Genomic DNA, 72,089 nt, shown 5'->3' with positions numbered 1-72,089 from the left:
CAATGCGCTCTACAGGATCAAAACTGCTTCCGTTGAGGGTTTGAATCCAGCTCAGGACCTCCTAAGCACTTTTAGAGTTACATTTTTCATCAGGATGAAAATCCAGCTGCTGGTGTTTTGAGTCATTTGAGTGCTATAAATAATGACCAACATTAGCTACCAAAAATGTACGCAACAGTGTCATTTAAGAAGAGGTGTGATAAGAACAGGTAGGGCTGCCACCTCTTAGTCAATTAGTCGACTAATCGGTCGTTTTGGTCTTAGTCGACTAAGATTTCTTTAGTCGATTAGTCATTTTTTATGCTTATTCATACTTAATTACTTATTTCCAAGAAACTTCTGAGCAGATTTATGGTAAACACAAGATTTAAAGTGGTGCTTTTGCAGGATTAATTGTGGAGAAACTCAGTTTTACAGATGGTTAATTAACTACATTTATATTGTGCTTTTCTAGTCTTAACCACCTCTCAAAGCTCACAGCTCTGTCAATTAAATCAACTAATCGATGAGTCGACAAAATCGTATAAGGGTTAGTCGACTAAGAATATCTTTAGTCGAGGACAGCCCTAGGAACAGGTTTACTGGAGAGATGCATATCGTCTTCTCTTGCATGTGGGTAACATTTCCTTTTTAATACATCTCTCGCCTCTGACCTTGCATCCATCTTCATCTTCCTAACTGGATGTTGATTCCACAAGCAAGCAGCACTTAACCTTTCAACAGCCATGTGAATCACTCGGACAGAAATGGTGATGGAAAACTAGGGGAGGCGGAAGGATGTGCGTATGCCACAACAGTGCCATTAAACCACAGCGCTCGTCGAGAAACTGATGAGATTTTCGTGGCGCCACTGTTCAGTGATGGGATTCGTCAGCAGCTAACGGCACAACACTCCTAAATATTTCTAGTGGAGATTCCTGGGTTTTAGCTTTGCTTATTTGTTTTACCAGCAGCAGTAAGGTTAGATGGAGCACAGGGGCTGAAGGATGAAGAGGATAAACAGGATATGCCACACACATCAACACTGGGAGAGGTCAAGGATAGATTAAAAAGGCACACACACACATATGGGTCAGAGATGTACTTGACAGGCCGTCTCCTCTATCACACATACAGCCCACACACAAACACTTGAGGGCTGTATTAACGCCAGCCTCTCTTCTAGGCACAGCACTTGGTCCAGAAGGCCTTCGCTGCAGGAGGAGGATGGGGGGGGATGGGGGAGGCGAGTGCGGAGGAGGAGGGGAGAGACAGGTGAGAGGGGAGGGAAGGATGAGAGAGAGACAGAGCGCGAGAGAAAGAGAGAGACAGCAATGACACTCAGTTTTGAATGTCACCACGGTGCTAAAGACCCCCGCTAACCTTTTGGCTGGAAATGAGAGGACCGGAGGGAGGGAGGGGAGGGGAGGAAACAGGCAAGCAGGCAAAGATGAAGAGAGATAGAAAGGAGGGATGGAAAGGGTGAGAATGAAGAGTAGAAAGAACAGGAGGGATCTCATGCATGGGTAGAGAGGGAGGGGGTGGGTGGGTTGGTGGGTGAGGGGGTGGAGGTGGAGCGATAGACGGCAAGATGAAAGAGATGAAGACAAACAGCACCACTTCTCATGTCTGCTAACAGGGCTGCCATCCACGACACATGATAGGAGACAAAATGGCCACTAACAAACACCAGTACCCCGGCTCAGATAGCCAACATTAAACTGTCTCCAACAGGAGCGCAGCAGCATCAGGTGCCATCTACCCTACACAGGGAACATGTCTGCTCAGTATTGGCCTCTAAAGCTAGGTTTACGGTAGCCGCGGTGTTCCCGCGAGCCATAAAATGACGTCAGTGCGACCATCGTTTCCAGCGCGAAGGCTCCGCAAGTTATCGCGCCCAACTAGAAATTTGAGCTAACTAGAGCTTCAATTTTTTAAGCTGCTCTTTCAGTTCATCGTGGTCGGCTGGGAAGACTGGCCGAGCAGCTTGGCCTCTACAAACATCTATGTTTGTCATGGATGTGTTTACTACGGTTGCCAGGCAGCCTGCTTTCCTTTACGTCTGCCCTCTTCTTTTCTACTAGACTGGGTAAAGCCAGACCGATCTGCCGACAATTTGATTTCGCCCTGCAGCTCAGGCTGGAAAGCTGTACATTTGTCTATCCTGCTTCCGCTACAAATCTGCGGGGACCAATCACAATCTGGCTTATCCACCTGGCGCGCTATTGGCGGGTTTAACACGGTGGCGATGGAGTAGTGACGGCAAGCAGCCTTTTGTTTACATTCAACATGGCGGCCACCGAAGCGCAGCAACCCGTTGCCCGGATGGTTGGTCTGATTGGTTGAAGGACTAGCCAATCGCGTACAGAGTCATTTGAACTGTGCCCGTTGGTCACGTCTCTTGTGCAGTAGAAAATACAGAGCAGACTCCCCAGACTAATGTTCAATCTTAAAAGATTGAGCTTGGTCTGGTGATAGCCAGACTGCTTTTCTACTAATTGTTGCTTATTCACAGATTATCTGTATGCCCTCTGGTGTTTCGGAGAATACTAGTATAAGAAAAGTCAAGTTGGTAAAATCTGCATTGACCCAAAAACTCGTAGCAGTTACTTTGTAATTGAATTTAAAAAAATAAAAATAAAAAAGTCATGAGGGCACCTGATGACAGCCAAAAAAATAAACTGGTTATTGTGCTTTTTCTAGCCATGCTTCTATCTTGAACCTTCCAATTTTAAGAGAAGAGACCTATGGCATAAAGATCATGTTTTTGCAACTTTAATCATATAAAGACTAAAATCAATCAATACAGATTGATCAGCCTGCCGCTTTCAATTTCTGTATCAAAAGCACTATATTAAGTTGTCGTTTATCGATGTTCAGCTACAGTGTCTTTTTAGGAATGTCTGTCATCTCATCTGTAACTCAAAATGCAAAAAATATACATGACATGGTGTGTTTATGTTGCTAAGAAAGTAGAATTCCCTGCAGAGCTTGCTGCCAGGCTGTATACAGCCTCCAAAGAGCTCTACCCATTAGCTAGTAAGCATGGTCTGAGAGATATGGGTTCAATGTAAAAAAGTAAAAATGGAGCAGGGGGATAAAACTGATTTTAAAATGTTTCTGGACTGTTTCCTGCATCCACAATGGAAATTCCACCCTTGGTGATAGGATTTAAACATTTGTCAACTACCAAAAGATACCGTTTATATACTAAATTACTTTAAAGTGTTTTGGGTTTTATCTTTTTGTTGGGCTATTATCCAATTATTAGGCAGAATTGTTCACGTAAACAGTCAATTTGACAGTGACATGAGTATCTTAGGCATTACTCTCATTCTTATGCTCACAGAAGTATTTTTGTACAAGGCCATACGGCCATGTTTAATACATCTATTCAAGTCACTTTACTTCACACTCCGTGGGTGATAAAAACATACTAGAGCTGCAAAATATTGACAAGACAATTGATTTTGTCAAATGTTGCAAACACACTTTGTCACCTAAATGGACAAGTATGTGAGTGTGTGCTGTTCAATAGTAGGCAAGAGTCACGTTGAAAAGTGAAAATGTGCTTTTGATATAAATTTCCTCAGCCTCCAGAGAAAAAAAAAAAAAAAAAATCCATATTAATAAAAAAAAAAAAAAAACATTCTGCAGAAACTGTTGTGAACTTATAATTTTATATATGAAAGGGTAATTTCATCTAAATCAGAGAAATTAAAAGGTGAGCTTAAAGAGAGAGCAATCTCCAAACCTAATAGCCTGATGAGTTACACTCTTAAGTAGTAAAAGATTAGCAAGGTACGCTGGTGTAGAACACACAGCAAAGAGAGTCAAATGAGATGGGATGGACAAAGACGTGAACAATGGCAATTTTGACTAGCAGAGTACAATAACGTCAGTGTTGTCAGCTACAAGTTATAGTGCTCTCTGTACGCCAATAGGGGCACTACTGACTTCTTATCTCTCATTCGTATACTCAGACCTAGTTTGCCTTTGGCCTCTCCACATTTGGCCCCTTTTCCTACACGGTTATACTTTTAGCTATCTTGCTCTGAGTAAGGTCAATAGAAAGTAGCACATTATGAGTGAAAATGTTCAGATAACCAAAGCTGATCACACTAATGATTCATAGGTCAAAATAACAGGGAACAGCTTATTCAAAAGCGTGACACATTGATGGGACACCTGTTCCAAACAAAAAGCTAAAAGTGACTGAACAAGGCCGTGGCACACAGTAGCATGGTTAAATCTTCATGGTCATTAGAAATGTTAGTTTGAATGTGTTAAAATAAGATAAATGGGGGTATACTGTACATGTGGAGAACGAGCACCAGTGCATGGATAGTAGACTGGAAATTGAATTGCATCATTCTGTGAAATCTCAATTAAATGGTAAATCAATGTGTTTCGTAGGGTATGAGTTAGCTTGCTGCATGTGGCGTAGCCTATCGCTATATCTTATCCTGAGTGTAAGGTGGCAGGGATTTCCCTAGCTGTTTGAGAGGCCATGTCGGGACATTGCCAACACGTTGGGCATGGGACTGAATATGGAAAATTAGAAACTTTATGGTATGGAGAACAATTAGATTTTAAAACACTGTGCTTCCTATAGTTTCAAATGTTAATGCATGTATTATTTTGCACCAATTTTTTCTCCACACTTCTTGGCTGACTAATGCCGGTGTCAGGGTTTGTTTCATCCAAGGCCTCATAGCCAAATTTAAGACAATCAAAGCCAACTTCTAGAAAAAGCCAACTTGAGTTTAAATTAAAAAACGGTAACTCCTAAGCAGAATAAAACTACCACTTATATGCTTGGATTAGGCCATTTAACCTATACAATCTTAAACTCAAAAAAAGGAATCTGAGATGTCACTACATGCGGATCAAAATGGGGGTAATTTAACTTTGTGTCCCATCTACAGCTTAGTCCAGACCAACTGCCTCTTTAACAAACCAAGGAAGTCTTGAGGCTGAATGGGAGAAGAGTGCCTCAACTTTTACCACAAGAAAAGAGAGAAAAGACAAATGGGAGAGAGACCAAATAGTGCTCAACATCTGTTGTGTGTACGTGTGTGTGGTCGGGGCCTCTTATCGCTCCCTCTGTGGCCCACTAAACATGACTAGCTGCCATCTTGGCTCACAGACACAAGGTGGTGGGGTTAGCAGCTCCTGACTCTATAGCAGACAATAGGAGGAAAAATAACGAACCAGCACAAGATGTACTGAATGCGAATAAAACCACCATGTGAAAATGAATACCGAAGTGTGTGTGTGTGTTTTGGCGATACAACGCTTCCCGTTTTTTCCAGAGATAGAGCCGCCAAAGTTACGTGAGAGCGACAGGGTGACCATTATGCAAGTTGACCGATTACAGAACACATAATGGAGAAAGAGGGCAAGCGACAAACGAAATAAAGTTGCATTGAAAAGAAAGAAAGAAAAAAAAACAACCGTTTGTGTATATGTTGCTGTAACTAGTGATAAGTGCATGGGCAGGTGCTTTGAGCTGTGTTTTCGCCCGTCCACACAATGTAACAAGTGTAGCCGCAGAGGTTACCAAACTTCGGTCGCTGGATACAATGTAACATTACAAACAAGCTCTCATAACAAAAGCCGAAACACGGAAAGGACGTCCTTTGCCTTTTAACCTCGACAAAAAGTGAAGCGAAAAATGCGGAAAGTTAATTTCCTTGCTCAAGAGCTATGCTTCGACCGATAACCGCCCCGAGCAGGTTACTAGCTAGCTCGGGGGCTAAAAAGTGGTCTTCGGCCGTACACAATGGGGAAGAGAGAGCTGGCTAGCAGAACTTCGGTGTCCTAGCGCTGGGCTAACCTCCAGCGGCTAGCTCGGCTAATTAGCCTATCAGCGGTATTTCGCACGTCGTTCCGGACCAGGGAACGCTTCGCTCATCTCGGTTTTTATTAAAGTAAAACACTTTTCTCGCTACTCCGAAGCTGTACACGAGGATGAGAGGCTGTTTCTGACATTTAAATGGGTTTTGGTCATGTAAAACGTAGAAAAACACGATTGTATGGAATGACCGCCTGGCCTCACTGCCCCTCCACCCCCCCTCTCCTCCACTGCTCTGTCCCTTCCGTCCAATAAACTAGCGACTACTACGGACACTTCACAGTGTCCCCTTACAAAAAACACACGTATTTAGTGGAAATACAACTATTATTTTCTACTTTGTGTAGAAACGTTTTAACCATAGGCTACTCTGGCGAAGCGTTTTTGGCGATATATGCCAAGTATTGTCCGCTGGGAATCTCACTCAGAGAGCTCCGCTCATTCAGTCGGCCAGTGACTCACCTCTACGCTCGAGCCACCTCGTGTCTCCTAGAAGCTTTAACACAATTAGCTAACAGGGCTAACACTTACACTTTAAAACTGCATTAAGTCAATATTTTATTTTACAAAATTCAACAAGTTGTCAAGGGAAAGGACTCCGAAACGGAGAGGCTCTCCGTGCAGTGCAGGAGATTTTTTCTTTCCACTTTTCAACTATCTACGGGACTGTTGTGCGTGTGTGGGAGCGATGCAGCGGGTGGCAAAGCTAAACTTGCTATTGTTAGCATGTCGGCATGGCAGCTACATAGACCTTCAATGACTTTCTGCTCGAATGAGAAAATAAATCAGGAGCTAAATAAACCAGCAGTCTTAAACATAAGCTTTCCAGTGAGTTAGCCCTGAATGAAATGCCAATCGGGCTGAAACCCCAACTCGCACGACTGATTAAAGAGTGCGATTGCGTTGGAAAAGTATGGAAAACTTACTATGAAGATAGCCTGTAATATAAACGGGTTTGATTCAGGATCAGTGGTTACTATGAAACCCTCACATTCGTATTCAATTATGCTCGACACAATTTAAAATGCACTCATTCAAAAGGAGGATTTGTTAGCTTACCCAACAAGCTCGGTCACTTCGGGCTTTTTATCAAATCAACTCCTCGTTAGTAGGATTAGTATCTCCGCTTGCTTGAAAAAAAAGCCACCGTGGTCCTTTTTCGTTTGAAATATAAATAAACAGAGGAAAAAAAGTTCAAGTTTGTTATTCATGAAATATTTCTCCGGCGTGTCTCGCATCCGCGACCTCGCCAACGAGTGTGCGTTGCTCTTCTCTCCTTTGTGTTAATTTCACTCAAATCGAGTTTAATCCGATCGATCCCTCGGCTGGTCGCGCTCCCGAGTCCTCCCCTCCAGACACTCGCTCACCTTCCTCGGCCAGGGGGGGCGCGCTCCCGAGAATCTCTCATAGAGATAAACAGGCGGCGTGCGCGGTCACTGACCCCGCCGTGCCCGTGTGACGCTTTCTGTGAGTTCTTGTCGTGGGGATTGTAAAAAAATAAAGGCTAAATGGGCGTCCGTTTGACTAGGGTTTGGTGTTTACAACTGTAAGTCAAAATTGGATGTTTTTTTTTTTTTTTATTGTTATAAATAATAGAAAAGAAAGATACGATAAGACAATAGAAGCAAGAAACCTGTTTGAAAGTCTAATACAAACCGATATCAAGAGAGCTCTGTTCTGTTTTAGTTACCCGTTTGTTATGATGACCAAGTTAGGTCGTGTTGGGTGTAGCATAATCTATATAGCCGGATAGCTCTGCTATTCTGCTATTTTAGGTGTTAAAGGTTTATGTCGTGAAAGATATGACTGCAGTAAAACCAAAATGAATGATGAAATATCACTAACAGTGGCTTTAAACTTAGTTTTTTGTTTTACTTATAATGACCACCCAGAAATCTTTTAGGGACCATGTGACAAACCATGTGCAAACATGAAAAGTGCCAAGCCAACAGGAGCAGGAAACTTCATTTGAGTGCTGATTATGACTGACACGAGTACAAGGTTACCTCTTTAATAGTGGTGTATATAGAATGCATCGTTATAAATGTTTTTTTTTTTTTTTAATCAATTAAAGGACAGGTTCATTTAATTTTTGTGTGCACATAAGTGTTGTCTTAAAGGGGAACTCCACCGATTTTAACAATCAAAAGTCTGTTTACAGGTGTTAGGACTGCATATGTGAAAAAGTCGTGTAAAGCCTTTTGCGGCTGCTAAATGTGCTAAATGTTCTCAAGTGATGTCACTCGAGTCAGCGTTGATCGGGGCTGAGGACTACAGGTATGAAAACAACAAAAAAACATCTGAGGATGTGGAGTCAGAAAGAAGTGAGCTCACCATGCCTCTGTAGCCCACTCCTCAGCTTTGCTTGAGGCTAGAGGCTACATTGGCTGTCACTAGCATGACACACTCTGAAAACATGAATCAAGTCGAGTTGCATTGTGGGTAATGTAGCAGCCAAGGAGTATAAGCCTGGTTTGAATTTTATGTAGACTTTTTGTTTAATCAAAAGTCTAGTCTTAAGTGGACTGACCTAAAATGATGACATGAAGATGCATGTGAGTGACCAGCAGTGATGCGGATGTCTCTGACACATTTAATAATTTGCTTTTCATGACAATCTGGTCCTCAGAAGAGAGGCCTATATGCTGTAGGAAAAACACTGAGTTGCATGCTTTTCTCACTAGAAAATATTTTTTCTTTTACATGAAAGTCATCCACAGTATATTCTCTTAGCTAAGGAGGACCACACCAGTGTTTTCAGCATTTTGTCGCCCATTTACTACAAATGATACACGTTCTATATTTCTTCCAGATGTTTTTTTTAAACATATTTCCCTCCCGTTCAGACAGCCCACTGGTTTCAGCTCATTTCAGTATGTTTTGAAAATCAACATGCAGAGACTTGAAAATTGCTTAAGTTAGGTAATCCATCACCATGAACATTGTGTCTGCTTTTATATAAGTCAAAGTCATGTATTGATAGTAATAATGAAGTTAAAAGTACAGATGTGAAAAGTCTAGACTGCATTACCAAAAGTTTTATTTTATTTGACTTTAAAGTTACTTACAGATACCTTATTATTTTCCTTTATACACTGGATATACATGCTACACTGTGTTTGCTGACACAGCGGAAGGACTGTTTTTCAAGATAGAAGCCATTTCTTTTTTTTTCTTTAAAGGTCCCATGACATGGTGCTCTTTGGATGCTTTTATATAGACCTTAGTGGTCCCCTAATACTGTGTCTGAAGTCTCTTTTATATAGACCTTAGTGGTCCCCTAATACTGTATCTGAAGTCTCTTTTATATAGACCTTAGTGGTCCCCTAATACTGTATCTGAAGTCTCTTTTATATAGACCTTAGTGGTCCCCTAATACTGTATCTGAAGTCTCTTTTATATAGGCCTTAGTGGTCCCCTAATACTGTATCTGAAGTCTCTTTTATATAGACCTTAGTGGTCCCCTAATACTGTATCTGAAGTCTCTTTTATATAGACCTTAGTGGTCCCCTAATACTGTATCTGAAGTCTCTTTTATATAGACCTTAGTGGTCCCCTAATACTGTATCTGAAGTCTCTTTTATATAGACCTTAGTGGTCCCCTAATACTGTATCTGAAGTCTCTTTTATATAGGCCTTAGTGGTCCCCTAATACTGTATCTGAAGTCTCTTTTATATAGGCCTTAGTGGTCCCCTAATACTGTATCTGAAGTCTCTTTTATATAGACCTTAGTGGTCCCCTAATACTGTATCTGAAGTCTCTTTTATATAGACCTTAGTGGTCCCCTAATACTGTATCTGAAGTCTCTTTTATATAGACCTTAGTGGTCCCCTAATACTGTATCTGAAGTCTCTTTTATATAGACCTTAGTGGTCCCCTAATACTGTATCTGAAGTCTCTTTTATATAGACCTTAGTGGTCCCCTAATACTGTATCTGAAGTCTCTTTTATATAGAGCTTAGTGGTCCCCTAATACTGTATCTGAAGTCTCTTTCCCTGAAATTCAGCCTTGGTGCAGAATTACAGCCACTAGAGCCAGTCCCACAATGAGCTTTCCTTAGGATGTACCATTTCTGTCTGAAGCTGTTGAGGAGGAGAGAGGGGGGGCAAGGTGGAGGGTGGGGGTGTGGCCTTGACCAACTGCCACTTTGCTTGTTTGAAAGCCATGATGTCTCTCTCTCTCTCTCACGGGTGGGCCAAATTCTCTGGTTGGGCAAAGCAGAGAAAGGGGAGGTAACCTTGCTCCTTATGACCTCATAAGGAGCAAGATTCCAGATCAGCCCATCTGAGCTTTCATTTTCTCAAAGGCAGAGCAGGATACCCAGGGCTCGGTTTACACCTATCACCATTTCTAGCCACTGGGGGACCATAGGCAGGCTGGGGGAACTCATATTAATGTTAAAATATAAAGTGAAGTGAAATTTCCATGCCATGGGACCTTTAAGCATTTTGAATGCACAGTAGATGATCACAGTTTTGCAGAATTTTGATGTTATTTTTTTCAGCTATTTAGTCACGTATTAATTCCCAACAACCATCTCCTGTTCAACTAACATGGCCCTCATGCAACTCAGCTCTGTGCAGAAATACAACTTTTCCAGGAAACTAGCTCACAACTTCCCGATGGAAAGTTACAAAGTAACATTTACTCAAGTGGTCGACTTTACGAATGTTCAAAACCTTCCTCACTAGGTCCGAGAGCTTCCTGTTTATCACGCTTGATTTATAATCCTAAAAAATTAGCAACACTATATAATTCCTCTTTGCCTGCAGAGAAACGTTTTGCTGTAGTCAATCTGATGTTCATGGGAAAGCCAGCTGCCTGTTCTGAGATCTGAAGCCGAAACAGGCCATAACTCACCACAGCCACGCTGAAGCTACTCCTTCTGTGGACATAAAACTAATGAATGGGTCACGTGTATATTTTACCTTTGGTCTAGGGAGCTATTAAATATGACATGCTCAGATGTTGTGTTTTGTTAGTCATTGCCAGTACATCACAGTTAAATACTGATTAAACATACTGACTGTAATTCTTAAGGTGTGGTCTGTATGCTTCTCTTTTTCATCAGTGCAATATGAGATCTGCAGTCAGCAGCATCCAGGCTGGACGATTTCCTTATATTTCATAGTCCTTTTAAGTGCGTTAGTAAGTTTTACGTTAGTCGGATAACTTTGCATCTGACGGCATTTTACCTGATAAATGTTCTGAAGGCTTGTGGTGGAACAACTTGCCAAGACACTTTTTGTTTTAGTTTATATTTTTGAACTTGATTGTACTAGTTAAGGGGTTTGTGACTGGCGATATTACTCCTATGATCATAGACGCTCTGTATTTATTTGTATATTTTTCCCTGAAGTTCCAAACCAGAGGATCTGGTTCTGTTATTATTCTGCACAACACTAGTATTGGTCATTTATTGTAGATGAAATTGTGTTTTCATTTCATTTCTGTTATCCAGCATGGCTTAGGAGGTACTAGAAATGTAACATTTCTACAAGACTCATGTTCATATTGTTGATAGTGTAATGGTAAAATAATAATGTACAACCATCAGGGGACTTCTGCATATAAAGGAGCAGTTCACGCAAAAACAAAAAAAGTTTCCCAGAGCTACCTTTTATAGCAGAATACGTAGTCCTTAGAAACACTGTTGACAGTGAGGTCTATAATTTATCCACTAGAGTAACTGGGGCACAGTTTCTGGAAAAAGATGCTATAGTTGATTTTTTTTTAAATGTAATTTTTGATATCGCTGCAGGCCTTTTTCACGGCAGACATTTTGACATAAGATAGCAGGACAACCATAGGTGTAATTCATATTAATAAGGGTTTACCTCGTGCCAACATGAGGCTCACATTTGTGTCTTTGAGTGAAATGTCTTGACAACAATTGGATGGATTGCCATGGGGCTTGATACACACATTTGTTTCTCCCTCAGGAGGAATTTTAATGACCTTTGGGATCCCTTAACTTTTCATCCAGCACCATTATCAGGTTGATGTTAATTTCTCAAAAATAATTCCTACTTTAATTTATGACACATATACCAACAAAACTAGTGACATTCCTATCAGCCGCATCGGTTTTTGTCTAGTTATATTTAGCAAATGTTATCATGCTAAAAAGCTAAAGTAAGATGGTAAGCTTTAGCATGTTAGCATTGTCATTGTAAGCATGTTAGCATGCAACTCAGAGCACCACTGTGCCTAAGCACAGCGTCACAAAGCTGCTGGCTGTGGACTCTTTGTCGTTTCCAGGACCTAAGTGGTTTTAAATGTGCGTTGGAGGCGTTTCCTGATGAACTAAAGAGCTAGCTAAAACGCAGATGTCAACGCTGGAGGGTGCACACCACCAGGCTAAGGGAGTTTTCACTACCCAAGAGGTATTACTGTCCGCGGCTTATTATTGATCTTTAAAGCATTGGTAGCATTGGCATTATTTATGAAGCATTAATAAAGACAGCCTGAGTTGAAACTTATAAACCCTTCATAAAGTGTGCCTAAAATCAGGGTGCAAAATTAACTTTTGCTCCACCAGCCAAATGGCTAGTGAATGTTCAAATTTTACGAGCCACCCAATAGATTAACGTTTTTTTTTTTTTTTGGCTGGTGGGTGAAGCAAATCTACCAGCATTTGGCTGGTGGATGGTGCTAATTTTCAACCCTGTGCCTAATAAGAAAAGGTACCAAATGCCCCTATAGTTCACTGGCCCCAGCGCTGCATGCTAGGGGAGCGTGCCTATGTTCCCACATTTCTAAGAATCCTTTTTTTTTCACTGAAAATTAGGCCCTATGTTCCCACATTTCTAAGATTTCTTTTCAAAATTAAGCTCCATATTCCCACAGTTCCCACATTTCTAAGATTTTCTTTTCCAAAATTAGGCCCCATGTTCCCACATTTCTAAGATTGTTTTCCAAAATTAGGCTCTATGTTCCCACATTTCATTTTTTCAGAAATTTGTATCATCTTTTATCCCCCTAACCCTAAAAAATTTTGTGGGAGGATAGGGCTTAAATTGAAGACCTCATTTTGAAAATGTCCTAGAAATGTGGGAACATAGGGCTGTGGGAACATAGGACAGACCCACATGCTAGCATGCTTATAGTAGCTTTCCAGCTAGTAGTAGAGTAGAGCATTGCTAAAAAGCTCATTCACATAACACTGAACCTTTCCTATTTTTCACAACCCAAGATGTAGTCTTATCCATGGTTTATTGATCAAAGCATTGGTAAATTATTTATGAAACATTAATAGACAGCACATTGGTTGAAACTCATAAACCGTTAATACCAAACGACCCTATAGTTCACAGGCTCCAGCACTTCATGTTAGCATGTAATATGCTTATAGTGGCCTGCCAGCTAACACGTTTACATACACAAAAACATAATTTATTCCTGGACATGTACAGTAGAGCATTGCTAAAAAGCTCATGCACGTACACCGAACCTATCCTGACTACATATGAGTTAAAAAATGTTTCATTCATTACGCAGGCTCTCAGTCTGGCTGACCTTCATCAGGGAATACAATCTCCATGACTGCTGAAGGTCGAATGGCACGGATCCAAGAGCGCACAAGTCCCTCCCTGCTCATTTTAATGGATAAATCAGATAAAACAGCATGTGGACCCATTAGGATTCATTCATTCATTCATACGTAAACCGAAAAGTCAGCACAAGCAGGTCCGGGTGGCCAAAAAAAAACAAGACAGAAAATACAAATGCGGTTTTTCTTTTTCAAACACTGTATTTTTCCATCTCCACATAACCATCAAAATGACATGTTTAGAGTTTAGAATGTTTTATTATAGTTTATTGTGATAGCATTTTCATTTTTTCTTTTTTTTAAGTTTTGTTTTTTCCAAAGAACAAACACAGCAAATAACGTTGAGGGGGGGAGGGGGGAGGGGCAGGAAGAGCGAGACAGGAGGGGCCACATAGATAAGATAGCTAGATCAATCCATAGATAGATAGATAGATGCATCAGGTTTGGCTTGATCCTCCCCCTGTAACCCCTCTGGGTCCACACACACACGCACGCACACATACATACACACACACACACACACACACACACATACATACACACTACATTTTGCTTTACAAAGAATAATCATCATCAGAATAAGATTAATAACTGTCTGAATATATCTAAGAATAAAAAAAGGAAAAAAAGAAGAGAAGAACGCACTGCCGAGGAAAACAGATTCACTCGTACTGCTGTGAAACCAAAATACTCCCGACAGTTATACAGTTAGCCTTGAGAGAAAAAAGCTAGGTTAGATAAACAGAAATATATGTATGCATCATATACGTATGCATGCATATACTGTATGCAGGCTGGGTGTGTGTGCGCATGGAGGAGATGGAAAAAAAATAAAAAAAAATAAATGCCAACATGTGGGGCTGGATTAATTTCAAATGCCCCCAACAAAATTCAAACCAGGCCTTTTTCTATGACTTTACCTATCTCTTAAGTGTGTATCTATGCATGAGTAATGCATCGTCGACTAGCTAGTTAGTGGTAAAATGCCTATCTGCACATAAAGGGTCAGTTTGATTCATTTTAGCAGCTGTCCAAATCTCTCAGGGGTGGAGTTAAGGCAGGCAGCTGATTTCAGGACAACTACATGGGCGGTGTTGATTCCGTTTCTGTTTTTGTTATTGTTGACAAAACACAGGTAAACCCAATAATTTGGCATTAGAAATAGATACAGAGCTAACGTTACCAAACAGTTTGAGAAAGAGAGAGAAGGAGTGGGGATGAGAGGGGAGGATGAGCAATACGTAACTGAAGTAATAAAATATGATCATAACAATAAAATGGTGCATATTACATTGGGGATCTCGAAGCAAAAACAAATTTGCAGCAGTCATCGATCAAGCTCTAAACAGTATACATTATATATCTGCCAGCTAATTCACGGTGTAAATCTTTGCTTGCTTAAAAGGGAGACGCCTTGACATTTTCAGTTGGAGTCGGTTCTCCACCAGGGACTTTGAATGCCTCTACACGGTCCTGTTAACAGCCTGTTATCATTCATACTTGTCATTTAAAAGAAAGGGCATGACCAACCCTAATGTAACAGGGCGACTCTATACCTTTGGGTTTAAATGAGAATTGTTAAAAATGCCAAAAAGCTGCTTGAAGGTCCAGTATGTTTTTTTTTCTTCCAGCCCTGGTAAAGAAATAACTAGACCACAACAAAACACCTAGCTTCACCTTAAACGGCCAAAAAAAAGCTACAGAAACCTAAATAGCCATATATACACAAGAATGTGCCTGATAAATATAGTCAACAAGAAAGTCTTGATTTCCAACAACTGTCCTCTTTCTGCTTCTTTACTTCATAATGGCGGCCGCTGCTCTCAATGTCCCTTAACGTTTCTTTGACTTTCCTGCTTTTCCTGTCTGTCGTTCCCAAAAGGATCCATTTTCACACTCAACAGTTTTGTCTTTTATTCTCTCTCCAGACAATTTAAAACACGTTTTAAGCCACAACCAGTTTGTAGTGTTCATTAAATACAAATCATCTGCAAGTCAACATAAAGGAAACAAAGACAGACAGAGAGAGAGAGAGCGAGAGAGAGAGAACAAAACAACATGGCGAAAAAGAGGGAAAGGTAGCACAAAAAATAACATAATTTGCACTTTGTTTTTATGGACAGAAGATACAGAATGACTTGAATGCCTCCTAAACCCTCCCAAACGGACATACTGGAATACCTATATCGTCCCTATACACACACACACAGGCACAGCATGAAAACTGACTCGACATGTAGAAACATGCCCTGCTATCTACGTGCTGCGTCATTTTTTTTTTTAAACGTTTTCATGGTTTATTCCATACAGTCAGTTGTTATGAGTGTGTTGAATCTCTAACCATGTTGTTATTGAACATATACCTTTTTTTTTTTATGATTCTGAGATAAAGTCATATCCCAACAACAACCTCATGAATTAGGAGGAGTGTGTAAATTAAACTGCTGGAACAGAATTCTTCACATTCCAGCATGTTGTTTTTTTAGTTTTTTTTAATAAAAAGATAAAAATCCATTTATCTAACAAAAAAAAAAAAAAGAAAGAATTTGGTGGCTAACCCTGCAGGTGAGACTGACTGTCCTTGTAAGACTGTAGGAAGTCAGGTTGATTTACGGGGACACAGCCCCTAGACCCTCGGGTATGATCAAGGGACTGAGGAAAGACATGGCTGATAGACCGAGAGAGAAAAAGGACACAGAGGGATGGATGGATGGATGAAAGAATGGAGCGGTAGCGAGAGAAAGGTTAACAAACTGTTAGTGAGCCTGGACAGTTCTGTAGAAACGCAAGGGAGAGTTGGAGAGGGCGAGGAGGAGGAGGAGGAGGAGGAAGGGTTGGGGTTGGGGGAGGAGGTGGTGTGTTTTGGGGCTTCAGCAGCAGCCCCCTCCAGCCTGTTGGCCTCCCTGGCTACCGGACAGTGTGGAGTTGGTGGTAGGATGCTGGGGTCCAATCTTAATACCATTAGCCTGTGTGGAGACAAAGACATCCACAATAAGATAGAAATTAGGTTAGGAAAAATAAACAAATGGCACAGTGGGAAAACAGATCATGTCAATAAAAAAAAGTGACTAAATCGGTTGGTATAATAAGAAAGTGTGTTATTTTGTGGAAAAACCGGTCCTGTCCTTACGTTTCATACTGCAATACTTTATGGGCAAGTACATTTTCTGCAATAATTTGTAAATTATTCCCGCATAAAACTGGGTTTAAAGTGCTCATATTCAGGTTCATCATTGTATTTAGAGGTCATATCCGAATAGGTTTGCATTCGTTTCATTTTCATAAAACACCAGATTTTTTGTTGGTAATGCCAGTACCCTAGTGAGACTGGGTACTTATTCCAAACATAGGAGCACCCGTGTGTCTGGTCTAAAAATGAGGCGGTCATGTATAGTCAGCTGCGTGGGCTGTACTTGACGGTAACTTGGAAGCGACAGGGTATACACAATGCAAAGTGGACGGGAGGTGACCAGGTGGGGGTTCAAGGGGGTCCCGACAGCAAATCTTTGCCCCGGGGCCGTCTAAAGCTGCTTACACACCGACCAGACGGCCGACTGTCGGCAGAAAAGCCAGTCGGGCTGATCAGGCTCCCCGAGTTGGTCAAAAAAATGCCTCGGAACACACCAAAGAAACAAGACGTAATACGTCGCCATAGCAGCAGGCGGCGCTAATCTGCATTGTCGGCCAAAAAAATGAAACCGGCAGCTGACTGGACAAACGCGTCATGTGGCTCGGTTTTCTCCGGAAATTCAAAGCCAGACTGTCATGGCGGCTCGTTCATACTTCACCGAAACGTGTTTCTGAAAACATTTTAAGCGAGAAATAGGCCGTGCAGTTGCTGAATTTGTCTTCATTTCAGATCGACAAAGGTCAGTTTAAAAGATTTGTGTCAGATTTTGAGAGACTGTAGTCATGCTCATCCCGCTCCCCGTTTCTGGGTTAGCTCTCCACCAATCAGATGGCTCATTTGAGTCCGACTGCCAGCAGTGCCCGCCCCGCCTATTATGGAACACATCAAACCGACTCGAGTCACCAAACTCACCAGACTGTCCTACGGCTCGATGTGTCCGGGCCTTAACAGATGAATACGGCCATGGGCCGATTTTTATGTGGATAGAGGTAATGAATGCTAAACCCTAACCTTGTTTTACTCTCATGTCATTTGTTTTTAATCATGACAAGAAATCTTTTTCTAACCAAATAACAACAACAAAAAAAAATATTATAAATCACTCACAATGGAGAAGAAAAAAAAACACTGAATAATAAGTGCATCCCTGCTTTCATGGTGAAATCAACATTGCGTAGCGCCTGCAGCGGCTCCTATTAGATCACATCACAGGGGAAGCAACAGGTGCTGCTGCGCTGCACAAAGGTAAAGGAACACCAGCAGCACTCAAGGAGGAAAAAAAGCACTTCAAATAAAGAGAAAGAGAGGCAGGCAGGTGGGTGGTAGAGAGACATTGCTCTTTTATCTCTCTCATCCCCTCAACTGGAGAGCTCTCTTTCTCTCTCCCTGTGTACTGTAATGCTCACTTTCCCTCTCTGGGTTTCATCATCTCTCGCTCTCTCTCGGTGTGGTTTTACCCTACTCTCAGCCTCACTCGCTCCCTCTGTATATATTTATCTCACTCCCTCTCAGTGTAACTCCCCCTCCTACACTCAGTAGCAGTGGTACCTCTGGGAAACACTGTATGCCTTTAAATCACATTTATTGAGCTAAGGCCATGTGTGTGTGTGTGTGAGAGTAAGTGTGTGTGAGTGTTTTCTCATAGTGGCTGCCAACATTTCTGGTGGGGTTTCCCTCTCTCTCTCTCTCTCTCTCTCAGCCAGTCAGCTGATGTGGTTTGGCTGGCTGGCCGGCCGGCCTTCACTCCTGTCTTACTGTTACTAATAACAAAAACACTCGCTGGCTGGCTGGCTGGCTGGCTCCAGTCTGACTAACATTTGTACTTGCTGGCTGGCTAAAGGGCCAGATATAGTCCAAGACAGAGCACACACTTTTCTGTTTATAGACTACATTGACAAATTATTCACACGTTTTGTAGGCACACATGTTCCGTGTGTAGGCTGCATGAGGACGTCTGTGTGGAGCGGGACGTCATGATTTACGACGTGGTGAAGAGTTTTCTTATGAAGATAGTAAACTCAGAGTACATCCTCCACACTGAGGTCACATTAGCCTTCTAGTTCCAGACCTCTGAATCACTGCCGACATCTCAGATTCGTTCAGCGATCTAAATAGGTGCCGTTCTCGTTGACCGTTAATTCCTCCAGTTGCAGAAACAATTGACTGATCAGAGATTTGTAATCTGGATTAAGAGTGGGATGATTTAATGAATGCAGCTAGCTAGCTAGCTACATTCATTAAAAATGCCAACAAGTGTGGATGAGATCAATGCAGCTGTACATGTTGTTGTAAGTCCACATACAGAAATAGTAACTCTTTTATCATCATCTTGTTGAAGTTAAATACTCTTAGCAACAGCTACTGCTGCTTCTGTGCTGACTGAAGAGGATGTCTGTGGACATATATACCACCTGCTCCTCATCAGTTCAGGCAAAATTAAACAAAAGAAATCAGACAGCATGAACACAGACTCAGGCCGACTGAATGAAGTGCAAGAAAATGGCAATTCGGGCTGAATATCAGGCTAACATTGGCTTTTCATTCAACTAAATTGAGAGAACTGAACCGATCACGGTGCATCAACATTTGCATTGCTGAATTTGCAGATTCGCACCGTCAAAGTTTGGCCCTGCAGGAGCCGACTGGAGCCTGCACCAAAACAGGAAGTGCACGCTCCTGCTGCCACTAAGGCTTCAACTGTAGCGAATGGAGAAGCAGCGGATGTTTGCAGGATACTGGACACAGGCAGTAAGTCAAGGACACGGACAGAAAGGATTTAAATGTCATTTCTTTATTTAGCATTATTCCTTAATTTAGCGCATAGAGTTTAGATCTTTTCTCTCACTGTTTTGGTCCTAAGATGATGCTTTTGGCACCTGAAAACTGTCATCCAGAGTGGGTAAATCTGACAACGCTAGCGTGTGCGTTTTAATGTCGATGAGGATTATCGAACTTTTGGAAAACACTGAAATGCATCTGGGTAGTCAGGTGCCGCACAGCAATAACATTAGGAAGACAGCTTTCCGTCAACTAACTGTCTCTTTGATCCCTCATTTTAAATCAGTCCAGCTGAACACACAATACAGCGATTGTCAGTAATCTGCACTCATTTTGTCAGTGTGGCAGCACAGTAAACACAGTTTGCCTGGTCAACAGGTGGCATTGGGAGCACTAATTTATGCTTGTTCAGGTGCTTGATACTGGAAAATGTGTTTAATGAGAACGGAGATTTTTACCAGATGTGATCTGTGATGTACAGCTTTGTCAACGACCGAACAGATTAAAACGTTTTTTCTTTTTTACTATTGTTTAGGCATTCCTGTATGGAAAGAGATTTTTATGAAACCGACCTGAAAACGCCAATGTGGCGTAGTTTTTTATGTGTGAACTGCGTTTTTTTTAGAGATTGCAATTTAAAGTGAAAGTAGTATAACCATAGGTGTGATTGCATAGGACAAAAAAGCAGGAAAATATACCGTGCACCCAGTAATAGTACCGTTTTGATGGGTGATTTAGCAAATACAATTACACTTTATGTTGTTTATGTTGCAACAACTAATAAAGACCTAACTAAAGACCAGGGGTAAAATTGGAATTTGTTCTGTGGGGGAGCTCATCTTAGGGGGGTCCGGGGGTATGCCCCCCCCGGGAAAAAACTTTGAAAAATAAACCATCAAATGGCACTTTCTGGAGAGTTTTGTGCAAAGAAATGGAGAATGATGTACAAAACTGCAAGGTTAAGAGCCTATACTTTCCATTGTTGTAGTCTCAACAGGTATTAGGGCATTTAGCATTTACATTACTGTTAATCAGTCATCACTTGATTACACATTGTATTACCTTGTTATGATATGATATAAGAAGTGACCCATACAATATGCCAAACATAATGTGCCACATGAAGAGACAGCAACATATGTCAGTAGCAACAGCTGACAAGATTTGGGTCTGTGGTGACCAGGTCCACCTCACACAAACTTCCTTCTCCCAATCTTTCTCTTTACTACAAGACACACACACACACGCACACGCACGCTTTAACCCCTGGCTAAGACGTACTATTTGAGAATATACAGATTTTTGTTAGTTTCTCCAAATACCTGAGGAAAAATGTCATTAGCACCACGTAATAAGATTTCTGGCTTGTTTGTCACTTTTTGCTATGCTTTGGCAATTTTTTTTTTTTTTTTTTTTTTTTAAAAGGTTTTTGTCAAAAAAGCTTTCAAAGCTTTCTTTATTCATGGTCAATAAACTGAATTTATATGACATTATACCTATTTTTGCTTTAGGTAAAAAAGCAGAAATTATTAATTATTTTGACTAACCGTTAAGATCAGAGGATGATGATTGGATCACAGACTGGTGTATGTTAAAGTTTAGTCAGGATACGGTTTTAAAACCATTTAAACTTTTTTTCCCCAAATGCTATAAAATTGTGTGTATGTATGTATGTGTATATATATATATATATATATATATATATATATATATAGTTCACCTGCATATAACGTTGTATGAAACCCATAAAACATACCGGTCATTATGTTGACCAGAGCTATGCGCTGGATAGCAAAGTTAGTGACTTAGAGGGATAGGAAGGTTAGAGACTGGCTGGCTGCCTGTTTGTTTTTTTGCTGAATGACTGAGACCTTGTGGGATGTGAGGAATTTATGAGCTGGCAAGATGCCGAGAAAGAGAGAGACAGAATGTGAGAGAGAGAGAGAGAGAGAGAGAGAGAGAGAGAGAGAGAGAGAGAGAGAGAGAGAGAGAGAATGTGAGAGAGAGAGAATGTGAGAGAGAGAGAATGTGAGAGAGAGAAAGAGAGAGAGAGGCAGAGTGTGTGAGAGAGAGAGAAAGCGAGAGAGGCAGAGTGTGAGAGAGAAAAAGAGAGAGAGAGTGTGTGAGAGAGAAAGAGAGAGAGCTGAGGAGTGAAGGAAGAGCAAGTGGAAAATAGAGCAGGGGAGAGGAGGAACGCAGGGAGTTTTGCTTGGCTGGAGTCAAAGGAAGCAGAGAAGAGGGTTCCCCCCCCCTCCTTTTGAGGAGAGAGGGAGCGTGGCAAACCACACACACTGCTGAAAAACTAAGGAGAAAGACAGGAAAAGAAGAGAACAAAGACTGGAAGAGAGGATAAGACTGTCCTATAAAAAGAGAACAACAATGGAGAGGTTTGAGAAGGAAGGAAAAACAGTGAGTGAAGAGTGTCTCACCTCGTTGTTGATATCAAACACTCCCTCCTGGATCTTCTCATAGATCTCCTTGGCTGTGTTGATGAAAGCCTGAGATTGAGACGGAGAGAGAAGAGGAGATTAAAGGGGCCATCAACACGGAAACGCTTTTGGTGCAAACGCACATGTTTTGGCCGATGGTCCAAATCCTTTTTTTTTTTTTTTTTTTAAACCTGCCGCATACTTGCGTATCAATGAGGTCATCGCCACACCCCTCGACGACGTCTCATAACAACACCTACATAAACATGCATCCGCCCTAATCAAGGGGGTAAGCTTCTCCCGGGAACACGTAGCTCTTATGGCGCCATTTTGATGCTAACAAGCCATCACCACTCGTTAGCATCCCATTGACTGACATTAATTTTGGCGCCACTTTGACAGAGAATAACTTTACATCTGAAGCGTTTAAAGACTATTTGTCCGTTGTTTATTTCTAAAGAAACACAACAATGTATAAAAGGCTCCATTACCTTGTACCTCACGTTATAGCTCCGTAGCAGACGTTTTTATAAAAATAGGCTAACGATTGAGTAGAGGAATTACCGTACAGTACAGGAGAAGCTCGCAGGCAGTTTGGACTTACGTTAGCTGTTTAGGTTTAATTACTAATGTTAACTAGCATGTTAGTTAGCAATAATTAGCCTGTGCCCATGTTATCTCCTTACATATACCTACGCTCTCCGTCTCTGCAAGATTGGGAATGATTGAGATTTCTCTCGGCACAGCTACCAGAAGACTTACAACTTTCAGACAGGTTGCTCACGTCACATCTACGTCTTCAAGCTCAGTTGGAGGCTGCGCAGTAACGCTCAGCGCTCACTGGAAAAGTGATTTCTAATAGCCTAACGCTGGTCTCCGTCCAGAGCAACGGGATCGGTTGGTCCACTTTATACAGGTCAATGGTCCTAATGGCCACAATCACACGGCACTGTAGCATTGAAGGTAGCATATAGCTAGCTAGCTGGTGTTTGGTTTCTTCTTCTACGGTCTGTTTGTATACAGCGCGCAAGCATGCTCTGCCTCTTATTCTCCGTTTTTTGGTGAATTTCTGTAGCAGAAACAGCGCCAGCTATAGGCCTGGCATATGAAGTAGCGTGTTAAGTCATTTACAAATGGATCCGTTTGGACGCCAATTGACCCTTCGCTAAGCCACGCACGAAAACCACCACAGGCCAATCGTGTCTTAGCAACCGTAACTAGGCATGGGAGGTCTGTCAAGCTTTCGAGTGAGGGAAACACGCCGAAGTGTTGTGAAAAACTGATACCGGTATCCTAAAAGTTTGGACAGGGTGGTGGAATTTGTTCCCTTCCCGAAACCCAAGGCGAGAAATGCCAGGTGTGTATCAAGCAGTGTGGGAGGCCCCATTCACAACTAAATGTCGACAAGATTAACAAAATCACCTAGATAGCTACGTTTGCTCCAAGGCTAGAACACGCTAATGTTAGCTAGCTAGCTAACTCAGCACTGCTTGGAAATAATGACGGTTCTTTGTTCATAATGCATATATTTGAACGTAAATTAAAGGACAATTCCGGTGCAAAACGAACCTAGGGGATAATAACAGATTTGTTTTTACTTTCCCTGTGCCCCGAATACTAGCGTTGTAAGCTAATCAGCGGTCCGCGCTAGCTTCAAGCTACAAACACTTTCAATTTTGATGACATTATTCGCTAATGGGTTGCATATTATGTCGTGGATATATCCCTCGAATGCATACTGCAGTCCCTTTTGTCTTGCTCTTTCAGATATTTCACCTGTTCGCCAAAAAATACTAATTATCTCCTTGGGAATGTCTGACACCGCTGCATACATACTGTAATAGACGTGCAAGGCACGAAAGCTTGTCAGGCGTAGCAACAGTAACTAAGGAGGGCGGGGCTTAGCAAAGGGTAATTTTGTTGGAACGATGCCAGGGAAAATGGGGAAAAAATAAAAAAAGAGATCGTTTTGGTAAGTTTGGACGTGGCCTAAATTCATATTTAACTGTCGACTGATCATTTGGAACGCAAAACAGACTGAATGCAAGTTTTGAACAACTGATAAATATTCTCGCTAAAACAGGACCTTGCTTAGCAGATCTTTTTTGGGCTGGAAACTAATTTATCACAGTCGATCAGCTCAACTATAGCTGAAAGTGTGAGTCGATTTGAGAAATATTCTATATGTGTGTCAGAAATACTGGTAAGAAGCTCACATATTCCACATTTAAGAGTTGGATACTGAACAGCACAATTTTCACAAGTTGTGGTAAACACTCAGACAAACAAAAACCAAACATGGACGCCATGAAAAGCAGATGCGTGTCAAGTATGGGATGTCGAAGCTTTACACCAGCACTTGGAAGACCGCAAAATGACAATAGAACTATGACAAAAATAGAATTAGCCAGCGTTCCTTGCATACTAATGATGTGAATAGAAACCAATAAGGCTGCCTGGGAGGCTAACAAAATGCACTCAGATATTTAAAAGACTTTGGGAGACGTTTGGTGGTGGTGAGGTTAGGTATAGTTAGAAAACGGGTTAAAACATACATAAAGGTTTTTAATAGGAGACAAATCACAATGGAGCTCTTAAAGTATTACTTTAAGATTTTTGGAGATACACATGTATGATATTCTGTGAAATGAGAAGAACAGTATGGATCTCATGTGTGTGCATTATGTACAGTTTAAGACAGGCTGTCGTAAGATTAGCATAAAGACTGGAAGCAGGTGGAAACCGCTGGCCTGGCTCTGTCCAAAGTGAAAAATTACACCTAACAGCAGACCTAAAGCTCACAAATTAAAACACTATCTTTAGAGAAAAGTAAAAACGACCATTTCTTGGTGAACCACTGCCGGGAAAGGTGAATTTGTGCAGCTTCTTACAGTCTTGTCTTCCCAGACAGTTGATTTGGCAGATAAGGAACAATCATGTCTGTATAAAGACCAAAGCCAAACCTGTGCTCGCCAACTCAATCTAAACAGGAGACATTGCACTGAAGTACTGAGCGGATGGTCATTAAAAATAGCTCCAAAACATCCCTCTAAAACCACAACAAAACCATCACACTCTTGAAAAGAAAGCAAATAAGTATTTATTTCAGTGAAAATACAATTTTCAAAACACACATCCCTTCTTTAAAGAGGTCATCTACTTTACTTATTCCTTTCATTGCCCATATCTGGAATCCTGCATTCAGCTTGCCTGTTTTCCAATACTGGATTTTTTTTATTTTTTTTTGGGGGGTGGGGGGGACGGGGGTGGCATTTGTCATACTTTATTTTGATAGGACAGATGAAGACATGAAAGGGGAGAGAGAGGGGGGAATGACATGCAGCAAAGGGCCGCAGGTCGGAGCCAAACCCTGGCCCGCTGCGTCAAGGAGTAAACCTCTATATATGGCGCCCGCTCTACCAACTGAGCTATCCGGGCGCCCCCGATGCTGGATTTTTGAGGAATTTAAAAAATCTGGTGACGATATCGGCCAATAGTAATTTTTATAAAAACTTAAAACAAACAAACAATCCTGATACAGATCTTTTAGATTAGATTTTCCTTTTATTGTGATCAAGATTGATCCTGAGCGGGATATTTTACAGTGTAAAAACCAACGAGTGCTCTCTGTTGGTCAAACCATCTAATGGTGACACAATTTTTCAATTATGTCAAACCTAGTTTGGTATTTCTGCACTGCAATTTCTTGTTACTTAGCGGCCGACAAATACTACGATAACCACACCTGGCCGATGTATCGGTCTATATCTTAAGTGTATTTCATGAAATGTTGAGCAATATCTTTATTATTTAAAAATGCTCCATTTTGACAAGCCTGAAACTGAATTACATGATTCTTCTTCTTGGAAATCAGGTTCTCACTAGCTGTGTAGCTGCAAGTTAAAATGCTATCAAATAAAACCATTGTTGACTTTTGTGGACTTAAAGAGATCAAGATGTAGAGTATTTTAAGAAGTGATATTCCTTAGTGAACACTAAGGGCCTTTCAAATGCAGAAACCCTGCACTTTTGCTTCTTGTTGTCAACAGCTGCTACAAGAATACGATCTGAGCAGAGCACACACAGAGACTACACACAATCTCGGTTTTCTTTCTAGACACATAAACACACCTCACGGACAGCATTGTGAGGATCTAAGATGATATAATAAAGTGGAATTAAGCTCGCTCAGCTACTCGCCTATGGTATCAATGCAATGGTCTCCAGGGACAGTCTCTTAGTGTTTGGATCTCAAGGGTTGAAACTGGAGAGCAACTGGGATAAAACGTCTTGTGCAGTCTGTATGATCTGACCAGGGTTCCCCTGCCTATCTAAGTCAAAGGCAGCCTTTCTCGTACTCGCTACCGGCCTGGCTGAATATTCCAACTAAAACGTGAAGGCCTTTTTTTTTTTCCAAAACCAAACCATCGTGCCTTTTATCAGCAACTGCTTTGATGTGCTTATACCAGTGGTTCTTAAATTTTTTCAAATCAAGGACCCCTAAACTGACAAACTACACCACAGACCCCCATCTGATGTGACTTTGTCCCAGGGAACCCTACCCGATAGAATTTTGGTTTTATTACAGAAAATGAATGAAAGCCATGAGCAAAATAGTCATACAATCTGTCATTGTGTTACTTATGGATGAAATTATAGTGAAAATAAAGGATTTCTTTTTTTGTTGGGGGACCCCCCTGGAACCCATTCATGGACCCCTGGGGGTCCCCGGATCCCACTTTGAGAACCACTGGCTTATACCAAGATTACACATTACACACGGAATTGGTGCAGGGGCAACGGGGGAATGACACATCAAGTAAGTGATGAATTGTGGAAGGCAAACAAATGTGTGTTTTAGCACCTGCCAAATCGCCAATTGCGGGTGAATTTCGCTCCGTCTACAGGCTGCTTTAAAAGCAGCGGGGATAACGAGTCGGGCTCCGGTTTGTGATTTTCCTCGTCTCGGTGATCAGCACATCTGGGTGATGCCGTCGAATGTGCGCTAGCATGTTCCACTACCAAGTGCCTCCACACACACAACTTTGTCAGGCCAAGAAGAAGTGTGTTTTCTAAGCAGAGTCATTAAAGAACTGAAAATATGGCCTGAACTTCTATCTGACACCCATTCTGAAAATAGACAGAGGAGCCCAAGGGTGCTCTCTTGTGCACTCTGTCCTATTCACTCCTGTCCTCTTTCCTTTCTTTGACACACATCACTGCATGCCTTGTTCCTTCACAGATCTCTACACTGGATGTGTGTAGATCGCATGACGGGTGTAAATGAAAAGGAGAAAAACGAAAACTAAGGGGATAAAACATGGAGAAGGAAAGTGGAGGAAAAACATTTACGGAAAAGGAATAACTAGAGTAATAGTAACTCGTAAGTAGAGAAGATATTAAGAATACGGAAAAAATAAAGGACTAGAGGTGACGAGCATGAAGAGTTAAAAAGCATCAAAGAATGGGAAGAGATAGAAAAAGTTAAACAAAAATGAGAGAAGATAAGTAGAAAAATAGACAAGAAAACAGATAAATAACAGAAATGAGCAGAGGCAAAGGAAAGGGTCTCGAGGAAGAAAGGACGTAAAGAAAGAAGAAAGGATGGAAGATGAGACCATGAGAAGATGCTTACAGGAATCTCTCTCTAAGGACCATCCCATCAGCCCGGTGTCCACCCACAGACCCTGACGACAAACCTAGCGCACCGATTGGTTGCTGGATGTCGCTGAGGGGAGGCGGGGTGGAGGTTATGAATATGTATGAAGTATAACTGGCTGATATACTGCTGGAGAGAGAAAGGGAGATGATGGAGAAGAGGGAGGAGGGGAGGAATGAACTGAGGGAGGAGGGGAGGAAGAAATGAATGGAAGAGGGCAGGAGGAGGAGAAGGGGGGGGAGATATGTTTGAGGAGGAAACAGAGGGAAGGGGGTGGAGGAGGATGGGAGGGAGGTAAAGAGCAAATGATGGACGTCGAGGGATGAGAAGGAGAGATGAAGGGAGGCGAGGAGCGGTATCAGGAGGATTCAGAGGACACTAATGAGACAAATTTATCATCACACACACACACACACACACACACACACACACACACACACACACACACACACACACACACACACACACACACACACACACACACACACACACACACACACACACACACACACACACACACACACACACACACACACACACACACACACACACACCCCTCATCTTAACCCACACACATCTTATCTCTACTCAACAGTGACGTGGGTGTTTGCATGATATAGGCCAGGCGAGAGAGGGTAAAAAAAAATCAATGTAAACACACACACACACACACACACACACACACTCTCTCTCTCTCTCTCTCTCTCTCTCTCTGCAGTGCCCCCGGCTGGCATGCTGTGCAGGATGGGATTATTTATGTGATTGGATAAGTGAGAAAGGCGCCCCCGAGGACAACGCCATGCATTTATTACACACAACAACACCCGGGGTGTGGTTCGGCGAGGGGCGGAGCGGTGTGCTTCATGATGCTAATGTGAAGCTGGCGAGGTTCGGCTCCAGCACGGTGAGCCATGATGCTACAGGTCAACGGTCAAGTCCACGGCAGGTTCTTGTGACAGTGTGATAGTCTGTCTGGGGGGAGCATGTAGACCACATACAAACAAGGTAGTACAATAAACTCCAACAGGTGAGATTGAGAAAGCTAACAAATAAGACATAAGAGATGTATATTTACCATCCATCCCAACACAACTCTGTTCACCGTTCAAGACTGCACTGTGGGATTGATCTTTTAATGTGCACGGACTAATATTCCATTCATAATACCCAGCAACACTGTTGGCCACGGTTGTTGTTTCCACAATGACCGAGCACTTCAGTGGTGGTAATGAGGAAGGTAGTGCTCTAGCTACCATTGAGGACACCAAGGATAGGGTGACCAGATTTCCTGGAGCTAAAACCGGGACACTTTGCGCGTGACCGTAGTGTGTTTGTGCACGCACACGCTTTTTAACGTGAACATGTGCCAGCCCTGTTCAGACACAGACAGTAACTTCATTATTTTGATCCTAGGCTCCTCGTCTAATAATAAGTGTTTTTCCTGTGAAATTAACAAAATTGCAGTAACAGCCTTTTTCAGTTTAGTGTGAGATTTATGTTGAGATTTTTTTCTAAAAAAGATTTTTTTAAGTGTTATTTATTCCAATAACAACAAAGTAATTAAAATGATTTATTGAAACTTGAGCATTAAACACTTAATTTCCTGCATTCTGGTAAATTTTTATGCACCTATTTCTACCTTTTTCTGAATCAATGTATGCTGTTAATATCATTATGTAAAGAGAAACAGATTACAATCCAAATATAAAAACATAATGGAATATATTGCAGTAAGGCTGTCAGGCATTCTGTATTGCTTTCAACTATTTATTCTCCTTTGGATGGACTTTTCTAATTATATCTGAGTCAGCACACATGTAGCCTACAGGCATCATTTACTCTTACCTCCTGTTTGCGTCTTTTGTTGGTTAAGTAACCTCCTTAGTGCATATGACAATTATTCACCTCAATGATACATTCATTCATTTTAATGTATTAATAAACCCCTGGACTGTAATATTTCAGATGTCTGAGCAAGATTTACTGCTCTTGTCCAAAACTTTGTGCACATTCAAAGTATATAAACACAGTAGTGTTCTCTGTGATTTGGAGGAGTCGTGATATTTTGAGAAAAATAAAGTGATAAAATGCTATTACAAGAATAAAATCACAAGCTATATTTCAGAAAATAATCCATACCTGCACCACAGTCTGCTGTGCATTACGCGATTGCTCTGCTGATACGGTAGATCTCAGACCTTCTGACAGACACAGAGCCCCGTTTGGGTCTCTGGTCTCTGAATGAGACAAAGAGTTTAGCTATGGAAGTGGCTGTACGCTGCTCTACGTCGGAGGTGGAAACCCGAAACTACAGAAATACACGGAGCACAAACGCAACACATCTGCCGCAGCATGTCCACAGCTGAGCGCGTCCATGAACCTGAAGCTGCCCTGCATTTTACAGAGAGAGTGGACACTAAGAGACCCACAGGTCTGCTTCAGAGCTCCGTGTGGTTGAGTCTGAACCGTGGACTGGAAACATCACGTCACGGGAACTTCAAACTAAATCATTAGTATTGCGCTCCTAAACTTTGTGTTGATGGCATCACTGTATTAGACTGATTTGGCTACGATTACAGCATGGTCGGACCCCGCTCTATTCGCCTCGGAAAAATAAATGGACAAAGTTACATTCGGGGCTACACTCAAAACATTCGGGGCTGAAGACACGGCAAAATCGGCTGACGCCGCTCCTGGTGTAAACCGGGACATTTTAGCGTCCCGACAGGCTTTTGTCGGGACTCGGGACAAGCAATTAAAAATCGGGACTGCCCCGGTCAAACCGGGACTGTCCCGGTCAAACCGGGACTGTCCCGGTCAAACCGGGACGTCTGGTCACCCTACACCAAGGCCCTGTTTACACGATGACGCTCCGATGTGCCTGTCATTTATACGGCAACGGCGTTTTTGGGGCTTAAAAATGCAAAAAAAGTGAAACCACCCTCCAGAGTGGAAATCTTAAAAACGCTCCACCGTCGCGTTACCATCTAAAGGGTAAAAAGGTAAAAGTCTGAAGACAGCGGTGTGGAGAGAGACGAGAAAAAGGCGTCCAGGTAGTCTGTTGTTACGGAGCAGGCTACAGAAATGATAGGCTCCCGTTATCTAAAAGATTTTCAATGTAATGGCTCAATATTTAAATGATTTCGACAATGTGGATGAGGTTGTTATAGATCGATGACCATATGTAGGCTATTCATTTGAGCCCGAGTAGGCGACGATGTTGCGGATGAAGAGAAAGAGAGTGAGCGAATGGCAGCGGCCAGCGGAGGGTCTGCTTCAGCCTCCTCTGCCTGCTGCCTCTCGCTCTCAATCAGCGGCTGAAGGGCCGCGAGGCTCAGGGTATTGGCAGTGTTCCCGTGGGAGCAACATTATGAACGCAATCCACCTCCGGTCCCGCTACAGACCGTTGAGAGAGACGGGTTCAGAGCAATGATTAAAACACTGGATTTAAGAGGTCTTTTCTCGCTGAAATACATCCGCCAACTGGCTAACGTTATTCAAACAGCGACGGAGGCTGACAGCAGAGCTACGTTCAGTCGCCCACTACAACCTAACTTACCTGTGGCCAAGGTAGTGTTTATACAACTATTTTGTTTTAAAAGGGAAACAGTGTTAAAGTTGTTTGTATGTGTATTCTTTCGATTTGAGTTTATTTTACTACTTTGCAGTTTGTACAATACAAATAGTTTAGCTTCTGTAACTGTTTCATGGATTCTCCTTCATATAAAGTTATTGTATAATGTCGTGGAGCCAAACCCTTTAGTAATCAAAGCTTTTAGTAAACATGAACATGTTTTTGTGATATTCTGATGTACTCCTGACAGTAGAATAAGCCATTATAAACCTATATAAAGGTGGCCCATTATTGAAGGCCCATTATTGTTATTTATTTAAATTTATTTTAAGAAGTTTAATTACATTATATTTTCGATTTGAATGCACAATTGTTTTAAAAAAAATAAATAAGAATTCAATACATTACATCTGTTATTTTGTTAATTAGCCTTTAGTCTCTTCCACATGGTGGAAGGAAGGTATAAGGTGGAAGGTATAAAGTTTATTATTACTTCAGCAACGGTATCAGATTGGTATCAGGTATCGACAGATACACAAAGCCCTGGCATCGGTATCGGGACTGAAAAAGTCGGATCGGTGCATCCCTAATCAGTAGGATCCATCCTCTGTGGAACATGAACGTCTGTCCAACTTTCACAGCAATTTATAAAATAGTTGAGATATTTCAGCCTGGACAAAAATGGTGGTGCTTAGGGCTTTTATCAAACAGCAAGCATGTAATGACATTCACAGAAAGTATGACAACATGGGTAAATTAATCATTAAATGTGATTTTTTTTTGACAGGTTTATTGTTTGCTGCGGGAGTTGGGACTCATGACCTCACTATATCCAAAGTCCAGGATACAGCCCTGGAGGGGCTCTAAAGCCTCACAGACTGGCTTAAAATCAAAATATACAATGAAGAGTGATAAATGAAAGTTGGGCTTTAAGACTCACTGTAACAGGAAAAACATGCAGACCACTGAGGAGTCATAGGCATTGCCTGTAAAGGACACATTGGCCAGTGAACGTTTAAATGTAAACTCACCAATGAACATTCTAACTAATAACGAATCACGGCTTGGTGATAGTTTATACATCCTGACATAGTCAAAGATTTAGTCTAGAAGACTAACTTTGGCTACAGAAGTCAAACAGGCAGCACTAATATCTGTGAAACAGCAGATAATGTGTGAAACTCTGGTGTGGCCCTTCTTACGAGAAGAGATTTACAGTATATGTGAGGAAAAAGCTGTTAGCATTAGTGTTTACCTGCACGGACTAGTAGGTGGAGTTTATAGAAGTGTGGAACTCAGACAGGTAAAGGTAAGCTGTCAATTAGTGAAGTGATACTAAAACAAATGTGTAATTTTCTGGTACTTATCATTCTAAAACTCTATATAACGCCAAACAACTTGTCACTTACAAAATGTAGCCTGTGGTGTATGTGTGCATGGGTATATCTATGTGCATGTGCGTGCAAGTATTATTACCTCCTCTACATTAGAGGCAGTCTTGGCTGAAGTCTCCATGAATATGAGGCCATGTTCTCTGGCAAATGCTTCACCTTCCTCTTTCTTCACCTCTCTCCTCGACTCCAGGTCACTAAAAACACACACAAACACACGCGTTAATACAATGACATCATGGGTTTTCAATGGTCAGCTAAGAGGAGAAAGATGTGCATTTCTATCACCAGCAGGCTTCTGACATATCTTTATCTTACACAACCCTAGGTTATGCAGGCACAGAATGAGCCAGAGGTATTATAAATAACCAGATCTGAGTTCCTCATTTAAAAATGCCTAAATTATGTATTTATCTTGCATTAGTGTAGAACAGTTGGATTTATTTAACTTTGAACACAAGCTACAGTGTTAAGTTAAGACCATCCACACATTGTTGATGGTCCCGTCTAGGACAGGATGTAACTATCACTATGTCATGCATCTTACCTCTTGTTGCCAATGAGCATGATGACCATATTGGAGTTGGAATGTTGGCGAGCGTCCTCTAACCAGGTCGTCAAGTGATTAAAGGTGTCCCTTCTGTTAAAGCAAACACAGAATCTAGTTTCAATCTACTTTCACACTGATAAAACAAAAAGACAAACATCAGAACCCTATCATGAAAGAGCTTTACAGAATACACATTGATATCAGATGTGACTTTCCCTTGTATGGTGAATGATGCCTCCTCTTGCAATATTTACAGGGATTTAAAAAGGTCCCATGGCATGAAATTTTCACTTTGAGGTTTTTTTTAACATTGACATGAGTTCCCCCAGCCTGCCCATGGTCCCCCAGTGGCTAGAAATTGTGATAAGTATGAACCGAGCCCTGGGTATCTATATATGCTCTGCCTTTGAGAAAATGAAAGCTCAGATGGGCCGATCTGGAATCTTCCCTTTATGACATCATGAAGGGAAAGGTTACCTCCCCTTTCTCTGCTTTGCCCACCCAGAGAATTTGGCCCGCCCATGAGAAAGAGACATCATGACTTGCAAATGAGCGAAGCATGGCAGTTGGTCAAAGCCACACCCCCTCCACCTTGCCCCCCCTCTCCTCCTCAATAGCATTTAAAGCTACAGACACCGAAATGGCACGTCCTAAGGAAAGCTCATTGTGGGACTGGCTCTAGTGGCTGTAATTCTGCACCAAGGCTGAATTTCAGGAAAGACACTTCAGATACAGTATTACAAAGCCACTAAGGCCTATATAAAAGCATCCAAAAAGCAGTATGTCACAGGACCTTTAAACTTACAAAAAACACCTCATCTCACTCCAGATATCATGAGAATTCAGATTCACTCACTTACGAGCTATTTTTATTTGAATGTGGTGAATCCTAGGTAGATCTGAACAGAAACACTTTGCACTGGCCCTTTGTTCTAGTTTACTGTCCTCAAGAAAGACATACTGCCCCCTCTAAAAGGTCCACGGTGCCCCACACAGTTTTAAACAATATTAAAATTGACTCCATACCAGAAAGTCAACTGACTAGGTTAGAGCCAAGAACCCCAGGATTCTACTTGTGAAGAACATGAATATCCACAGAAAATCTATTGACATCAGGCCAATCTTTCTTTGATGTAGAGAAAGCTGTTGGAGGGGAGATTTTGACCTGATGGTAATGCAAGACAAAAGGTCACAGGGTCATGACAATCATTAAGAATCAACCTCTGGAGACTATGAAAATCAATAAATCCATGTCAATCTGGACAGTAGTTATATATATATATATATATATATATATATATATATATATATATATATAGTTCTGGACCATAGTGTTGAATTGATGGAAAGACTGACCAGCTGCTAGTGGGGTTTGAAAAGAGAGGCAGCTAATAACCAATTTACACTTCAGTTCTGATCTAAAAAGAGCTCAGTGTAAATGCATCCAAGAAGCATTTAAGACAGATTTGAATCAGATTGGGTGACATTTCCTCTTGTGCCATCAGCAGCTTGGTAGTTTGATTCAGACATCCATGATTCCCAGACGATAAATCCTTACGACGCTGGTGATCCTTTGACTTGTCCTCTAGCACCACCGTGATTGAATTGACCACCATTAAATTGGGTTCACACATCCATAGCTCCACCATCAGGTCAATTATTGTCCAATACTTTACAACCAAATACCTGCAAAACTGCTGATTCCCATCAACCTCAACTGTCCTTTGAATTTAGTGGTAATTAGCAAATGTTAGCATGCTAACACACTAAACTATGATGCCGGACATGGTAAACATTATACCAGCTCAACATCAGACATGTTAGCATTGTTATAGTTAGCATTTTGGTGTTAGCATTTAGTTTATAATATCTGGAAATGCATCTGTGACCTTCTGCAATGCATTTTCTTTTTTGGTGCAGCTATATGTGTATCAAAACCCTCAAAAACATCAAGCTAACCTACAATATTTGTCTTATCACAAAATGCTCTCATCTTGCAAGTGGCAACTTTGCATGGTGAGGAAAGAATGCTTGTATTAGGACAGGTTGATGTCAAAGTCAGGGCACAGTTGTATCATCGTTTCTCATTGTACAGTAGCATCCAACTTCCCAGTGTTCCTGAACGCAGCTTGGCTAAAAAGTGTGTAGGGGTCTGTCTGATTGATTTTGTTACCTTGTGATGTCATAGACTAGCAGAGCTCCTGCTGCTCCTCTGTAGTAAGACCTGGTGATGGACCGGAACGACTCCTGACCAGCCTGCAGAAACACATACATATATTAATAAACAGAAATTGAAATCTGAATAATTGAAATGACCACAGACGACTGCTGATGCTTTGGTTTTCTAACAGCCCCAGACAGCAGGAGTCTGATGCTGGCTTCACAGGCCTCATCTTTCGGTCCTATAGGTCATCCTCACACCAGTCCCGTTTATCAAGCACATTCCCATAAATGTTCTGTACCAGCCCTAATTCTCCAGCATAGTCTGGCTCCGGGTTTTCAGTGAGATGGGGAGAGGACAGAGCAGAGCCTGTAATTGGATACAATGGAGTTCTCTCTCTTTCTTTCTTTCTCCATCTATCGGTCACAATCCCTTTCTTTTTCTCTGCTCGTGTGCATAACCCCCACAGTTTCCTTATTTTTGAACAACATGTCCGGTCCCATCAGTGCAGCTGCAGTGTCATATGGACTCAACCTGCAGAATTTACTGTATGTCATATAAACAGTCTGTTTAACCCACCAGATCACCGTGTTCGTTTACTTCCCCTTCCATTACCACCCCTCATTGTCTCACCTCTACTGTCTCTTCCTTGCATCACTCATCTTTTCATTCTTTTGCTATAAATCCCTGGGCCTCCTTCTTTCCATCACTCTTTTCACCATCTAGCGCTCTTACCACCCCCCCTGCCATGTCTATTCACCGTCTGTCTCCGTCCCATGTACAGTAACAATGTTGTCTGTGTTTCGTCCAGGCCAGCGTAGAAAACAAAACACCACTCTATCCTAGCAGCTGCAGCCCAGCGCTGCTCTGACCTCATCTGAAAAACCAGACAGCCGGTCAGAAACAATCAGTCGGTGACTCATTAAGCAAGTCAGAAGACCAAGCTGCTAGTTGTCACCCAGGAACCCAGTCTGTTGGTCAATGAAGTGGTGAGACATCTAGTCATCCAGTCACTGAGCCAGGTAGTTAGACACCAGTTCAGAGGGCTCGACCAGTCAGCCAGAGGACCAGTCAGTGAACCAAACAGCTAGTTAGACGGCCACTAGAACAGTCAGTCATTCAGGGAGCGGTCAACCAGTCAGTAATGACATTAGCGAATAAATGATAAATAAGGGTGAAAGAGAGGGAACGCTGTGTCTGGCTGCCATCTGGCCTACATAATGGTGCACACAAACACACATACATGCACACACCCTTATTCATATGGCATGTGCAGCCTGCACAAAGATCCGACTTGGTTGCTCCAGCCACTTGGCCGTGGTGGTGTATTGTACGTAAGTCTTGTGAGCATCAGTGAGCCCCGCCGGTTTTCATTTTGATCGTCTAATCAGGGACTATACAACACCTGGACAACCAGGAGAAGATCATTAAGTAGCTGGTAGGATAGAAAAGCCGCAGTAGTCGCTGAGTTTCGAAAAGCAGGGCTGACATCACTGCTGTGGTGCTTCTCCTCTCACGCTGGGAGCAGTGGTTTTCCATGGAGCTCTAACTCCACCTGCTGGTCAACTGGTTCACTGCATGGACAGGAAACCATAGTACACTGACCCAATGGTCTGAATCACACATCCTTTTTTCAGGGTCTGTCCAAACACCCGCACTAGCAGTCTTGGGCAATTAGGTGCGTTTATGGGTCGGCACCACGGTCTGCCATACCACACCAGTCCAGTTGGTGGTGGTTATGCACCTATAAGGGTTTTTAGGACCCCGATTTACAGAAAGTGTATGACATGTTGAGTTCAGCCTGAATCTTATTATAAACTTGATTTATTATTTATTTATTTCTCTCTTCAACTGGAAAACGTGCATGTTTTTTCGTTTATTCGTTTTGAGAGATTTGTCTAAAGCTGATACAACATGAGAGATGTTGCCAAACCAATTACAACATTTACTGTATAAGTTAGCCTTCTTGTCATAGACCAGGCCACTCCAAGTATAGTTTTTCATGAATCTAATTCTGTCATTCATTCCAGATCCTTTCTTTATCAGTGCACGTAATGATACATGAATTTTATTTCAAGCTGAAATATTTATATTAAAATGAATTCATAGTTACATCAAAATGAATTATTATTTAAGAATAATAATGTGTCATTACAGAATTACATGTTAAACTTAAAGTGTAATGCCTGCAGAGATCCATTTACAGCCTTGCATTTAGCTCATTAATTTAAGATTTGTTTAGGTCTTTTTACAGAGCCATGGATATGCTGCCCCAATAAGGAATGATATATTACCGTATCCCAGATCTGCAGTTTGATCTGTTTGCCATCTATAGTGATCATCCTTGCTCCGAACTCCACACCTGGACATACAAACAGAAGAATGTCAATTAGTTACAATTAGGTGCTGACTTAATAAAAGGCCCTGCTGCTTATTCATGGACCTTATATATTATCTCAGGTGTCATAAAGAGCTCACATAAAAACAACTGATTATGAGCATTATTAGTGGAGACTGAAACCTTATATCATAAAGAGAGACTGACAGAAACAGGACAAAGAGGGGGTATTTTGTAACGTATTATAAAGTGATGCTAGTTACTGTCTGGTCACAACATTTCACTCACTTTTTATTGGGAAAACATCTCGGTTTGAACTCCTTTTCATGTTCTGATGTATCAGGGAATGTTCGCACACTTGCGTGGTGACACCCTGATGTGTTTCCACGGTTTCCAAATGTAGACTAAACATCACATACGCTGATGGTAAAATCACATATCTACTTTACTTGGTCAGCTTCACTTTCACACCACAAACCAACAGCACCAGTCTACTTGGAAGTGGACTGAGACCCCCCTAAATGACCTCAAACAAGTCTTTGGCATTTCTGTTCGGCAATTGTTACTTATTGCCCGCCACATACACCAAAACTGATATAGCTGCAATAAGCAAAAGACTATCATTTGAGATAACCTGTTGAGATGCTGTTGTGTATAGTGCGTGGCCACTGAACAAAACAGGATGTCCTAACATCTACTTTTTATCTATCTGCAGCAATAGTATTGAAATATACAGCAGTTGGAATGATTAAAGCAGTTAAAAGAAAGCTTTTTATTGCCGTGTTGAAATCTCACGATAGTTGACAACATATAACCTTTGGTTGCAGTCCTTTGGTTCAGACAGTGCAGTAGTGTTGGCAGTAGTGTGGGCTGCACATGTGAGGGTTGTTTTTTTACTGAATTCCTATGTAATGGGATGCTGGCAAATAATCTGTACATGCGATGGAAGAGTGCACTGTTGAATGTGCATGTTTATAATTCAATTAAAAAGGGCATACTTCTAACCAAAACATGCCATAAGCCTTTTTGTATTGTATCCACACCCCCCCCAAATAAGTTCACTATGAAGAGGTACGATTTTTATGATTAAATTGTGCACAAATTCCAGAATTCGCTAAATTCCCGAGCTTAAATTATCCCATGTAGCTAAAGTAAGATTAAGAACGAGACTGGTCTCCTTATTCTTAACATGCAGCGATTCCTCTATTTTCCAGGAGCGGTGTTCTGAGTTAAATGGAATTTGATCTGTGTGAATGTTAGGGTGAGCTCAACTTTGCTTATCTGAAACATTACATTTTACTGTGATAAAAGGGTAATGATGTCAGTAACCTAAAGCTTTTAAATCAGCTCCACGTGTTTAGCCTGTTGCCACCAGCTGTACTGACTTTGCGTTGAGTTTCTAACAATGTGTGCAATTAATAAAGAATGGTGATATTTCATACATTTCAGGAATTTATTACTACTGATGAGGTTAATTTAGTGCTGAATGTGTGGGACAGGCGCTCTTACCGATAGTGAGATCGTGAACTGGCTGAAACCTCTTGTCTGTGAACTGTAGTAATAGACATGACTTCCCCACACCTGAAAAACAAACACACACCACATTACAGAGGGTCTTAAAGCTGCAAGACTGGAACAGAGCTTATGGAGTCACACATACTGTACAAGCATGAACACAGCCCAGATCCATTTTCAAAGGTGTCACATGTGCTGAGAATAAAATACCACACAGGCCAACATCAATATGAAATCTATTACTTTTCCAAGCTCTGAACTCCCACACAGCGCCGAGACAGAGTTTGTAGGTGACACTCTGCAGGAAGTTACAGATGTAAAACAATAATCTAGGACTTTCAATTCATTCAAATTAAAACATGGGATTATTGGGATTCATCATCAAGTTCAAACAACCCCAACAAGGAGCTTACACTATTTCTCACCAGTTAGCGAGCTAACCAACCAGCTGGCTGGCTTTGTAAGTGTGATGCCACTGTGGGCACTGGTGGTGAATCTGCTTATTATTAACACTGCTGCACATATGACCGATAGTTCTGAATGTTGCAGACGGCTACAGATCCACACACACTCCGATGGACTAAAATTACAGTCATGTCACAAGGTTTCACATTCCATTTCTTTAAAAGGTCCAATATGTAATGTATTTACTGTAATACAATTGTGAAGAGAGGACCGTGAGTTTGCAGTGTGTTTAGCGATTGTTGCCATAATTCCAAGCCAATAAAGCGTGTTCAGTTGGGTGGAGGGGACGGCGAGGTTGTGGTGGTTTTAGCGGTTCCTACCGTAAATCTAAGCCGAAAAAATGTGTCTGTTAGTTGGGTACAGAGGTCCGCGTGAGCACGGGCTTTTTTGACTGTCAATATAGCCAAGGATGTGCCATTTCTGTGTCTGTAGCTATTGAGGAGGAGAGGGGGGGGGGGGGCAAGGTGGGGGTGTGGCCTTGACCAACTGCCACTTTGCTCGTTTGAAAACCATGACGTCTCTCTCTCTCTCTCTCTCATGGGTGGGCCAAATTCTCTGGGCGGGCAAAGCAGAGAAAGGCGAGGTAACCAGATTCCAGATCGGTCCATCTGAGCTTTCATTTTCTCAAAGGCAGAGCAGGATACCCAGGGCTCAGTTTACACCTATCACCATTTCTAGCCACTGGGGGACCATAGGCAGGCTGGGGGAACTCATATTAAAAGTGTCCAATAGATGGTGAAGATTGCCATTTAACGCTCTTTTTTTTTTTTTTGGGGGTTTAACCTAAGATGAGCATTCAGAGGTGTGAGTTTAGGGAGCACATGTGTCAACAAGTAATGGATGGGAGGAGGGGGTGGGGCGAGAAGAGAGGAGAAGGATGCTAATGAGATGGCCAGAAAGAGAAGCTGACAGACATTCAAGGCGGAGACAGAGAGGGACGTGGTCTACCTCCTTCATGGTTTCTAATGGTTTCCATTGCCAGGCAGCGGCGTTGCTAGGCAGGCATCATCATGTGATGATAATAATAAGAGATGGAAGGATCGCAAGGAGGGCAGCTATATAGGAAGTGTAACTAACAGGTCATCATCAACTCCATCACACTTGTTGGTGCAGTCAACAGACACCTGCTTACAAGACGCGTTTACTACCAAGGCTAACTCTATCAATGGCTATCACAGAGAAAACATTAAGCTAAATCTGCTAAATTAGACACAATACAAATTAACAGACATTTCTAGCATAGCACAATTTCCTATTTCTAGCTAAGGGGTAACAGCATGACGGTCTGTGGTACAGAGCATGAGCAAACATTATATTATACAATCCGTCATAACCAGTGGAGAATCTTGAAATATGTTACAGTGCTGGGTCTTTCCTACAGCTTCTAGTTGAGGTAATAACGCCTCCCCATACCAGAAGCTCATATCCTGCATAGGTCATTCAAAATGTGTAAACACCCGCTGGGCAATCAGAAAACAAAAAGCCAACCAGGTGATGAGTGGCTGGCTGGTTAGAGACAGGTTTACTTGATGGATGATTGACAGGTAATTTAAACACCGGCCAACATTGTGCTTTCCTTTCACTCTACTGCAAGTGGTAGACTAAAAATCTACATGCTAACTATAAGAAAGCCTTGACTAGACTTTAATATTAGCCATGAGCAAGATGTTCCTCAACAGCACATCTTTAGCCCTTGAAAAGTTTGGTTTAGATACAAAAACAGTGAGTGGTTACTTCCTTGACACATGCTAAAAAACAAACCGAAGCATTAGAAACACAAAACTAGTTTGGCGCAGCAGCTCCACAGAGACCTGTTGAACTTTAGTGTTCATCCTTAGGCAATGTCTGAAGGGAAGGTCTCTACTGAACGCCTAGAAAAAATGTTTTTGTGTGAAAGAGCAAAGTGTTACAATACTTTGTTACTGGCACCAACAGTAAAATGCACCACACCAAATTAACCTTTTTAGCCTGGGAAAACCCTGACGAACTTCCGGCAAATCGAGGCACCAATCTCAACCATTGAGGCGGGTTTAACACGATGACGATAGCGCAGCGACGGCGAGCAGCTTTTTGTTTACAGTCAACATGGCGGCCACCGAAGCGCAGCAGCCCGTTGATGCCGCGGTCGCTGCTACGTCACCCGGATCTTTGGTCTGATTGGTTGAAGGACTATCCAATTGCGCCCGGAGGCATTTGAGCGGCGTCCCTTTGGAAATGAGCTGTGAATGAACCTCGCCCAAACCCACTCTCGGTTACAACTGAGAAGGGTCTGGTGTCAACCAGGCTATAAGCTTTTAGAGATGAATCATATCTTTTACACTTAAATGATAAGACAGATGCTTGTGTAATCATTTATCCTGTTTGTACTGGCTGTGAAAATGTTCTGGGTTGTTTTAAGAGCAGAACAATATTCTGTACTGAACAGCACAAACATGAAGAGGAGATGGATCTGGAAACATTTGGACAATCCAAACGTACACCACCAGAGCTTTGTTCTTCATACAATGATACTTGGTCAATGTGACGGTTTTAACTGGAGCTTGGATTTGTCAGTTCTAGAAAGCTTGCTGTAGCTGTGGGCACAGCAACAAGTCCTTTAGCTCAACCAGGTAAAATACAGGAGTATCCATCGGGCATCCATTGAACATGTTGTTGTAATTACGGTTATTAGGGGAGAACATGTAGGCCAATGAAAAATTAACATCTCTTTTATGTTGAGCTATGTTTTATGAAAGATGGTTGATTAAGTTAAATTAGTATCACAATTTCAATTTTGTGTGTGGGATTTCAGCGCTGCCAAAATACAGGTGACCTAGTGTATTGACTTTTTAAATTATATCGATATATTTTCAAACAAGATATGGGAAAGACAATTCCGTTTATATCAATATATTTAGATGTTGCGTTACGTAACTAACTGCATGTCAATCACTGCTCATGCACACACACATTCATTCTCCCTTGTGGGGGGGGAGGGGCTTAGGAGACTGTTTTGGGCTTTAGCGGAAAGGGAGGAGGGACTGAGAAGTTGTGTATGTTCAAGTTTTTTGGCTAAGGCCTGGATCTTCACAATCCTACCTACAGCACCTTTAAAGACTAAGGAGTTGTGTTACCTGAACGTGCAATCTTACATTTTTTTTTTTAAAATAAACATTAATATGGGCTTAATGTGGTCAAAAGTTCTTAAAAGCTGGCCATGTAATCACAACGCTCCCAGTTCAAGTCCGGCAGGGGACTTTTGTTGCATTTGTTCCCCCCTCTCTCACTCTGAAACTCTCATTTATAATACAGAATACCACCTTGGCTATAAGGCTGTAAGCAGAGTTGATCTGTCTAAGTCAGGTCATATGACAGCTACTGAGCTTCCTGTTGCTTATTACTAGTGTAGTACGCTTATCTAACCACATACACTACTCAGAGAACTGATTAACACACTGGATAATAAAGCTAGACCCTCAATATGACAAGGAGAAATGCTATAATGAATTAAATACGCTGAAAGGATGACTTTATACCATCATGACCTGAAGAGGACTTGCCAAGTTGGGCTGACAAGACACATTTGTGTAGTACTATTTATAATCAAATTTATATATGGACATGTGTAGTTTTGGTTTAGCTTTTATTTTGTTCCAGTTGTAGTTTTAAAAAAATTCCCAAAGATCTCTAGTTCCATCAGAGTAATGTCTGTGCTCCTGCTAGTTACCAGTGATCCACAATCCACCTCAAAATTCTGACAGCAGGGTCAGATCTCTTTAAAAAAAAGTGGTAGGTCTCTGAAAATGTGCAGATCTAGAGGCAGTGTTTCATAGAACAGTCTATTGAAGGTTTAAACAGAGACTATCATTTTCTTTCAGAGTCAGTCTGTCTTTCTCCCAACCAGATGTGTGGACAGGCTGGCTGGCGGCCACTGGCAGAAAGAAAGAAAATCCAACCTAAAACAGAATTGACTAGGGCTGTCCTCGACTAAAGAAATTCTTAGTCGACTAACACTTATACGATTTTGTCAACTAATCAATTAGTTGATTTAATTGACAGAGCTGTGCGCTTTGAGAGGTGGTTAAGACTAGAAAAGCACAATATAAATGTAGTTAATTAACCATCTGTAAAACTGAGTTTTATTAATCCTGCAAAAGCACCACTTTAAATCTTGTGTTTACCATAAATGTGCTCAGAAGTTGCTTGGAAATAAGTAATTAAGCATGAATAAGCATAAAAAATGACTAATCGACTAAAGAAACCTTAGTCGACGAAGACCAAAACGACCGATTAGTCGACTAATCGACTAAGAGGTGGCAGCCCTAGAATTGACATCTTCATTTTTATTGACCAGGATCAAGAAATCGAAGGTTCAATCAATACTGACTTACTTCTATAAATCCCAGCTACTGCCCAAGACACTGCAAAGCGGCACCCTTGAATGTTTGAATTTCTTTAAGTATTATTTGGGGAATTTTTTGGCTTTTTTTTTTTAATGAGACAGCATACAGTAGAGAGCTGACAGGAAAAAAGAGGGGAGAGAGGGGGAATGACATGCAACAAAGCTCACCAGCCGGACTCAAAATGAGGACTTGCAATCATATGGCAAGCATCTTAACCCATTAGCTTACCAGGATGCCCCAGTCAGTACTGCTTTTTAACAAATTTCACATTTCAGAAAGGCTCAATGACAAGAATATGTATATGGATTTACAATGATCAGAACACAGTGATGTGAAAGGATATTTTTGGATTAGAACTTTCCAGATGATGTCACACAGATTTACCTTTTCAGTGGAAGGATCTAGTAAAATACCTGAGGTATACCTCTAAGGTAAAGCAATACAATAACTAGTTAAGGTAATGCAACTGGAAAAAAAAGTGTTTGCAATTAATGGCTTAGAATAAAAAAAATGCTAGATACAAATACAAGTTGAAATACATGTTACCACTGACTGGCGCTGGATCTTCTTCATTCTCGGTGTGCAGAGGCAATGCTTATCACATATCTGAGCCAATTAGATGAGTCAGATCATGGAATCTTCCTCTGCATTCACAACTATTTACTGCTGTTTGACCATTAACTATTAAAAATCACAACACTTGGTATGGTGAATGTAAGGGTTGGACTGTGACCTGGAGGGATGCCCAAGTCCTCCTCCAAAAGCAGAAATATGAAAACAATGAATTTCTGTGATTGAGCATCTGGACCAGCATGGAGACCAGAGGTTTATGTGGATGAAGCTGCTGGTCTTGTAAACTGGGGATCTACTGTAGTTTGTTTTGGTGCCTCAACAAGGCAGTTACTAGAGTCCAAACAGACACACACAACTGAAACATTTCAAACTACTGCAAACCATGGCTAGCCTCAGATAATGAAGAAAGATAACGCCTAGCTGTACTAAGAAATAACCAGTGAATCTCGAGATAAGGAATCCAAAAGAAATAAAGAGCAGACATGTTATATTATAGAGAAATTGTAAAACCTTATAACATGTCTGCAGCCACACCTCTAAAAGGTAAGAAGCTATTAGGTTAACAAATGTGACCAAGTCATAAAAGATGCTTTAAACAAAAAATAGCTTCTATTTATTTTTATTTTAAAATATATGGCAGGCCAATGCTGAAATAATTCCTTCAAAGTAAATAAATAGTAAACTATACGTACTATTAGCATTGGTTAACCGCTGATCAAAAATGATCTATTATATCTCAATAATAGGTTGGTACAGCTTTGAAGATGCTAAGCAAAAAAACTGGACTTGTTTATTTTATTTTTTTCACCATTTTATGGAGTAAAATAAAATAAAAATATTAAATGAAAAATACCTTTTTTTTGGGGGAGTTAGTGTCAACTTTGCTTTAATCTATGGAAAGAAAAAAAACCTTCTACATCAAGTCTCCTTCTCTACCTTATTGTCTAAAATGTGAGGCTTGTGTCAAGATGTATTTGGAATAACCAACTCACTTAACCATAATCAAATTACATAATTAGTTTAATGTATAAAAGAACCCGACTGACTGCTTTTTCAGGCTTAAATTTCCCTTCGCAAACAATACGGCAGATAATATCCCTAAACACAATTCATCATCAAAAACCAGCTCGGACCATAAACGGTCATATCAGAATAATGAACACATGTAGGCTACACTCTATAGGCTTGTTTCCTGCCTGATATGATCTGTGTGTTTTCATGGGTTAAAGGGTAGTTAATACCTGTGAAACTGATACATCATTTGTACCCACTCCTTTTGCTAAGGATCCCTTGAAACCACTTAAAAAAACCTGGATCACAATTGACCAAATTAGATGAATAAACACTTAGATGTGTGCGATGTACACGGGACTGGGCAGAGTATTTCTGGTGTAGACATATATGTAATCAAGCTAGGACCTTGGCTGCATCTCTCTTCAGCACTCGCTACTAGAGATAAACAACAACAGCAGGCAAAACATGTTTCGCAATAACACTGTAGTAAGCTTTCTAGTCCAACATAGTAATCACCTCAAATTAATTAACACATGTGCATTATGAATCACTCCAACAGCTTCCACTATAATGACTTTCTTGGTTTGGACGTCTATACTAACACTATAACAATTTAATTGTTCCTTTCTTCACTGAAAAACCTGGTTGGGTCTTGGCTGTATATTCGGCCCAAGTCTTTGGTTTGGCTTCATGTACTGATTAATATTACTGTACATTTCTCACTCTACTTGATTAGACTGCTGTTAAGCCTGTCTGCTTTTTTAACACTGGTGCTACATCATTATAATACTGTAGTATTACAAATGCACCTGCTGTCATACAGCAAGCTAACTGAGCAGGCCCGCTCATCAGGAAAGCAAGCTAACGTTAACATGGTCAGAAATAAAACTGCTCTACGCCATTTTAGGGAATATTAGAGGCTTTAGCTTGGCGTTTTGGCCTTCTGTGACAAGAAGCTAAGCTAATGTAAACTTTGTTATTTGATGATGCAGTCACAACAACAATATATGGTTATTATGATTATCTGGTCAATGTAACACTATCCAATGAGCCGTTAATGTGCTGTCGTGACAGCTGTTTGCTAATTATTTAGTGGAACAGCTAATGCTAGCTAGACAGTTAGCTAGGCTAGCAAGCTGTGGCTAACACCCCCACCCTCGACGCAAGCGGACAAAAGGCCCGACTCTGTCAACAACTGCTACGCTAATTAGTAGGATAGGAATATCTTGTGTTAGGGTGCCTGTGTACAATTCTCTGACACTGAACGGGTGTTTAAAATAGTATCCAAATATGGTAACACTGTAGAATTGGAGCTGTCATCCCAACCCTTGCGTCTCTGCTTTTACCACGTCATTGGACTATCCAACACTGCGGAAATACACCACTAGCTATAAGCTAGCTGAATGCTAACTGGCAGTCTAGCTGGCACTTGCTGCACCTTACCCGTGTCTCCAATGATGATGTATTTGAAGAGGTACGCATACGCCATGGCCCCTGGTTTGTGCAGTCAGCTGTCTCGACCGTTACACCTTCGTTAAACCAACAGTGAACCGTGTGAAAAAGGTAGCTGACAGCTTGTTAGCCTGTTTTTCTCTGTCGGTATTGGGGAACGAACAATAAACAGCCAGAGCCTCAGCTCTACGTCACACGGTACGCCCTCGCCACGCTACAGTATGATGTCTTCAGGGTCTCCTCGGAAAATGTACGATGTGTTTTGTCACCCCGCTCTTTATTGAAATAAATATATAGAAATAGTTTGGCGTGGCACTTTTCACACGTAAACCAAACGGCTAAGCCCCTCTTTAAAAATACAACTATTTTATTGTAAGAGATATACAAACATTGTCATAAAACAAATATTGTCCTACAATTATTTAGAAACAAAAAATCACTTTGGTTGTCCCTAGTGGCTACATTGCTCATTGCAGCGCAGAACTCAAATTCAGTCAATACTTGAAATTGCAAAAGTCATGCTATTTTCATGATTTTTTTTTTTGTGTCACCGGCTGGTATTTGGCTTTTAGACTAGGTTGACTTATGCAAATAGAGTTTAAGTGAACTAGTTTGGTTTGCTATAACCTGTTACTGCCCGTTGAGAAACCAGTTGTTGACTGTTTGCTTACATGAAGCCAGTACGGTCATGTCACTATTGTATGTCACTATTGTACAAACCTATGATTGCAGCAGTTTACAGCGTTAAGTTATTGCAACCTAGGTAGCTCAAAGGAAAAAACAACAACTTTACAACCACACTAAACGGAGTAATTTGTGGCAACAGTTTGAACAGTCTAAAAAAAGCAGCAAACTGTTTTTGCAACTGAACTGTAGTGGCTCATCGTTTCCTGCAGGGAGAAGCAAAGTGCTGTGCATAATTTAAATCTGTATAATCTGCATATTGGAAGATGCAAACCATCAGTTCTATCTGTTACTGTTACACACTGTTTAATTTGAGTTCACACGCCTACACGATAACTGTAAATTATCTTTTAGAGACATTTTTTGATTTTGTACAGGTCAGAAAATAGACATTGACATATTACAACATAGTGGATTAGGCAAACACCATGGCACTGGCTATTACTGTGTGGGGCACAGCTGGGTTTTAGAGAGTCAAAGTCCCTCCCCTTCCGGTGGACCACCATGGGACCTATTTCAGAAAAAAAATATGTACAGTAGTGAAGGGCGAAAAAAAAATACTAACTTTGGACTCTGGCACATACATGTCGTTTTTTATTTTATATTTTTCACCATTTTATGGAGTAAAATAAAATAAAAACATTACATAAAAAATATGTGAGGCTTGTGTCAGGATGTATTTGGAATAACCAACTCACTTAACCATAATCAAATTACATAATTAGTTTAATATATAAAAGTACCTGACTTTTCAGGCTTAAATTTCCCTTCGCAAACAACACGGCAGATAATATCCCTAAACACAATTCATCATCAAAAACCAGCTTGCATCATGAACAGTCATATCAGAATAATGAACACATGTAGGCTACACTCTATAGGGTCATTTCCTGCCTGATATGATCTGTGTGTTTTCATGGGTTAAAGGGTAGTTAATACTTGTGAAACTGAAACTTGTTATTGCAATCATTTGTACCCACTCATTTTGCTAAGGAGCCCTTGTAACCTCTAAAAAAAAAAAAAAACTGGGTCACAATTGACCAAATTAGACAAATAAACACTTCTTTAAATGTGTGCACTGTACACGGGACTGGGCAGAGTATTTCTGGTGTAGACATATTTGTAATCAAGCTAGGACCTTGGCTGCATCTCTCTTCAGCACTCGCTACTAGAGATAAACAACAACAACAACAGGCAAAACATGTTTCGCAATAACACTGCAGTAAGCTTTCTAGTCCAACATAGTAATCACCTAAAATTTTATTTTGTACAGGTCAGAAAATAGACATTGACATATTACAACACAGTGAATGGGCAAACACCATGGCACTGGGTTTTACTGTGTGGGGCACAGCTGGGCTTCCTCTTCCGGTGGACCACCATGGGACCTATTTCAGAAAAAAAAATATGTGTGCAAGAGACCCTGTTTGAAATGATCCATGAATTACACAAAGTTTGTTTTGCAAGTCAAGAAAGTCTTAAAGTATAAGACTGTGAAAATATTTCATTAAAAAGACTAGTTCAAAGTGCCAATGTATTTTATACTGGGACATAAGGTGACTCACACGAGCAGGTGTTGCTCATTTTTTCAAATCCCTTTTTTCAAATCCCGGGCTGATAAAACGACGCTGGATAAAACACATCAGGTTAAGATAACGTTACACGTGTTGTGGGACATAGCTAAGCTAGCTTCTTTTTTTCTTTTTCTTTTTAAATACTTTTTTTTTCAATAATATCTTTATTGGATTTTTTACGTAACAACCCTAGAGCCGTGTGAAGGGATATTGTACAACCATATATCAAGTAGGTACCAGATCAGCCCATCCCACCCTCCCTACCACTCCCTCCACCCCTACAGGTCCGACCATACATTCCTACAGAGTGTATACCAAGTCAAAATTTAAATACATTTTATTCATCAATTCAATTATCAATTACAATCAATTACCATAAAAGCCAGATGCGTTACATACAATACACAATACAAAGTTCAAGAGCAAAAACAATCAAAAAACACATCACATAAAATATACAAACACATAAGGAACCCATATCAACCAAAATACACAACAAATTTCTGATTCCTAATCAGCTAGTAAATAAATAATAAGTAAATGTAGAAAAATAAGTAAATGAGGGATGAAAACAAAATTATATTGCAAAAATATACAGTTATAGAGGATACACAATCACACTATAAATGTATGAATTAATTTCACAACAATAGGAAATAACACCAATATAGTCTTACGGAAGCTCATCAAATACATTCTTATAACAGTCTATACATTTGTTGCTTTTTTATTATTTATCAAATAAGGTGATTTAAGAAGTGACTTAAATTCCACTAAAAAAAGAGGGAATGAGGGTTGAGAACCTAAGAATTTAAGCTAAGCTAGCTAGCTAGAGAGCAAGCCGAGCAGCAAGCAAGGTGACGCTTGTTGTGCGAGACGAGATATGTAGTTCACTGAGCGATTTCACACAAAACTAAGTGGCACTAAGACAAACCTACCTTAAATTGACAAATATTATATGTGTAATTCATGGCTCAATTCAAACGGGATAAAAGGTTCCATGAGGTCCACCGGAAGGGGAGGGACTTCACCTCTGTATGCCTGCATTCAGAACTCACCTATTTGTTTTAAGATAGAGGGTGTGTAACCATAGACTGTAACAGTCTATGTGTGTAACTGCACGGCTGAGGGCTTCAGGAGAGCTGTCTGCATTCACTGAAGCTTAGCTGATGTTAGCTGCTCCGTGGCTGCTTGTTTAACTATGTCTAGGTTTTGATTTCTACACACTCTTACAATGGGTATCGAATTTCACTACTGCACCTTAGGCTGCGTACAATTGTAGGCTATTTGACGATAAATAAAGTTATTACTTTACTTCATTCATACATTTTATTAATTCATTCCTGTATCAAATGGCCTTGGTGACACTTGGTGGCACAAACTAGGCTGCACAGGCCCACCCGTCCCTATAACTGGAGTCCATGCTCTGCTTTCAGTTCCACAGTGTGGAAACAGGGAGCTCGGCTGCATTTAGATGGCTCGGAGGACAATTTCCTGATAAGGAATGTAGGGCAACTAACATCAGCAGCCTGGAGGATAGGGATTAAGAAAGAAAGAAATGAAGCAAGGAAGAACAATAGGGAACATGAACTATTTATCCCACCTGACTTGTTGCACATGCTTTGTACAAATAACCCAAATAACAAAATATGTCTTGCCTATAGTCATTTTTTTTTAATTCAACCTGGTGGCAATTCAAAAACTCTAAAGTATCCCAGTGGTGCCCACATACAGTCCCATTTGAAAAGCATTACTGCCGGACCACTGAGATCCATGAGGACCAGTACCAAAAGTGAATGTGCGCATGTTTAATAGTTTCAGTATCCAGTGTGTCAGAGTTTCTCTGTCCATCTTGAAGTCATCAAGGTTGGAGAACAGTTTGGCCTTTCACTCTCTCCGCACTGATGAGTTCTGCCTGTTTTCCCACTGTTGTTTCCTTCACCCAAGGGTGGGTCTGTCTGTGGCCTCCAACAGAAACACCAGCATGACCTTCCTGCTAGCCTTCCAACACACACACACACACACACACACACACACACACACCACCAACAATACCACCAATGTACCCAAAACAGCAGAAAGGTTAACAGGAACATAACATACAAGTCAAACTACAACCGAGAAACATAAATAATACGATAGAAGGAAAACATAATTAAAGCTAATACACTTAGAACATAGAGGGAAGGTTGATGATGAGATACTGATCTGTAATTATCTGGAAGAAAACCCGGGTAAGAGAGAACACCTGCAGTCTGCCAAGTAAAAGAGAGAGAGAGAGAGAGAGAGAGAGGAAGTAAGACTGAGAGGAAGAAGAGAGGGGGGGGGAGATAACAGCAGAGCAAAGTGGAGAAAGAGGAGGAGCAACAACAGAGTAAAGAGAAATACAGAGAGGCAGAAAGCTCCATACACATCAGTTATTAGCTGTAGGAAGACAAGAGCGAGAGAGGACATACTGTAACAGGATAAAAAGACAGAAAAAAAATAGAAAGAGAGGGGAAAAGAAAAGAAAAGAAAAGAAGAAACTAAAGACCAAGACATAAAGAAGAAAGTGAAAAGCTGAGGAAGTTGTTGCTCAGCTGGGAATCCATTCAGCACACTGTAGAGACTTGTCCAAGTGAACAGACAAAACCAGTGTGACTGGGAGTCTACTGGGAGTTCGGACTGGTTTCAACCCAAAGCGAGCACACTGCCAAGCACCATGGCCGACAACGTGAACGAGGAGTCGGATTATAACCCGGGAAAAGATGAGCTGGACTGGGGCTACGAGGAAGGTAGGCTGGTCTTCATCAGTATGTGCAGGGATGCTGGGAAAAATAAGATGTTAGCTGGTATAAAAAGTCGAGGGTCCAGATGGGTTTGAAAGGGGTCTCAACCCAAAGCCTCACACACTTGATGTAGTCTTTACTCATGTGTCGGCCTGTTAATTCTCTAAGAGGAGTTTTGCAGTGGTGTCACATATTGTAGAGCCTGTTTGTGTTAGTACACTGTAAAAAAAAAAAAAAGGTCTGTGAAAACAAGATGTAAAAACTAGTGCAAGCAAATAATTGTTTATTTTGCCTCCCTCTCTTACAGGTTGCTCTATCTGACGTTTTATTAATGAATGCTTTTAAATGCTGTTCTAAACAGTTATGGCGGTGTTCCTCTGCTGTAGAATAGATGCACTTTACATCAAAGTAACAACATTAGTTTGTTTGAAATGAATATCAATATTGAGTACATCAACTCCATTATATGGAGAGCAGTGAGTGCAAAACATCAGACAGAACGATACTATATCCACAAAGATGTTGCTAAAATCAAGACAAACAAGAGTCGTAAGGATAATAAAACCACAAAATGATGCATTATGATTGGACAGTTTTGCTGTCATCAATCTCTTGAAACCACTTGCTCTGTGATGGAATTAAATTGATAGTCCAGAAATTTACAGTTACACCACTATAAAGGTGGGCATCTCAAAACAACTAAAGAAAGAATGGCTGGAAATAGATGTACAGTAGCAGAGGCCTAGATTTCCTTGGATCCCACAATTCATATAATGGAGGTCAATCGTGTTGAGTAAGTTGTGAAGTGGGAGGGGCTGCTGGTTCAGGCTATATTTTAAAGGGGGCATATCATGAAAAAAAACTCCCTTTTCGGTATCTGGAGTGGCTACCAACCCACATACTGCGAGATAAGACAACCAGTTAGTTTTTTGTGGGCTGTCAAGATCAGAAAACATTCAGATTTGGCTCCCCTTCCTATGTCAGATGTGGGCTCATTTGAATGCAATTGTATTGTGAATGCAATTGTTTCTTCAGCTTTCTTTCAAACACTAATATTAATTTCTTGTTGGATTGTCATATTTTCACTGACACATATAGCATAAGACTATTAAACTCACTGTCATGGTTACAGTTATGATGAAATATGATGAAGTTAATTTAGTTTGTGTTGGTTCACTCTGTCTTCTTTCTATTGCTTCCTTTACTGAGCATCGAGGGATGTGCTGTGATATTGAACTGTGATAATTCTTACTGTGAGTATACTGAATGATATGGGCATGGGAATGATAACACCTATAGGCATGAATTAGACACTTAATGTATGGCTTGCAAATACCACCCGTGTCCTGTGGAAACCTTTTGTTCTAAAAGTAATGTTTTCATAAATAGAGAAAAAAAAGTAATGGGATGTTCCATTGAAACAGATATACAGGTATATTTACATATAAAATGATTTTAAATGGTTATTATTTACATTCTATCGTGCAGAGAACCATTTAATGCATGGGAGATTAAAGACTTTCTGCAGGACACTTAATATTATAAGTTTATACGGTCTTCGATATGCACATTAACCCTCAGGGTGAAAGTATAGCATGCTGGGGATGTGGACTAAAAGAGGCATCACACCCTTTGTCCCACTTAGCATTCAGCTGCTTAACAAGCTCTGAACACCTATTGATTTGCCGATTGATTGCCGATGAATGCTTTTTGAATGAATTTCCTTATGACGTTCATGTTTTTATTTAAATGTTTTTATGTTATACTATGTGCTGTTGTGTATGTATGTTCTTTGCGCGAAGCGAATTCCCCTAGGGCCAATAAAGCTTTCATTTATTCATTCATTAGAATGGACTCCATTTGGAAGAACTGACTTTGTAAGGGATTACAATGTGAGGGTCATTAGTTGAACATAAAAGAACATAGGCATTAACTGGAATGCAAAGAGTAATTTATGATTCTTCCAAAAGACTACAGACTACACAATAATAGGATATGAACTATCAAATACAACTAACACACAGTGAGAGGACACAGCTCCTCCAAGGCTGGAAGAAACAATCCTCTAAATTATTCATTTTGATAACAGCCATACGTATTTAATAGAGATATTCATCATGTGCCAATAATGACATCTGTGATTTTGGCAATCTCCTGCCAATATGGATACATAATAATAAAGCAAAGGCCTAAAAAAACATGAGATCCAATGAGTTTTTGATAACACACCTATGGCAAAGACTTGGACAGTAGATGCGTGAATACATGAAGAACCAGAAGCTGGTGGAACAGACGCTAACCTGGAAGTGGTTGGACTGTGTTTCAACAACTTGCCATCTTGTGCCATCTCATTCATTTCACACACGCACAAACTAAATCTTGCACAGCCCTTTCATGTGTACTGTAGCCGCAGCGAAACCCTCACTGCCTTTAGTACGTTGTTGTCAAGGCTTTAGTTGCTGAGGACAGAGGGAATGTGACGGGTCCCCTCGGCCCTCTCTGCCATGGAGAGAACAGTCAGCCTGTCTGCAGTCTGCAGTGTGTGTCTCTGCTGCAGTTGCTGTAGAAAGGCGCACCGTGAGGAGTTGAGTTCATTTTCTTGGAGGGTCACGGGGTGTACTGGGCTTTTCTTGAACACGATACTCACTAAATGCGTTTGCTTCCTCCTTTCAAAAACACATCCCACACATCTCACAATGTTCTCATTGTGCAGCCAGAGTGATTGTGGTCCGCAAGAAGCTGAAGTGAATCTGGACCAGTGTGTACCTTTTGGTGTCACTTAGTATCACTTTCTCTACTCGGTTTCTTCACTCTCTACCAGCACAAGAACATTTAACAGAATTACACTCTTAAACTAAGAGTTAAGAATTGTCATGCCCTGTCGGTGTTGGTCGCAACTGACGTTGATATTACAAACGATATTACGGTACAATATCTTAATTTCTCTTACAAATATTTATGCTCACACAATAATTCTCTAAGTCTTATAGTGCGTTCCATTTGTACTCGGAAGTCAGATTTTTCCGAGGTCCGAGTCTGAAACGCGCCCCGTGACCTCGGAATTCCGAGCTCGGAGCTCAGACAGCCTCGCAGTACCCCGAGCCAAATCCAGCATTGGTACCCCTTACATCAATAGAAGTGAAAGCTGTAGTAACATGCAGTTATTAGCACTTCTTACATATTTGTGTGTCACTAAATCAGAACACAGGCCTGTCCGGCGACATGTTGTTATGCTGTTTGTATGCACGAAAAAACAGCGGAATGTGTTATCAACTGGTATTGCTAACAATGGCTAACCTGGCTAGAGCTAACCCCACAATGAAAAATCAGACGCATTCAACTCGGGTGTGACGTCATTCCCAGGTACGGCTTCCGAGTTCTCAGGTAAATGGAACGCGCTATTAAGTCCCAGTGAGGCTGACCCTCTTTCTTCAACCACAACCTGCTTACATTTCTTTCTCTTCCCCCTTTCTCCCTCTGTCTCTCTACCCTGCATACAGCATTCAGAAAATCCAGTTACAGTCCACTTTCCAGAGCTTTCGATCACATCTCCTGGTCTTTATTATGTCAAAATACTTTCTTTAAAGTGCTTTCACATTTACTTCACACAAAACTTAAAGCTACATTGTGTAAGAATTTCTCCCATCTAGTGCTGAAATTGTATATGACAGACCAACTGAATATTACTTTCTAGCCCCTCCCATTCCGATCGCGTTTTAAGTCCTACGGTGGCCAAACCCGAAATGAACTCTTAGTATCTCCATCGTTTACACGCAGCTGTTCTAGCAACTCCAATATTAACTTTGGTCTTGTTGCTTTGCCTGTCATGTTGTCGTTTTAATTCTCTTTTTTGCTTCCCTGGTGGGTAAAAAGGGCGAAAGGCGGAGATATGTCCCTCTTTGGCTAGTGTATTTTAAAGATGGAGGCGCTACATGGCTGCCGTCATTCGAGCGAGTCCCTCGTATGTATTCTGAATGATTCTAAATAGCAGATTCTACGCTTACGAGAATACTTTGATTAGTTGGTGGAAGTAATTACACATGAATGTGCACATATTTGTTAAAGAACAAAGTTTTTTTTGCTAAGAATCAACTCAAAAGATTACACAGCAAACCAGAAGTTTTGGGCCTAACTAAAATTTGACTTGCACAATTATTGATTCAACCAATGTCCAAATTATGTGACCCCACAGACAATTATGTAGTTTAGATTTTAAAAAGTAAGAGCAGTTAAACAAGCAAGAGCTGGGCCTTGTGTGACCACATGCAGCATCTCAGAAGCTCTGTCTGTTGGGTGGCCTCTAGCTCACCCAGTCGAGCATGCGCCCCCATGTAGTCTGAGTCCCTTGCCATGGCCCAGGGTTTGAATCCAACCTGTGGGCCTTTGCTGCGTGTCATCCCCTCTTTTTCTCTCCCCCATTTCCTGTCTATCCACTGTCTCTATCAAATAAAAGGGAAAAAAAGAAAGTACTGAAGAGTACTGAAGTTCTGTATCTATGTCAGCGGCTTGTCATACTTTCCTGACCCAGTGACTAATAAAGTCAGTTTTAGAACCGCTAGCTATTTGGTTAAGACCTGACATGTATGGTACATGTAATGTGTTTGTGTGTGTGCCTGTTTTCACTCAGGTGTAGAATGGGGACTCCTTTTCCCAGCAGCCAACGGCGAGTACCAGTCTCCCATTAACTTAAACTCCAGGGAGGCTCAGTATGACCCGTCCCTCCTGGATGTCGGCTTATCACCAAACTATGTGGTGTGTCGAGACTGTGAGGTCATCAACGATGGACACACCGTCCGCATCATTCTCAAGTCCAAGTCAGGTAACTCCCAGTTGACACCATGTCACTACTCACTACTCATTGTTTAAGAAGAGACATCAATATGGGTTAGGGGTGAATGACACATTCATGCATTTTTATTTACCACGTGAAAACAAAGACACCCACTGGCCACCTTTTCTTAATTTTACTTTGTCTTCTACTTACTGTGTGTGCTTGCCCACAATGCCCTGGGTTTCCTGTGCTGTTGTCAGTGGTTACCGGGGGTCCGTTGCCCAGTGATCATGAGTATGAGCTTCATGAGGTTCGATTCCACTGGGGCAAAGAGAACCAGAGAGGATCAGAGCACACTGTCAACTTCAAGGCTTTCCCTATGGAGGTAGTGCACACACGCAAGCACACACACACGCACGCAAGCGCACACACACACACACACACACACACACACACACACACACACACACACACACACACACACACACACACACACACACAGAAATAAGGCCATGCCCACTTTCAAAGCAGGCCAGTAACCCATAAAAGACTAAAGAGACACAGTGTTCATATGTTTAAACTTCTGGCATTGACATATATCCTTCAGATAGCATCGTAGCTTGTTGAGTCCTTTAACACAAAACCTGTTTAATCTTCTCTTACAAATAACACTTTTGGCATGGGCAAAGCAGGGGAAGCTGGAAAGTATGAAGTGACGGACTAAGTAATTGTAGGTTTTAATCTTTTTTATTGTATTCATTGTCCAAACTATAAAATATCGCCAGCCTTATATCCATTAAAAGTGTGCTATATATAATGTTTTTATAGGGCAAGGTTACATATTTCAAAAGTATTTCAGTAAGACAACTCTTGCTCTTCTTGCCCGGCAAACTGCAAAATCAATGCTCAATGGGAACTCTGAGCTAAAACTACTGATAAGGAGGCTGACAGCTCAGAGATCACTGAGATTGTATGTATTCATTTTCCACTGTTTCGACATTACAGTAATGTACCATGGCAGCTTTCAGTCTTCTACAGTACAGATCTGTGATCTGGTCTGATCTGGTCTAGCTCTCTCATTTACGTGTTTCAAGGTAGAGCTGGGCAATATGGAGAAAATCAAATCATGATATTTTTTACCAAATACATCAATGTCGATATTGCAGTGATATTGTAGGTTGATTACTGGTGCTATTACAAAAATATTGACACAATGAGAGTTTTGATGACTATTCATCAATAATGTGCATACAATGATTAAGTGGGTAAAGGAAAATAACAGCTAGAACAGTCTGATAAGTTCAAAAAATGATATCACTTTTCTGTAATGCAGCCTCTAAAACCAGGAAAAGACAACATTTGTGTCATATTACGATATCCAAAATTTAAGACAATATCTACCCTCATTTGATGTCGATATATCAATATATTGCCCAGCCCTATTTCAGGGTAGACGTTTTGCACTCCTTTCTCCACGTTCACATGAACTTGACATTAGAGCCCATATAGAAAGCCCTCAGTCACCCCCAGCTGATTGCTTCTCACTCTCTTACCAACTACTGTTCCCTACACCTGTTTGCAACAATGGCCTCTTAAATACAGGTTGTTTTCTGTTGTCTCTCTGTCTGTCTCCGTCCGTCTGTCTGTAGCTCCATCTGATTCACTGGAACAGCACTCTGTTTAACACTTTGGAGGACGCTCTTGGGATGAAGAACGGAGTCCTCATCATAGCTCTTTTTGTGCAGGTAAACATCCCCATCAGAGTGGACAGTTTACACTGTCGATGTAATAAAAAATAAAAAATAAAAAATAAAAAATAAAAAATAAAAAATAAAAAATAAAAAATAAAAAATAAAAAATAAAAAATAAAAAATAAAAAATAAAAAATAAAAAATAAAAAATATACACAAGAACTGGCTTTTGGGACAAAGATCATCAGCTTAATTTCACTCAGTTTTTCTAGTTTGTATTGCCTTGGAATCTGAATAAGCATATATTGGGTCCTACATTTCCTCCAAAATTACAAGAAAGTTGATTTAAGAGCTCTCTGAAACTGCTTCAACAAAAACTGACCTTCATGAAGGAAGGATTGCAGGGCTGGTGTATGAGGCAGCATTAGTTTTAGCTAGGTGTACCCAATAAACCGCAACTGAGTGTAATGTTTTGGAGCAGAACTACGTGCGCTTGACGGCATCATTTTGAAAAAAAAAAGTCCCTGCCTTTATTTTGCCCTCCATGGCACTCAAAATATTGACTTTTTCAGTGCCCTTTAAGGGTTTTTCCTTCCTAGAATTGTTAAGTGTTGCTTTTTTTCTAAATGAGTGAACTTCTGATTCATTACAGATTAGCTTGAACCATCCTGTGTACAAAAATGTCATAAGTAGGCCTATGACACAAGTTGAAAAACACTTTCTGCTGCATTCTTAGGAAATCCCCCTATTCCTCTGCTGCATTGAAATAGTCCTTAGTTTCCCTGCTTGGAAAAATGTTTAATGAAACCAATCAAACCTCGGGAATAACATCACTTTGGGAGAGATTTGAGTCACACCAGCCCAGTGAAAAGACACTATCAACCCAGATAGCCCTGACACCACACTCTTAACAAAATAAACCTCACACATCCTGTTTTTGACAGCTCCTTTAGTTTCTGCTTCCTGTTTACTTACTTTACTTACTTACTTACTTACTTACTTACTACAGATATAAACTAATACATTCTTAACACTTTGCCAGCATCTTTAAGGCTGTCACTAATAACACTGTTTAGATACATTGACCGGCCACTGAAACCTGAAATGTCTTGTGTTTTCATCAGATTGGTAAGGAGCATCTGGGTCTGAAGGCCATCACTGAAGTTCTACAGGACCTGCAGTACAAGGTGAGAATAAGTCTGAAAAGATCCAACAGATGACAATTTATCAATGGAAGATGTTAGATAATAATAGAGTATAATCACACTGTTAAATGACATGATACACTAATACAATAATTGATGTTGTGTTGCTGTATTACCATCAGGGGAAGAGCAAGATAATCCCCTGCTTCAACCCCAACACTCTGTTACCTGGTGAGCAGAAAACTATTTGATTTCGACGATGAATATACGAAGCTGTTAACATTTGAGTTTAAGTGTTTGGAGCCCAACATTCAGAGACGAAGGCAGAGATGGTTTTATTGAGAAAAACTAGAATAGAATAGATATTTATTGACATTGTTTTTTTTGTTTTTTTTTTAAAGGAACACGCCGATTTATTGGGACTTTAGCTTATTCACCTTATCCCCCCCAGAGTTAGATAAGTCCATCCATACCCTTTTCATATCCGTGCGTGTCGTAACTCTGTCTGGCACACCCACCGCTAGCCTAGCTTAGCACAGATCCGGAAGGTAACCGGCTCCATCTAGCCTAGCTTAGCACAGATCCTGGAGGTAACCGGCTCCATCTAGCCTAGCTTAGCACAGATCCTGGAGGTAACCGACTCCATCTAGCCTAGCTTAGCACAGATCCTGGAGGTAACCGGCTCCATCTAGCCTAGCTTAGCACAGATCCTGGAGGTAACCGGCTCCATCTAGCCTAGCTTAGCACAGATCCTGGAGGTAACCGGCTCCATCTAGCCTACTGCTCCCAATAAGTGACAAAATAACGCCAACATGTTCCTATTTACATATTGTGATTTGTATAGTCACAGCGAGACACAGCCATCTTCTAACCGTATATAAACTGGGAACTATATTCTCAGAAGGCGAAGCACTGCTACTTGGGCGGAGTGATTAGCGCAACACCTGAAAAGCACCGTTGTTACTCTCTGCTCCTCACCATGGGGCTTCTCAGGTACTGCGAGCAAATCACTCCGCCCAAGGAGCAGAAGCAGCAGTGGTTCGCCTTCTGAGAATATAGTTCCCAGTTTGTATACGTAGTTGACTCAAGATGGCAGCCTGCTGGGTCACTGTAATCTTCTCATCGCCAGTTTATTCTTAACCCCGATCTCTAGTAGTTTAGTAGTATCAAACAATGTTGGTGGAAAAAGTAGATAGGTTTGGGGTTTGATAGCATTTTAGTGAATCTGAATGCAGATCTGAATCTGCTTTTTGAATCTGAACTCTTTCGAATTGCTTATTGAATCTTTTTATGTAGGTTTGTTTGGTGGGGAATTAAGACAACTTTAAGTTAGAAAATATATACTGTTTTTATTTCACTCAGTGTCATACCTAAACCCGGGACATTACTGTGCTGAAAGAGTGTAGAGCTTCACAAAATATTTTGCCACAGTTCTGTGACATTCATTAACACTGTCCTGACTTATTTGTCCTTCTGCTGCAAGGGAAAACAGTGTTTGCTCCTAACTGGGGGGATGGGCTGCAGCTGCAGAAGCTGTACAAGTTCTACTTTATCATTCAGAAAATATCAACAGAATAAATTGCTGATTTTTCTGCACTTGACATTTCCTAAAGGCAAATCACTGCTGTATGCGGCTGCTTCAGGTCACAGAATCTGACGTGTCACAGAGTGTGGTGTAACACAGCCGGTAGGCTGAGCCAGAGGACCTGACCTCAAGTTATCAAAAAGACCACAAGTTATTACTGCAACATGATGGGTGGTAGATACAGGGACTTGTCGTTCACCCCTTTTTCGTGACAACCTTCCCGCAAATAGGCCTATTTCATTTGGCAGTTGTTTGGTTGGCTTTGGTGAAGTGCATCAACACTTTTGGAACGCTTAAGGCAGTCTGTCATATTCAGTCTTATTAACAACTGTGTCGCTGAGTTAGCGCCTGTGTGTATACATTACCATTTTTTTTTTACTTTGCAGATGCCTAGAGTGTCAGTAAGAATCAAAAGAGATCGTCCAATAGAGATTTTGAATGAAAGATTTCATAAGGGATTTATTGGCAGAGTTGAACGAATCCGGGTATTTTCTTAAATTGGAACCGGATTTAAAATACAAGTGGTTAATGGAGCCTATCCTAGTCAGGGATGCACAGGCATTTTAGTGGCTATAGATAATTGGTACCCAAACGGCCCAAATCCCTAAAGATAATACAACAAAATGATGCATTTCTGGACCTTTGATCATTTCTGTACATTGTGCTGCCTGCTTATTATAACTGAGTGGAGCACCTACTCTACCCACTTTTTAATTCCCCATTTCATCAGCGCTAATATGTAAAATAATTGTTATTTATAATGTACACTCAGAGAATATAATCTGCTTTCACTGACACCATTTTTTAGGCATTTTAATGCATTTGTCATACATATATTTATGTTTAATCTGCCCTCAGACCCTTTACTGAGAGACTACTGGGTGTATGAAGGATCTCTGACCACCCCGCCTTGTAGTGAAAGTGTGACCTGGATTCTCTACCGCTACCCTCTCACCATCTCACAGTCACAGGTAAAACATACATACATATAACGTCTGCAGCCTTTTAAAGGGCAACTCGCACACATTTTATACATCGAGTCTGTTTGCAGGTGTGAGGTAGTAGTACTACTGCATATAAAGTATGAAAAAGTTGTATAAAAGCCTTTGGTGGCTCCAAAGGCAGCTGTGTGACGTCTAATAAATGTATTGAGTCAGCGTGAGTTGGGACTGAGGACACTGGGTGGGTGGAGTTAGAAAGCTTCCCAGTCCTCTTTAGCCTGCTCCTCATCTGGTTTAACAACATATGTATGTTTTTGCAATTATGAGATGTGTCCAGAGAGGGTGAAAGAGATGTTATGTGATGATAGGATGTGGATATACCTGTCTTAAAAATGTGTTCAACCTAAATGTAAGGAATGCCCGATAACTGCACTGGTGGAGCTGTCTATGTGTCTGTCCTTGTCTTATGTGTGTGTGTATTTTATTATTTTATTTGTTGTGTCATGAAATGATAGTGTACATTTAGTTTTTGTCTTACAACTTTTATTTTGTATTGTTTATGATGTTGTTATGTGTATTTATTATTGCATTGCCACATTTTCAAGTGAGTTGTAAGGACCTCAGGAAGAATAGCACCTGCAATACAGGAGCTAATTTGGATCCTAAATTAAACAAACAAATCAGTTAAATTACTTTGCATATGCATGCAGTCATCTGACAAATTAAACAGTAAAATATTTTGCTGTCAACACCTTTGTTGTCCTGGTTTCATCTCTGTTCTATGATTTTGCTTCTTATCCAAGCTGTACCTATAATCAATGGCCCTTTTGTGGCTTTCATACAACACAGGGCCACTAACCTAAAGATCTCTGGCATTCAACACAGTTCAGGATGCCTTTGTACTCACTGCAAATCAATGAGCCTGTCACATTGCCTTTAATTCCGCCTCTGTCTGATCTGGCTGGCATTCAAAGGATGAGTTCAATCCTGCCTTTTAGTCTTTCATCTGCAAATCAATGAGCCTGTCACATTGCCTTTAATTCCGCCTCTGTCTGACTCATGGCTCTCTTCGAGCAGGTTGTTGGAAAGGATGATGATGGTTAATCCTTTGACATTTATTTTAGTCTTTCATCCTTGCTGCCCTCTGGCATGCTGACCCTTTGAAATGCTAACAGGAAGAATGACTTCTGGGTGTCCTCAGGCAATGTCTGTCCACTAATACGAATACCTTTGTAACATTCCACATTATTTTGTACAGGGACAATGCACAATAATTACCATTGTTGTAAATGTCAGCCAAGAGGATCATTTTTGACGATTGTCCCTTGGCTAGATGTTCGATTAAGCAAACCCTCAGCACCAGCCATTTCCCCCCTTAACCTGAAGAATTTTGGGGTTTAGTGAGTTTTACTGTGAGCTACAACGTTTTTTTAAGCCTATATTTCTTTACATTTAATCAAATTGTCACCATTAAAAATATGCAAAATTAGCTTGCAATATTTAATATTCCCATGGATATACAGACAACTGTCACTGGATTACTTTGATACTGAAGAAAACTTAAAAACACGATGATTCTCAGTCAGGTTCTGGAGCTTTAAGGAGCATCTTTTTTCCTATGGATTTATTTTCTAAGTGGAATATCTGGATATTCAAGATGGCCATCCAAGATAATAATCGGGAAGTGTAAGTCAGACTTAATCAGTGGTGTAGTCTACGTGATATTCAGGTATACGCAGTATACTCACTAAGAAAGCTCCAGGATTTCCATATACACTTAAAAATCCGTAATGACACACAACAACACACTTTCCATTATACTTCTTAACATATTTTAAATTGTCATCTGTGTTTTTTTCTTTTCTTTGCTGCATAAAAGTGTATCAAAATTCAGCAAATGAAGTCTTTGATGCTGAAAATTTCCCTGGGAAAGAGCACCCAGACCCCACCCCCCAAACATATACATATACAGTACATTATACCCACTACAATACATTAGACTACACTGCTGGACTTAATCTTAAAGGGATATGCCACCGTTTATTGAAATAGGGCTTATCACGGTCTACCCTGGCTGTAGGTGGGCCAACACATTTTTTGTGCATGCATTGTTTTAGTCCGGTGCAACACCGGCAGCGCCGCCGCTAGTTAGCTTAGCGTAGTGAATGGAATCCTATGTTGCCGGTTAGCATGTTGTGAGTAAAAGTGACCCAACAAAAGACAAAAAAACAACCTAATTACTTGCACTGAGACAAAAAATGCGTTGGCCCACCTATCTACAGCCAGGGTAGACAGTGATAAGAACTATTTCAACAAACAGTGGCGTATTCCTTTAAAATATATGTATCATGTTCATTCTGGGAAATGTAGAACATTTGTAGAAAAGGTAGATTTTGGGAAAGTGAGTAACAAAAAAAACTACAATGCATTGAACATCACAGACAGACTATATTGTACACTGTATAACATACTTACCTTATTTGACTTCTTTGTGAGTACTGTAGGAGCCTAGTCTCTGTATCAGGTTTCAGCCATGGTCCCACAGCTGAATGAATAAAGACAACAGCAGAAGTGTTCTAAAACTGCAGGTCCTGTTTACCTAGACTACACACCTCCAACATCCAGCTATTATTGACAGCTGCAAGTGTGTGTGTGTGTGTGTGTGTGTACACAGTGCATGTTTTGCACTTTGACATTGGGCCATAAATCCTTCTTCTGTTAGCCAACAGCTTACCAGCACAGGAACTTTTGTCATGTTTTCTTTTGGCCGATGTAACCAGCCTCTTTATAGTGCATGTAAAAGTGAAAGTGTCTGCGGTGGTTTACACATTAACAGGGCGTCAGATTGTGGATCCTTTCCGTCACAGTTCTGATCTCAACATTTTGGTCTGAGCAAGAAAACAACAAGAGAAGTTGTTTCTTATAGTGCTGGGTATGTCATGCTTTTTTTGTAGGCAAATGCTGCACTTCTAAGGAACTGAAAGATACTCTTACAACACAGTTGTATTGACAGAGTTTCCACAGCTATGAAAAGTGTCATCTGTCTTCAAATGATCATATTTCATTCCCACACAGTCATTATCTCATTATAGTCTTTCTCTGACTTCAAATGGGTCCCCAGTCTTCTGTTTTTATAACCCAAGCTGGCTCCTTTTGCTCGGCACTAAAAGCTTATAACCTGAACGTCTAACAGCCCGAAAAAAAAAAAAAAAAAAAGTCACATGAAGTACTTAAATGATCTTGTGTATCTAGAGAAAACCAAAGGGCAAATGCTGTGTGTTTAAGCAACCATGTTGTCTTGTTGTGTATGGACCGGAAGTTTCAGACACTTTCTCACTTTTCTCACTGCCAAAGATAAAATTCACAAGGTGCACTGGATGTTTGAAGTTTTTGGGGATCCTTTTGTATATGTACAGTACAGGCCAAACGTTTGGACACACTTTCTCATTCAATGCGTTTCCTTTTTATTTTCATGACTATTTACATACGTGTGAAATAACTGAAAACATGTCTTATATTTTAGATTTTTTAAAGTAGCCACCCTTTGCTTTTTTATTAATAAGGGGAAAAATTCCACTAATTAACCCTGACAAGGCACACCTGTGAAGTGAAAACCATTTCAGGTGACTACCTCATGAAGCTCATTGAGAGAACACCAAGGGTTTGCAGAGTTATCAAAAAAAGCAAAGGGTGGCTACTTTAAAGAATCTAAAATTTAAGACATGTTTTCAGTTATTTCACACTTTTTTGTTAAGTATATAATTCCATATGTGTTCATTCATAGTTTTGATGCCTTCAGTGAGAATCTACAATGTAAATAGTCATGAAAATAAAGAAACACATTGAATGAGAAGATGTGTCCAAACTTTTGGCCTGTACTGTATATGTCATCAGCCACTTCAGTCCATGGAAGTCAGTATTGGCCTGTTACGTGTGGAGCCTTGAGATATGGAGCTGTGACCTAGTTCAGCCTCTAAAATGAGATCCTTTCTCTTCTGCAGATTGAGGAGTTTCGGAGGCTGCGGTCCCATGTCAAAGGGGCGGAGCTACAGGAAGGGAATGATGGGATGTTGGGCGACAACTTCCGTCCCACCCAGCCGCTCAGTGACCGGACGGTTCGTGCCGCCTTTCAGTGACTCTCGCTTTCCACTGCAAACTCAGAAAAACTATGGGACCTACAGATACAAGTGCAGAAGGTAACAGTGTTGCAATAAGTCCAGCTCTGTCCTGTTTTAACCTGCAATACTTTAGCAGGGCTGCAGACCACTTTAACAGAAAAATATTGTCATGATCTTAGGATCAAACCTATTGCTGCCACATATCCACCCTGTTCTACATCACTAAAGCATCATACTACATAACCTTATACAGTAAACTCGTTATATTAGCAATATTTGCTCTGGTTTTGGTCTCTACCATCTCCGGAGAAAATATCCAGCTCTTTAGCAGCTAAATGCTCCACAATGTTCACCAGCTAGTCGCTAACATGGGTTGGATGCATAGACTGTATAAGTAAAGCCAATACATCTGGATCATAAATCCTGCCCCCTCCATGTTAGTGGATTGGTAGTCTATATCCACGATGTTCCACTTCCGGGATTGCTCCGGTGCTGCCAGAAATTCCACCGCAACAACCTTTGAATGTACACATGTACACATCCACCAAAACAAGTTCCTTCCCGAGACTATTTTGCAGCGGCACCGTGGCTCCGTCCGGCACTTAGTGCCGGCCATGACGATTGTGATTGGTTTAAAGAAATGCCAATAAACCAGAGCACATTTTCTCCCATCTCGGAATGCTGTGTGGCCTTCCTCCACAGCACTGTGTATTGTAAATGTATAAAAAAACGGACCAGCATTTGCTGAACTTATCACCAAACACTGTTCTCTGTGTTTTTAGTTAGTTCAGCACATTTCCTCACAAGTTTTTTTTTTAAATGGAAGTAGGCATGCTGTCCCTGAGGTATTTGGGTCCTCTGAAACCACAGTGTAGTGGGTTATCCCCACTGGAAGACTAACCCAGTTCAGTTACTAATCTGGGACTAGCCCATATACAGTATGTAGTGTATAGAGGGATCCCAGATTTAGCTCAGCAGCACTGCGGCAGGAAGACAGGGCAGAACGTTTGGACCTCAGAGGAAATGTGGAGGGTAAAGAGACACAATGAAACTTTATGACATTTCTTACTTTTTGGGGCCTATCTTTTGGGGGATATTAAATCTTTGACGTTATTTGAGTTTGAGTTTAGTTTATTTATGAAAGGGGACAGCGCAAATTAATAAAACACAAGAATTCCCATGGGTTAAAAAAGCCAGAATTAGCCAAAAGGCTATTTTTCATCTGTAGTCCCCTGCCTTCGATATTAAAAAAGGCTTTTTCAACATGCCAGCATGGTAGTATGTAGAAAAACAGATGAGCAATGGCCTGCAAAGAAATGTTGGTAACCCAACTAGGTTCTTCTTGCTTATTCTTCTCAGTCTGACGCTCCCACATTATTATCAGTTAGCCTTGGTACACAACATAATGTCAGGGACAGGAGGAACACAGATATCTTCCATGCAATAAATTATCTAATTTGACCCTGGTGTAGCAACTGACTTCAATAAATCATTTCTCACAGTCCTGGTTTTAGGTCTTCTTTCTCTAAAAGTGTAGTCTATAGAGTTCAACAGTGAGGTTCTGTAGATAATGTCAACCTTGTGTTATGCGCAATGATATGGAGTACTACACTACACACAAACCTAAGCGTAACAGCGACGTCTCTGATTGGTGGAGTTTGTTGTTTAATGCATATAATAGCCTATATCCTCACTGTATATAAAACTCTTTATATAAGTAGTAGTAGTAGTTCAAAAAAGTGGCTGTTCACTGTTAAGCTCGTTTGCACTTCCAAGACGGATGAAAAAAAGATGTGGCCAAAACTAAAGCAGCAGAAGCAGGAACATCCTGATGGGTCAAGCTCCAAAAATGTTGTATCCCTATTTTATAGTGCAACTCAATAGCACATTTTGTTGAACCTTCCCTGACTGGTAAAAGCCCATGCGTTTCAAACTCCATGTCCCAGTTTGCAACACAAACGTTTCTGAGAACTTCCTCGAGAGACAAAGAGGACGTTAAACAACAGTTTTCAAGAGTAGAATCCCTCTGAACTGTGTAAAATATATGTGAGTGCTCCTTTAAACAGATGACCCCTTCACTGAGAAGAATGGTTACCTCACTGCAAACTTTACAATGCCAACAACAGAGGGAAAAACCTGCAAGAGGGTGTTTTCATGCAGTCATGGTGTTTTAGAAGTTATGGTCACATAATGACTAATGCAGTTGTTTAGTGTGCTGGTTTTATTAGAAATGACTAATTTCCGTTTGACTGAATACAGCTTTTCTTTGGTTGCAGATCCAACACAAAACTACGAAATCCTATATAGTGTTTACCCTCTGAAGGACGGACTGAACAGTGCAGATGTTAGTTCTCTTTTAGAGTTCTTCGCGAAGAGCAGGCTGACACTGTTTTCGTAACCCTCTGATCCCACTGATTGCCAGTAAATATCTGAGTTGACTTCCACGTAGTTGGTATCCAAGGAACAGAGAGTTGAGAGTAACAGGAAGCTTTAGATGGAAGAGGGAAAACAGAGTGAGGGATAGAAGTGTGTTGAGAGGAGAGAGAAAGAAGGGTACTGTGGTGAAGGGAGGTGAGAATGCCAGAGGGATGAAAGAGGAGGAGACACAGGAGGGCACGGAAAAAAGGAGAGAAAGAACAGCGGACCATTGTTATACTGAACTAGTCCCACACAGCACAAACCCACCTGAGTTAAGACCTGTGAACGAGAGACAAGGGAGGAGAGAAGGGAGAGCGAGCTGGGTGGACATTTTTGCTGTTGTAGCTACAATGAAATGGTATTACAATTCATCCTGAGGGGAACGTAAATGTCAATGGTTGTTGAGATATTTTACTAAAAACCTCATATGTGAATGGTGGTGCTAGAGGAGAAGTACGGCGATCACCAGATTCAGTTGGATGCATCCTCTGGGGACTGATCTAATGTCTGCACACAATGACTACAGTTTGTGGAACGGCTGACCGACTGACAGCCATCCATAGAGCCATGGAAGACTGATCCTCCCCGGGAAACACGCTCCCTTAAAGGTGCTCTAAGCGACGCCACGCGCTTTTTAGGCTACAACATTTTTTTTGTCACATACAGCCAACATCTGCTCAATATCCACCAGCTGCCTGTCCCCTGAACACAATGTAAAAAACGCGGTGTCTGTAGACAGCCCAGGCTCCACAAACGCCAACAAAAACAAACAGCACCAACCTGCACCACCAAACATAACAAACAGTCTTCCAGCGTTCCAGCCAATAACTGACAAGAAGGATTTGGGGGTGGGGGTTGGGGGGGGTTAGTGCGCGGAAGGGAGGGGCAGGGGGAGTGCGAGTACTTCGAACGTCAACAAGAAGTGACATCACCCGACATTGCTTAGAGCACCTTTAAATCGTTTGTCGTTAGGAGCAATTAATACTTACTGTATATATTTACGTTCACAGTTACGGTGCCCTCTTGTGGCCTCCCGTAATTATTACTTTCCCCATCTTCTTCTGTTAAGTTTAGAGCATCCATACGTGTTGAAAGCTGATCCCGGTATTTTACCGGTAACGCTGTGGGAAAGAGGCTTAATTAGAGAGCTGAGCCCAGTTCCTCTTATGTGGGTAACTAATTCCACATAAGAAGCCGATTCTTCAGGTCTTTGAAGCTGGTTTAAACCCTTTAGACCTGGATTTGTCTTCAACATACTGTAATATACACAGTTAAAACAACTGTATAATACACCGTTTTTATATATATATTTTTATTTCAAGGACAAATGCTGTTGTTTATACAGAGATTGTATTTTTTACATTTTCAATCCCTTCCCAACCAACCCAGAAACGTCTGCCTTACATGATATTCATTAATAGTAAAAAAAAAAATGATGAGAAAAATAATAATAGTAATAATGATACAATATTAAAAGATTAAAAAAAAATTAAAAACATTTTTTTTAAAATATTGATAAAAATAAAATAAAAAATAATAATAATTTAAAAAAAAAAAATTAAAAAGAAAAAATTAAAAAAGAGAGAAAAGCAGTTGGATACCACAATCAATCAAAGACCACAAGTTTGTCATATAGAGAGGTGTGAGCAACAGGTACCAATGTAAATCCCACTACTCCCCAGGAAGTACCTTTATGGCAGAGAAATAGGATGCAAAACACTTTTTAATTCCAGGTTTTTTTGAGGGCCGAACATTCATGTTTTGTCAACCGTCCAATCCTATAGAATAATTCTAATTAGTGGTCTGAATGTATAGGAAACGGGCTAATGTCCTGTAGCGTGAGGCCATACATATTTGTATAGTTGTCCTGTGAGTCTGAAAAGGTAATGGAATAGGAGACAGAGGATGTATGTCCCACTTCAGTGGTCTATTCATTTGACGGATGACTGGTCATATGTCCAGTCATACTGTACGACTGGAAATATCATCAACTTTTAAAGAGAAGCTTGAACACATTTCTCTTTTTTTGCAATTGAACTTTTTTTTCTGAAGTAAGTGAAAATAGAAACAAGGGAGCAATACAAGTTAATGATGTTTTACTCCGCTGTAAAGCACATCTGGTTTCTCTATTTCTCTCCTTTCCTTTTCTTTTGGTCTGATACATATTTCCCTTTCATTATAGGAGAGAAGGAAGAAGAGGTGTGAAGCGAGGAATGGAAAAAGAGGGAGAGAGAAAAAGTTAATGTGGTGGTAGATCAGCTGCAGACTGAAGGTGGACAAACTATTGATCTCACACCTTCATTGTATGCTTTTGTTCAGTGTGTGTGTGTGTGTGTGCGTGTGTGCGCGTGTGTGTGTAGGTGTGTCCTCTTCCGCTTAACCTCTCTCTCCCCCTCTCATTCTTACTGAATATGTATCTGTGTGTGTAACATCCTCCCTGTGCCTGTGTGTCTCTAGTATGTTTGTACATGTGTGTGTCCTGATTAGATAAAAGGAGGCTTTACAACCAGTCTCTGCCTCTGTCAAAACAAGAGGAAGCATAAACCTCAGATGTACCTGCACACACACACACACACACACACACACACACACACACACACACACACACACGCACACACACACACAAGTTCACTACACAGTTTTTTGTATTATTTGTAACTTTTGTTTTGAATCTGAAAATGGAGTCAACACTACAGATAAATCCGAGTTGTAGGAGGAAGTAGACAAACATAATGTGCAGGCACCTGACTGGTAAACCGATCATCTAATCATGTAATATAACACTTTTTTTTGTACTTTTTAAGCCCTTTTCCCATATCTGTCCAAGTGATCTGCAAGAACCTGTTATGTGTTGGAAATATAGTAGCAAATGCCGTTACAGGTACTGTGTCTGATAAACTGAGCTGAAATATACTGTGAGAACTGATGACTGTTACTGTAAAGCAACAATAAACTACAACACTGACTCAAACACCGAATTGAAATGGGGATTTTTTTTTCTACTTTGAACCAAGAGAAACAGAACCCTGACTCTTATGAACACATTAATGCTGTTATTAAGTATTGTATTGTCTGTGTATCTAAAGCCTGATATGTCTTAATTCTCCTATTAAAAACAGATCAATGAGTCACACTGTTGCACCGGGTGACATGTTCCTTCGTTACCATGAATTTATTTTGTCTCAATCTCACATACATCGTCCTGCTGCTGCAAATACTTACTAGGGCATACAATCTGTATTAATCTGCAGCTGAAAATACAACAAATGCACTATTTCCTTCTGTTGGAGTAATGTTTGATAAAAACTAAATTGTTCAGTTGTTTTGGGAAATCAATGAGCCGTCTTTAAAATTGAAAGGAAAATGTGAGCTTCTTTACAGTAAATCTTTCAAACTTTACGTCTTCAGTAAGAACTAATGTGCTTAGGGCCAAAGACAGGGTAGGGAAGTCAGAAAGACTTGAGAGACGGACTAATACATTGTTGGTTTAGACATTTCATGGGATTACTTAAGGAAAAAGAAATACATTTAGACTAACACCAGCCTTATCCTTTGAGTAAATATGAAGGATTGGCTCATTTGAATATAGCTTC

At 40.9% G+C, this 72,089-nt stretch overlaps 2 protein-coding genes across 2 annotated transcripts; one reads left to right on the top strand and one right to left on the bottom strand.

Moving 5' to 3' along the window:
* Positions 1–13,635: 13,635 nt before the first annotated feature.
* Positions 13,636–47,049, bottom strand: rab2a (RAB2A, member RAS oncogene family). The gene is made up of 8 exons (XM_028593342.1): positions 46,793–47,049; positions 38,910–38,981; positions 37,357–37,424; positions 35,075–35,157; positions 32,899–32,991; positions 32,437–32,548; positions 21,728–21,796; positions 13,636–16,356 (listed from the first exon to the last, which is right to left on the bottom strand). Exons 1-8 carry the CDS (start codon positions 46,836–46,838, stop codon positions 16,261–16,263), a joined length of 639 nt encoding a protein of 212 aa, XP_028449143.1. The 5' UTR covers positions 46,839–47,049; the 3' UTR covers positions 13,636–16,260.
* A 4,397-nt stretch (positions 47,050–51,446) lies between these two features.
* On the top strand, positions 51,447–70,883 carry ca8 (carbonic anhydrase VIII). Its single transcript, XM_028594001.1, has 9 exons — positions 51,447–51,833; positions 56,455–56,646; positions 56,859–56,983; positions 58,248–58,343; positions 59,414–59,476; positions 59,617–59,665; positions 61,878–61,990; positions 65,962–66,156; positions 70,679–70,883. Exons 1-8 carry the CDS (start codon positions 51,761–51,763, stop codon positions 66,094–66,096), a joined length of 846 nt encoding a protein of 281 aa, XP_028449802.1. The 5' UTR covers positions 51,447–51,760; the 3' UTR covers positions 66,097–66,156; positions 70,679–70,883.
* Positions 70,884–72,089: the final 1,206 nt, after the last annotated feature.

Source organism: Perca flavescens, chromosome 12, assembly GCF_004354835.1.
Source record: "Perca flavescens isolate YP-PL-M2 chromosome 12, PFLA_1.0, whole genome shotgun sequence".
In the NCBI taxonomy this organism is placed as follows: Eukaryota; Metazoa; Chordata; class Actinopteri; order Perciformes; family Percidae; genus Perca; species Perca flavescens.
The sequence above is the reverse complement of the archived record's forward strand: the minus strand, read 5'-3'. Positions and strand labels throughout refer to the sequence as shown.

Excerpts from the sequence above, each read along its gene's own strand:
- rab2a (XM_028593342.1), bottom strand. The coding sequence starts at position 46,838 with ATGGCGTATGCGTACCTCTTCAAATACATCATCATTGGAGACACGG. Across the intron at positions 38,982-46,792 it reads CATCATCATTGGAGACACGG|GTGTGGGGAAGTCATGTCTA; the intron begins GTAAGGTGCAGC and ends TTTGTTTTTCAG. Across the intron at positions 37,425-38,909 it reads AGTTCACGATCTCACTATCG|GTGTGGAGTTCGGAGCAAGG; the intron begins GTAAGAGCGCCT and ends TTGTATGTCCAG.
- ca8 (XM_028594001.1), top strand. The coding sequence starts at position 51,761 with ATGGCCGACAACGTGAACGAGGAGTCGGATTATAACCCGGGAAAAGAT. Across the intron at positions 58,344-59,413 it reads TCATAGCTCTTTTTGTGCAG|ATTGGTAAGGAGCATCTGGG; the intron begins GTAAACATCCCC and ends TGTTTTCATCAG. Across the intron at positions 61,991-65,961 it reads TCACCATCTCACAGTCACAG|ATTGAGGAGTTTCGGAGGCT; the intron begins GTAAAACATACA and ends TCTCTTCTGCAG.